Source organism: Equus przewalskii, chromosome 1 (genome assembly GCF_037783145.1).
Source record: "Equus przewalskii isolate Varuska chromosome 1, EquPr2, whole genome shotgun sequence".
NCBI lineage: Eukaryota > Metazoa > Chordata > Mammalia > Perissodactyla > Equidae > Equus > Equus przewalskii.
In genome coordinates this window covers 29,859,790-29,921,018 of record NC_091831.1, presented here as the reverse complement: position 1 = coordinate 29,921,018, position 61,229 = coordinate 29,859,790, and the positions used below count along the sequence as shown (strand labels likewise).

General features: G+C 42.5%; 1 protein-coding gene across 3 annotated transcripts; it reads left to right on the top strand.

Annotated features, from left to right (window-relative positions):
- Nucleotides 1-2,873: 2,873 nt before the first annotated feature.
- On the top strand, nt 2,874-60,342 carry ABCC2 (ATP binding cassette subfamily C member 2). Of its 3 annotated transcripts, none has more exons than XM_070559452.1 (33): nt 2,874-2,993; nt 3,095-3,278; nt 4,904-5,077; nt 13,316-13,413; nt 14,855-14,989; nt 15,192-15,299; nt 15,720-15,775; nt 16,950-17,184; nt 19,156-19,319; nt 20,159-20,336; nt 24,135-24,389; nt 25,469-25,534; nt 27,314-27,451; nt 27,986-28,132; nt 29,793-29,877; nt 30,578-30,644; nt 32,077-32,203; nt 36,195-36,371; nt 37,887-38,054; nt 38,826-39,006; nt 43,438-43,561; nt 43,849-43,984; nt 44,648-44,867; nt 45,020-45,174; nt 47,925-48,080; nt 49,629-49,828; nt 51,313-51,439; nt 53,277-53,378; nt 53,814-53,957; nt 54,798-54,956; nt 55,956-56,122; nt 58,971-59,165; nt 59,857-60,342. In XM_070559452.1, exons 8-33 carry the CDS (start codon nt 17,053-17,055, stop codon nt 59,984-59,986), a joined length of 3,900 nt encoding a protein of 1,299 aa, XP_070415553.1. In that variant the 5' UTR covers nt 2,874-2,993; nt 3,095-3,278; nt 4,904-5,077; nt 13,316-13,413; nt 14,855-14,989; nt 15,192-15,299; nt 15,720-15,775; nt 16,950-17,052; the 3' UTR covers nt 59,987-60,342. The 3 variants fall into 3 exon arrangements, with proteins under 3 accessions (XP_070415553.1, XP_070415547.1, XP_070415544.1); XM_070559446.1 differs by having other exon boundaries at nt 13,288-13,413; XM_070559443.1 differs by lacking the exon at nt 2,874-2,993 and having other exon boundaries at nt 3,073-3,278; nt 13,288-13,413.
- The last annotated feature ends 887 nt before the right edge of the window (nt 60,343-61,229 follow it).

The window sequence follows — 61,229 nt, the reverse complement described above, 5'->3', positions numbered from 1 at the left end:
CTCCCTCCATTTTGTATGTGGGATGCTGCCACAGCATGGCTTGAAGAGTGGTGTGTAGGTCCACAACTGGGATCCAAACCCAACAACCCTGGGCTGCCAAAGTGGAGCACATGAACTCAATCACCTACACCACCAGGCTGGCCCCTAAAAATTTTTTAATTGCCTAAATTTTGATAACATAGTTTCTTCTGTTTCTTTAGCCTTATTTGAAGAGTCCTGAAGGGACATGAACTTAGAATTCTGTATTCATTTAGAGGCGCTAGTATGCAAATCAAAGAAAGCTGATCCTTGTATGTTAGGGATTTTGTTCCTTTCTGTTTTAAGGCTCTCCTTAGATATTGTCCTTTATTAAAGTCAAAAGTTCCTATAGAGGCCTACTATATATTTTTATCATCCCTGGTACAGGAATTCCATTTTGTAGACACTGACAACTAATGGGTAAGCATGAAAAAAGCTAGAGGTTTAGAGGGAGGAAGAAGCCTCTGATCCTTAGAATTATAGAAACCCACACTGGTGCACATACAAAACAAATATGCACAGCGTGTTCTTTCTCTGATTAGAAGCACATGATAATAACAACTTCTCAAATTTACAGTATAAATGCTAGGAAATGCCAGAATCCTCATGACAAACAGACAAAAACAAACAAACAAAGCTAACAAACCCAGATTTCCTGTTGTCTGCCACTTGCCACAGAATGGATTCTTGTTGAATGCCACCTGACAAAACAATCACCACCAGTAGTTGATCAGACAACCAAAATCCCACATCACTGATACCAGAAGGGAAGAAAAATGGGATAAATGCAAATCTGAAAAACAACTTGGCTTATGAGAGCCCAAAAGCTCAATCACTATCTATACCACTCACCAGAAGAGCCAGGAAAGGTGAGCTGTGGAACTATGGGATCCAAGTCGGAAAAAAGTACACCTTCAGGCTGCATATTTCCCTAGGCCCTGAAGGTAGGAATCAGGTGGGAAAATCTTGGTAAAGCCTCTGGGTTGTTGTGATCTCTTTGCCCTCAGCCCTGCCCCCTGCTTTCTATTTCCCTGGGAGATCTCATTCAGCCCTGCGGCCTGCTGTCTCCTTTGGCCATTTCAGGGATGACTGGGGCTACCTTACTCTCTATGAAGGTAGAATGGCATTGAAGGGGTTTCTCTCAGCTCCTCTGCTTCTGCCCTAGTCTTCCAAAGGTGAAAGTTTAGCGTGCCTAGGGGTCTTCTCTCAGCTCTTCTAACTAACTGCCCCTTCCTTTTCTGTAACACTATTCCCAGCATTTGATGAAGACTAGTGTAGTAAAGACTTGGGGGTAGTGCAGTCTGACTCTTTCTGGAGCTCTTCCAGATTCTAATCTGTTATGCCAGCCCCACACATGGCCTGGAAAAGTTTGTTAGAAGTTAGGCTGATTTCTTCTGAACCCCATTTGTGGTAGATTTTTCCTCCTCACTCTGTTTCAGGCAGAGATGAGAGCTGTTGTGGTTCTCTTCTTACAGAGGTCTTGTCATTTCTGGAGTTTAGTTCAGGGGTTGGCAAACTTTAAAGGGTCAAATAGTAAATATTTGGGACTTTGTGGGCCAAGAGGCAAAATCGAGCAGTTCTTATTGAAAGACTATTCATGCTGAGTAGTCTTTTTCACATTCTATAGTTAAAAATGTAAAAACTATTCTTAGCCAGACAAAAACATGGTTCAGCTGGATTTGGTCCACGGGCCAAACCAACCCATGGCTTGATTCATTTAGGTTTCTTTGCGTCCTCACTGATGGATTTCTAAAAATCTATGATTATGTCATCTCTCCAGCTTCATTCTGTTGGTATGGTCAGAAGTCTGTACCAAGCCACTATACTGATGTCGTGCCTTTATCTGACCCTGGATCTGATCTCATCCCAAGGCCTAAATCATTTGAACACTGTTACAGGCACATAGAGAAATGTGGAAGCCCATCTCATTGTTAACTTCTCAGAAGAAGATAACTGAATGAATGTCCTAATCAAATTTATACATCTTTCAGATGTTAATAATCCAGAACATATCCACTGATACTAATGGTAAACGTTTTTACCATTTGTGAATTTAAGGTAACCACAGGTATAGTTAACCTTAGGACAGGAATTAGAGTATACATTAAAATATATATGTACGTATATATACATTAAAGTTTACATTACTCTCTTGTTAATTAATCTCTGTAGATACAGTCTGTTTATACCCACAGAACAAAGAAGTGGTTTTTTGGTGTTGATGACGAAAATGGTTCCACATGATCCTCCAAATGATGTGTTTGCACTTTAATATGTTGGCAAGCATGTTTGGGTGCTGTTAATTTAGGGTGCCCTGATTTTAAAAGAACATTTGCTTTACTAGGGGAAGGGGATATAGGGGTTGTTTGATGGGTATAGAGTTTCAGTTTTGCAAGATAAAGTTCTGGAGATTGCTTGCACAACAGTGTGAATATACTTAACACAACAGAACTGTACACTTAGAAATGGTTAGGATGGCAAATTTTACATCATGCATTTTTTTGCCATAATACAAAAATTTGCTTTAAAAATATTACTACATAAATAATACCTGATAATTATGGAAAAATCGGAAAATACAGACAAACAAAAAGGGAAAATAAAAATCACCCACAATCCTAACAGCTAAGGTTAACAATTGGCTGCATAAATTATGTATATATATATGTAGCCTGACTATCTCAAACAAAGTTTACACTATTTTTAACAGTATTTTAAGATCTATGTTCTTAATTTTAAAATCCAGAGAAGGAGCATATTGCACACTTCTATAAACTCTGAGGCCTTAAAACAAAAGTGAAACTGCACATTTAGGGGAGCATGCACCTCCATTGATGCTTCTCTTTTTAGGCTATGTGTCCTCAGGAGAAGGAAGAGCTCCTCCACTTCCTGATTTGTCAGCTCTGCTGACATCTTTCAGTGGTTCCTTTTAGATCTGACCACACCCACAGAGGTTTCTGGTACTTTGGGAACTGGTGAGTACCTGTCCTTGGGGCTCCTCAGTCACGTGCCTATGCACTGGGTAATATCAATATATGTCTAAGCAAGGTTAACGATTAAATTGTTGGGATGAAAGGTCAGGAGACTTGCCTTTAGTTGGAACATCAGAACATCAGAATGGGAGAAAGTGCATTGCTACTCACCTTCCACCTTCTCTGAGGAAAAAAAGTATATAAGAAACAATACAGTCATACAAGAGTCTTCATTCTGGAAGTGCTTCAGGAATCATGGTGGAGAAGTTCTGCGATTCTACTTTTTGGGTGAGAAATTTCACTTAATCTCAGTGTTGACACTTCTCAGACTCAGAACAAATAGTAGATTAGCCTAGAGTGGCGACCAATAAGAACCAGAAAAGTTAGATGTACAGTTGATCTAAAGCTTACGTTTTCTTAGAAAACAAGTCATAATATCTCCAGAGTATATTCTATGTGGGAGAGGTAATATACTTATTCTCTAACATATGTTTATTGTATCCCAGACTCTTTTCTCAGACCAGGTAGCTGCAAAATTGCCTTCTCTAAAGAGAAATAGGAAAAAGGCTTCCAATTTTATCAAGATTAAGAGGGAGAATTGTTGTTGTGTTGTTTGTGGGGTAGGAGGAAGAAGAGAAGGTGCATGATTGTGCCTTGTTGAGATATATTGATGTTGAAATGATAACGATATGTTCTAGAATAACTAGGAAATAGTGATATGGACTAGAAGTTGAAGCCAGGGATGCAAGTTTGGGCATCATGAGCACTGAGATAATTTTTGAACCAGAGCAGAGTATTTCAAGACAGACAGTTTGAGCAACAGAACCAAATGGTTTAGTGGAATAGAGAATGAGAAAGGACCTTGGATTTAGAGATTTTGAGAAACTTTCGTTTGCAAATGCCTATCATCAGCATCAGAATCACCTGGAGTGCTTGTTAAACTAGTTTAAATATCTTAGGTAATTCTTCTGAATTCTAAAGTTAGATAACTTTATGGCAGATGAGAAGAGCAGGAATGAGATAGCAGAGCCTGTGAGCAGCACTTCCCATCTTAGAAAGAACCTGGGCCCCAAGGCCCTCGAGGCCAGGACAAGAATACTTACAGTAGGGTGGTGCTTGGATCTTGACAGGCCATCTTTTGAGAATTCTCTCTGAGAATTATCTGACAGATCATCTTGGTCAGGGCACCCCAATCTTTTCTTTAAAGAATCTGTGCAAACAGCTGTACAAAACAACTAAAAAATACTTATAAGAAGAGAAAGGTCTACCTTCGCATGATGCGCCCTGCCATCACCTCACAAGGCATTTCTAATTTATTGCAAAATGCAGAGACTAGCACAAAACTTGCTGGGAATAAGACTTCTGTCCCACAGCGCCATCACTTCTCCTGTGACAAGGCTCCCTCAGGTTCCAACATAAGTCGTTGGGGCCAGAGGAAGCTAAATGCCATAGTATGACTAGGCATTCTGCTGCCTGCGTGTTTGAAAGTCTGCCAGTGAGTTCAATCAGTGCTAAAAAAACAGAATAAGAAGAGCAAGTGTTTATATCCCAGGGAACTATTCTCCCCTTTGGATTGAGGAACAGCCTCTCTTCTTCCCACAACTTGGCAAATGCAGTGGTGAAGTTTACTTAGAATAGCTGGTGGAGAAATAAGCTTAGAATCATAGAAAGAAAGATTTTTAGAGGTTAGGTTGTCCAGAAAAGTCACTAAATGTCATTAAATGGTGAATTCATATCAATGGAGATTAATAGGAAATAGGAAAATACAGCTAGTTAAAGAGTCAGGCTGCATATGGATATAAAACTGAGTTAAAATTGTTTGGAAGCACGGATAGTGGTGGGGGAATGGACCAGGGGCTGGTCTGTCTTCAAAAATGCATGTATCCAACAATCTGTCCATTTCCGTCCCCCAGAATTCCTCATTCCTGGATAGCCCGGAGGCAGACTTGCCACTTTGTTTTGAGCAAACTGTTCTTGTTTGGATTCCCTTGGGCTTCCTTTGGCTCCTGGCTCCTTGGCAGCTTTTCCGTGTATTTAGATCCAGGACCAAGAGATGGCCTATAACCAAACTCTACCTTGCTAAGCAGGTATGGAACTCCGTTATTTTCTAACTAATTCTTTGGTGCACAATGGAGACATTTTCTTGGTGGTTACAGTGTCTTCTTCCCTGTCTTACACCAGCTCTCCCAGGTAGTGCTGTCTCAGGGAGTACCATACTCTGGGTCTCCCTCTCTCCACCTGCCTTATGCCTCACTGGCCCCTTGCCATATTTCTTAGTTAAGGTGACTTTGATTTATGCATCAGTGTAATGACTCTTAAATCTTATTTATATTGGACTCCCTAAACACATGATAAGTAATCAGTCAGATGGTTATTGTCTTTTCAGTATTTGAGTATTTTCAGTATTTGAGAAGGAAACACTTTTTTTTTTTAAGATTTTATTTTTTTAATTTTTTTCCTTTTTTCTCCCCAAAGTCCCCTGGTCCACAGTTGTATATTCTTAGTTGTGGATCCTTCTAGTTGTGGCATGTGGGATGCCACCTCAGCGTAGCTCAATGACTGGTGCCATGTCCGCACCCAGGATTCGAACTGACGAAACACTGGGCCGCCTGCAGTCCAGCGTGCAAACTTAACCAGTTGGCCACAGGGCCGGCCCCTGGATTACCTGCCTTGAAGTTGTCCTAATGAATCAGGAGACTGTAATTCGATTGGCCGCTATCATTAGGTGACTATAAAATGTCCTCTCTGCACCATTCAGGCAATCCAACCATCGCTCATCTCCCAAAACTTGGATCTGAAGTAAGGCTTCCAGTTTCCCAAAGTCTTCCATTGAGTCTGGACCATCACTCACAGTAGAGTGAGGTAGGGTGAGTGCTCACAGTGACAGGCCTTAGTAGGAAAATAATGGAAAGGACAGGGGCTGTAGCAGAGAGCCCAGCAGGATGGAGGGGAGGAGCCCCTCAGCCAGCCCCACTGACTAATGCAGAGACGGTCTGGTGGGAACTGAAAGACCTTCACTTGAAGTTGTAAAGCTACCGCATAAAATCCACTATCTGCTTCTTTTCAATAGGTTTTTTTTTTTTCTTCTATCCGTTCTGCTCTTTAAACAGTTTCAGAAAGGCAAATTAGATTCGGTGTTCCATGAGGGTACATACTCATGACCTCAGGTTTCCTGGAATCTAAAAGGAAGGAAGGAACTTGGCCAAAGGAAGTGGGATTTGTCTTGACACTTCGAGGTGGGGACTGGTGATGGGTTTTGTCAGACTCCGGATAGGAAAAGAACAGTCTCTAAGAGCCTGGGGCAGGGTCACTGTCTCCCTTATTGACCCAGCACAGGGCCTAGTGCTCAGTATGAATTTGTTGAATGTTGGTATTAAATCCACTCTAGGAGTAAAAGCTGAGTTAAGAGCATGTTGTATCCCATCCTAATCCTAGCTACTAATTAACTTTTAAAAAATAGCTTTATTGAGGTATATAATTCACCCAATTCACTCGTTTAAATACAATTCTATTTTTTTAGTATATTCACAGGTTATGTGCAACCATCACCATAGTCACGTTTAGAACATTTTAGTTCCCTCAAAAAGAAACCTCCTATCTCCCCATGCCCCTTAGCACTAAGCAACTGCTAATCTACTTTCTGTCTCTATAATTTCCCTATTCTGGACATTTCATGTGAATGGAATCATATAATAATATGTGGTCTTTTATGATTGGTTTCTTTCACTTAGCATAAGGTTTTCAAGATTCATTCATGTTCTGGCATGTACTTCATTCCTTTTTATGGCTGAATAGTATTCCATTATATGGATATATCACATTTTGTTTAATGTTTATAAACACAAATCTCTACGGAGAAAAAGAAAAGGTGGGGCCAGCCTGGTGGCATACAGTTAAGTTTGGGTGCTCTGCTTCGGTGGCTCAGGGTTCACCAGTTCAGATCCTGGGCAGGGACCTGCACACCGCTTATCAAGCCATGCTGTAGCAAGTGTCCCACATATAAAATAGAGGAAGATGGGCACAGATGTTAGCTCAGGGCTGATCTTCCTCAGCAAAAAGAGGAGGATTGGCTGCAGATGTTAGCTCAGGGCTAAGCTTCCTAAAAAAAAACAAAGAAAGAAAAAAGGAATGTATTAGCTTTTGGTTTTTTTTTTTCTTTTTCTGTAGGTAATAATCCACTCACCCTTGCTCAGGAGCTGCATTTGTAATTTATACTTTACTTTTTTGTCCTCCACCCTGAGGGTGACAGGTGCAGATTAGCTTCCTCTTAAAAATTTCAAAATAACAGGTTTCTTCTCTGAAACAGTCAGAAGTATAATTCCCAACCAAAGTGAAACGTTACTTCTTCTATGAGAGCCTTCTGCTAGGCTCACTCCTCCCCTGGGTTTTATTTCTCCACTTCCTCTTCTACCTGTCTTCGGGCTGTCCGTTCCTCTCTGCCTCTCCTGAACCGTCGTTATTGCTGTTCTTGTTTGGTCATTAGAGTGGTGATCGTCTCATATGAACTAAGCCAGTTTGCTTGACCGAGCTGGGGATAGACTCGACAAGTTTCTTTGTTGGTTTAAAGGTGCATTCTTACTGAAAGGACCCTGCACACAGTAGGTAATTGAAGGAATTGAGTTTAAAAATGAATCAATGGGCTCATATTTAGTCCCAGGGGAACAAAGGAGGAATTTGGTTCTGGAGGTTGTGGAAGTACTGAGATCAGAGCAAGATGTGCAGCAAAAGTGGGCTTGGTGTTGAGCCTGTGAGACGTGGGAACCACCCTCAAGTATTTGTGGAAGTATAATATAGAAGATTGCCTAGCTTGTTCTGAAAAGTTTCCGAGAGCAGGATCAAGATTAAGTGGGTGGAGGTTGTTCCAGGGAAGCCAACTTTGACTAAGTATACAAAAGAACTTTCTAGTGATAATAACGGTCTGATAATAGAATGGGCTGCTGGAGGGTATAGTCCTCCAGGATATAAAATATTGAAACTGAAGTTAGACATTTGGCTGCCAGGGAAGTGGTGGAAGTGGATCCTCTGTGTAATGAGCAGAAGGTTCAACCAGAGTGCCTTGTCATTCACAAAGCGCTGGGGAAAGGAGGACCTTGCCGATGGAGAGATAGTAAATATAGCCAAACCACTCTTCTTTCTTTTTTAATACCAATGAGACTGTGTCTCCTTAGGAAGTCGAGTTTAGTAAACTCCACGTGCATTTGAAGCTCCGCCAATAAATCAAAGATCAAGGGCAAAGACTATTAAGGACTTGGTAATCATTAAACAACCACAATATTTCCCTGATCCTAATTAATAATAGTGTGTTATCTGTTTCTGATTATAAAAATAATGCATGATTATTGTCGAAAGTTTGGAGACTCTAGGGAAATAAAAAGAAAATTAAATCCATGGATTATTGTACCACTCTGATATACTCCAGTTAACATTTTGGTATGTTTCCTTCCACTCTTTGCAAAAAAAACACAACTGAACAAGAAAATGCAAAATGAAAAGAAAATCTCTTTCTCACCCCTTTACCTCCCAGTCCCATTCTCTAGAGGACTCCATTTAAAATTATTTTGATGGTTACCTCCATATCTGCAAATAATGTGTTTATACTTGTATTTCTTGATCTGTCAACTTCAGAAAAGATCTATTTCTGCCCTCTATAAAAAACAAGGAATTTAGCTCATTGACTCTATCCCCTAGCTTCCTTTTTCCCTCTTCTTCTTTCAGTCTTTTAATTTTGTATGATTATTTTCAGTTCTGTTGGTTATCTTTATACCTAAAAATAATCTGCCATCAGTTTTAGACTCTGCATCTTGATACCCCTTAGTGTAAGATGAGAGAATTAGTGCCCCTAAATTTCTTGGATCTGGAGAACATTTTCAAATAAAATTTTCAAGGGAGCAACAGTAAATAAAGTCTCTAAGCTTTTGCTTTCTGAAAATGTTCATCTGAATTTGGAATGCTAGGTTCAAAAAAATTCTTTTTCTAGCTCTCAAGATGTTGCTATATTGTTCCCCAACATCCTGTGCTGCTGAGTTAGAATTCTTCTCATTCCTCATTATCCTCTCTAGAAGCTTTTATCCTCTTTCTTCTTTTTTTTTTTCTGAAGAAGAGATAGGTGTATTTTTTTTTCCCAGGGGAAGAGTCACCCTAAGCTAACATCTGTTGCCAATCTTCCTCCTTACCCCCCCACTACCCCCTGTCAAAGTCCAAGTACATAGTTGTATATAGTTGTAAGTTCTTCTGGTTCTTCTATGTGAACCACCACCACAGCATGGCTACTGACAGACGAGTTGTGTGGTTCTACCCAGAACCAAACCCGGGCCACCCAAGTGGAGCACACCAAACTTAACCACTAGGCCACCACGGCTGGCTCTATCCTCTTTATTTATGATGTCCTGAAATTTCATGAGAGTCTGTTTACACAGGTTTTTTTTCATTCAGTGGGTTCTACATTTCAGCCTAAAGACTCATTTATGTCTTTCTCATCTCTGAGAAATTTTCTTATATTTTCTCCTTTCATTTACTTTCCTCCAATTTTGAAATTCCATCTTTCTAGAATTTTTTTTAGATAGATGTTAGACTCTGAATTTATCCTCCTTCTCAGTCTCTCTCGCTCTCTTTCTAAAATTTCCTTTTCTCTTTTCTCCTATGTTCTGAGAGATTTCCCTAATTTTTTCTTCCAGTTGTCCTAAAGAGCCTGCATTTTAGCAATCATGGGTTTAATATCTAAGAATTATTCTTAATTTCTGATTATATTTTTAAAAAAACAACCTATTAGTGGATGCAATATCTTCTCAAGTTTCTCTTAGGACATTAATTTTAAAATAATTTAAAGTTCTCTTCTGTTCACTTAATAATTTCTGTTTGTTTCATGCCAGAATCAGTTGTTCTCTTTAATTATCTTGGCTATCTTCTTTGCTGGTATTGGTTTTTCTCAACTTTCCGGTGGTTAATTAATGTACTGTGTTGCATTTATAATAGTTATAACTTTTAATATAACATAATAATGTTATATAACAATAAGTTAATTATCATTAATTATTTAATTAATAATATATCAAATATCTGATTAATTATTAATATTTAATAATAAAACTAACAATTGGTTAATAAGTCATATGACTTATAATAATAAGTTAATTAACATGTGGCTGAGGTAGGTCCCTCTGCCATTGGATAAGTCTGCTTCCCCAGCTGGCTTCTTTTAGATGGGAACACTGCCTGTGAGCACTGGATGACTGTTTGGACTTACTGGCTTCCCCCAAGAGCAGGCACCTGGGCTGTATCTCTCCACCCCTGCTGTATGCTAAATGAAGAAGAGTTTACTCTGGGGCACCAATGCCCACACTATCTGCTCAGCCCTTCCTCAAGGAAAACATTCAATTTCTTCAGAGTACTTCTGTGTTGGCCTGGTTAGGGTTGATGGTGGTAAACAGTTGTTGCCAGTGGATTTGCAATCTTGGGTTAGAGGTAGGGGAGAGAAGGAAGTGACTGGCATAACTGTACTAGTTCTGTACACAAAACTTCAATTAAGATTGATTTCTGTCATGTTTCCCATCCTTACCTTCTGTCAGGGCTGACTACAAAGAATAGATTTATATCAGCTAAGACGCTCTTCCCTGCAAGCCACACTTGTTGGCTTAAACAGCAAGGAATTTATGATCTTATATAACAAGAAGTCCAGAGTTTGTACAGCTCTAGGATTTGTTAATTTAGCAGTACAATGACATCAACAAGTAGCTGATTATTTTCTGATAACCTCAGCATGTCAACCAGTCTGTCAAGGTAGCACGTGATTGCAGGATGGCTGCAGTAGTTCCAGGCATCATCCCTTCAAGTCACTATCCAGAGGCAGATAAAGAAACCAGATGCCCCTTTGTATCACTTTTAAAAACCAAAACAGCGTTATTGAGATATAATTCACATATGATTCACCCATTTAAAGTGTATAATTCAGTGGTTTTAGTATATTCACAGAATTGTGTGACCATCACCACTGTCTTATTCCAGAATATTTTCATCACTCCAAAAAGAAACCCCATACCTATTAAACAGTATTACCCCATTCCCTTCCTCTCTCTTCCCTAGTCCCTGGAAACTACTAATCTACTTTCTGTCTCAAAGAATTTGCCTATTCAGGACATTTTGTATACATGGAATTATACAATATGTATCCTTTAGTGTCTGACTTATTTCACTTAGCATAAGGTTTTCAAGGTTTATCCATGTTGTAGCATGAATCAGCATTTCATTCCCTTCTTTTAATTTGAAGTATTTTTTATTGGTGGGATTATTTTTGCTGAAGAAGATTCGCCCTGAACTAACATCTGTTGCCAATTTTCCTCTTTTTGTATGCAAGTGCCGTCACAGCATAGCCACTGACAGATGAGTGGTGTAGGTTCGCACCTGGAAACGGAACCCAGGCTGCCAAAGCAGAGCATGCCAAATTTAACCACTAGCCACCGAGGCTGGCCTTAAAGTATCTTTTTTTTTTGAGGAGGAGGAGGATTAGCCCTGAGCAAACATCTGCCAATCCTCCTCTGTTTGCTGAGGAAGATTGGCCCTGAGGTAACATCTGTTCCCATCTTCCTCTACTTTATATGTGGGACACCTGCCACAGCATGGCTTGACAAGCAGTGCATAGGTCCACACCCAGGATCTGAACCGGCAAGCCCCTGGGTGACAAAGTGGAACATGCGAATTTAACTGCTGTGCCACTGAGCCGGCCCTGGGTTGTTTGTTTTTTTAAATTGCTTTGTAGGAGTTCCTTATAACATAAATTAGTCCTTTTTGATATGGATTTCTCAGTGTATTTCTAGTCATTTTGTAAGAGTTTAATATATGTAAGCCTGTGGCATGGCTCTCTCCTTTGCCTTGGCCTGGGGAGTGGTCTGCTGGTTAGTATTTCCCTTTACCTAGTTATACTCAAGGGTGGGTGCTTTAGCTCTACCTTGCTCTATTTTGTCTCCTAATTTACCTAAAGGCAAACATAACTTATCACTTCAGAAGCTATTATTTTTTACATAAAAACCTCACAGTCTCATGTGATGAAAGCACAGTATAGTGAATTATATACTTGAGAAAAATGTATCCCCTTGTCAACATGTCTTTGACTCTAAGCCTTGCTAAATAATAGCACTGGTCCTATTAGTTAAAGGTGCATTCATCTTCCTCCTTGGCTAGTTTTCATTACAAAGGGCCCAATATCTCTGCCTAAGCCATTCTAGGTGAATGATAGAAATGAGTATGGATAGATGGTTGGGAGTAGAAATGGATGTGAGTGAGGGAGATGAGAGATGGTACTAAAGATCTTGGTGGACCTGCTCAACAGAGGTAGTAGTTTTCCATCCTGATAGGTAGGGCATGTTCCTTCAGAACAATGCAATGTATATCACGTCTTATGAGCTCATAGGACAAATATTGACTGGTTTGGAGTCATCCTAGCATGACATAGTTGCAGTCATTGCAACACTAACTTCAAAGGTTATGTGGGCAAAAGTCTAGGACTAATGACCAAGGAAAGGGAATAGTGCCACCCCAGTTGGGATGGGAAATTCCCCTTTTAAATCTATTGTATTCGTAATCTATTGTTGTGTAACAAATTACCCCAAAACTTAGCACCTGAAAAATAAATATTTTTTTATCTTACAGTTTCTGTGGGTCAGGAATTTGGCAGCAGCTTACCTGGGTTCTACTTCAGGGTTTCTCATGAGGTTGTAATTAATATGCTGACTGGGACTAAGGTCATTTAATGGCTTGACTGTGGCCAGAGGATCTGCTTTTAAGATGACTTACGCACATGGCTGTTGGCAGGAGGTCTCAGTTCCTTACCAAGTGGACCTCTCCATAGAGCTCCTTGAGTGTCTTCATGATGGGGCCTGTAGCTGTCCCTGCAGTGAGTGATCTGAGAAAGAGAACAAGGAGGAGACCACATTGCTTCTGTTACCTATTCTTGGAAGTCTCGCACTGAAACTTCTGCCGTATTCTATTCGTTAGATGGGAGTCATTGAGTTCAGGCCATACTCAAGGAAAGAGGGGAACTAAACTTTATTTTTTGAAGGAAGGAATATCAAAGAATTTGTAGACATATTTTAAAACCATCACACTCACCATTCCTTAAAAACATTTATCATAGCATACTTTGAACTTTATTCCATTGCTTGAACTATATGTATCCATTGATTCCAGAAATATTCATTGAATGTATTACCTGAATTACTGCATACCATTTTTACCATTCATTACTGGGAACCATTCTGTTCTAAAGACTGATATCCTCCTAACAGTGGTCTTTTCCCCTTCTTAGGCACTTGTTGGGCTTCTTTTTGTTCTAGCAGCCATAGAGCTGATCCTTGTACTCACAGAAGACTCTGGACAAGCTACAGTCCCTGCCATCAGATATACCAATCCAAGCCTCTACCTGGGCACATGGGTAAGACCCATCACCACTTTCATCCTGTTTATTTTCTCTCTGTGTGTAGTTATCTAGCTGAAATTTGCTCTTTTGGAATGAAATTAAGTCCAATTTCATCTACCTTTTTCAAGGGACCCATGGTGAGCAAAGCTTAGATGTAATGGGGTAAAACAAATATTAGCTTTTTATCCTCTTTTGAGCACTAGTTTGTAGAGCATTCTCCCTAGAGTAAGTGACTAGCTTTAATGACTGAAATCTGTGTCTTTTTCCTGCATATCTTGCCATCTAAGGATCATACATGAAATCCAAGTTTCTTGATTTAAAAAAATTTTCTAAATGCTGTCAATATTATTTTTAAGTTGACTGGTGACTCTAATCAATGGATTGCTAAGTCTAGAGTTATTTGTGTAAATTTGATGACAGAAACTGATGTCTCTCCTGCAGCCATGTTTTTGGGGGTGTGGAGGAGACCTGTACAGTGTTAAAGAAAGACAATTGAGTTAGATGCCATCATTTTAATAGAGGAAGTTGCCACATAATCATTTGGATTTCCAAACTTTCTTGAAAAATCAGAATGTCTGGCATCTATGGGCCTACATTCCCACAGGGCGGTGATCAGCCAGGACTGAGTAGCATTGCCCCCATTAGACCAGGCATGTGCTCAGTACAGTCCCCCATCCTCACTTCACACAGTTACATGGTCTGCCTGGCACCTGTAGGCATTATTGTATGTTACAGTTGTTAGAAAACAAAGAATTTTCTAGGCAGTGGGTGCCAGAGCCAGCTTACAGAGCTGATTGTGTGCATCTCTTCCCAACCCTGTGTTTAGTGACATCATGTTGGAGCTTGAAATCCACCATAGTGGGAACATTTACCGAATGGAGATTGACAAAGATTACAAGTCATGGCTTTTTTGTTCCAAATTTTGGTTTACCAGCACAGTGCTGGCTCTAGAAAACTAATGTTTTATTAATTATATCTAAGTGAGATGTTACAAGGCAATTTTTTTTGTTAATTGCTTAGTCTGTATTAGAAAATTGTGATACAGACTCCTTGCACCTAACCAGCAGAGTCTGGCTCCCCGACCTGACTACCGCAATGCCAGAAATTAATTTCCTTGGCTCTTGAAAAGGTTTTTCTGCCTCCCAAAGCAACTCCATTAAAATGCAGATGGTGACCCTCTGCATTCTTGGCTAACTCCCCACCCAAGTGTGGTGAACAGAGATGGGGCAGGGATGGGTGTCCCAGGGAGAGCACTGAGGACCTGAAAGAGCAGGTTGGATAGTAGCAGGGAGGAAATCTACAATTCGGCATTTGTGTACTTTCTGCCTGGCCAGATTAGTTACAGCAATCTCCTCCTTCAGTCCTTCTTTCCTCCTCTGTTCTCTGACACACTTCTTGCCTCTTGTCCTTGTTTAGTGACAATATTTTTCAGAACTTGATATGAATTTCTCTCTAGCTCCTGGTTTTGCTGATCCAACACAGCAGACGATGGTGTGTACAGAAGGACTCATGGTACCTGGCCCTATTCTGGATTCTGTCAATAATCTGTGGCACGTTCCAATTTCAGACTCTGATCCGGACACTTTTAAAGGTAAGGAGGAAAGAGAGGGTGACATGGGGAGAAATTGCTGGGCAACTTCTAAGTCAAAGTAAAGGGCAAAAGTAACCTGTACTCCAGAGTAGAATTATATTTGGGGGATTTAATAATAGGCTTTAATCACAAGCATTGACATATATGGGCTGTTTAGATTTAATTTGGATAAAAGGCTCATTATCTCTTTTTTTTTTCATAGGGCAACAATTCTAATCTGGCCTATTCCTGCCTATTCTTCATCTGCTATGCATTCCAGATCCTGATCCTGATTCTTTCAGCAATTTCGGAAAAAGATGACTCATTGAATGTGAGACTCTAAATATGCCCACCTCATACATTATTTAATTGGATGGTATCTTAACAAATGTGACTTTGATATGTCTAGGTCTCACGGAGGCCCCACGAGCCCAGAATACAGTAGTATAGACCATTTTATGACATAAGGAAACAGAAGGTGACCCGCGTATGGAAATAATGACTTTTTTACATTGACCCACCCATCTTCAGCCTAGACAATTAATTCATACTTTTATGACAAAAAATCTGATCATCATTCTATTGGTGACCTTAGGGTTTCCAAATAAATATATGTTGTCCAGCCTACTTCAGTATCGTATCTAGTTTCTAGCACAACATCATATCTAGAAAAATCAGTTTCTAATTTTAGAGTTCCATAGAGTTCCTGTTTCTAATTGATTTACTTTCTGATTTTTTGTGTGTCTTACAGAATCCATCAACCACTGCTTCTTTTCTGAGTAGCATTACCTTTAGTTGGTATGACAGGTAAGAAATGCCTGGAGTATGAGTTATGTATATCCCTACCCCCTCACTCTTCTGAAAGTGATGGAAATCTTAATTTTTAAAAATTCCTCCTGTGGCCTCCATTTCTCTTCCAGAGTCAGAGAATGTTAAAACTTACAGATCAATTTAATTTAGTTCCTTCCTTGGGCAGTTTGGAATTCTGAGGAGAGGATGGGGGAGATTTGCTCTTGGTAGCCTGGGGGTTCCATGGAGAAAAGGAAGGACAGTAGGAACAGAAGGCAGTGGGACAGGAAAAGGGAAATTTGGGGGCAGGGAGTGTGGCACAGATTTGTCGGGTAAGAGATGAACTAGCTGGCCTGGGCTACCAGAGGATCTGAAGCAGGCCTCCTTGGCCTTTGTAGTTCCATGGACCCCTTGGTGGGCTGGTAACACGCATGAATCCCTTCTCAGATAATGTTGTGAGTGCATAAAATAAAAGATTATAACAGAACCCTAATAGATTGAAATATGGTTACCAAAATATTTTTTAAAACACCAAATTTATGATATGGTAATACATGTGCTTCTTTATTACTGCATTAAATAACAAGATCTAGTGAGGGATCTAATGATGACCATAATTTCAAAGTAGTGATGAGTTTAAATGAACCGTCAAAATATCTGTGATGTCTCCTATTGACAAAGGCACAGGTATTCCTTTTTACAACTGTAGTTGGTTGCCTATACTCATATGAAAAGGAAAGGCTAAATTTCAGTTAAGAAGCTAGTAAAATCCATGTTCTTAAATCCCAGGTTGAGGATCCCTGGTGTACAGAGACAGTATAGAGGCGGCCTCCAGTTCTGCTCAGTTCCTTAAGGGCAAGCCAGAGTGTCAGAGAGGTAGCCAGTGTTTGAGGAGGAAGGAGCAGGAATGGGGGAGGTGATGCTCTTTTGGCTTTTAATTCAGTAGTGCCCTTCCCATTCCCTTCTCTTGCTGTCTTCTCCTACTTTCCGTCACCCCCACCTGCTCCCTTTTCTGCTCTCTCCACTCCTCTTTCAAGTTCAGAAGATCATGAGATGGCATAGTGGGGCAAGGGAGAAGTCACCTCCTTCTGTCCTTCCATCCCAGAACTGGATGGGTTTTGATTGAGGCAGCAAGGAGACAGCCTCTGACCCAGCCTGTAGGGTCTCACCCTGTGGATCACTCTTGTTCCAGCACTGTTCTGAAAGGCTACAGGCACCCTCTGTCACTTGAAGATGTCTGGGATCTTGATGAAGATGTTAAAACCAAGACACTAACCAGCAGTTTTGAAGTGTACATGACAGGAGAGCTGCAGAAGGCCAGGCGGGCATTCCAGAGACGGCAGCAGAAGAACTCCAAGAGAAACTCTGGAACCAGGCTGCATAGCTTGAACAAGAATCAGAGTCAAAGCCAAGATGTCCTTGTCCTGGTAACTTTCCCATGAGTGTCTGTGTGAATGTGCTGTGTGTCTCAGGCAAAAGGGCATCAGTGTCATGGTGTTTCTGTCCTTACATTTTGACAGCACTTTATACTTTGTAGTGCATTTTATATTATTAGTAGTATTCATAATATTAATCCCACCTTAGGGATTGGTACATAGGGGTATAATGTACTATTCTCTCTCCTTTTGGGTGTATTTGAGATTTTCTATAATAAAATATCTTTAAACATAGAAAAATAAAATAAAATAATACCTTAGCATTACTAAATTTGTACCTGGGTGGGATTTAGCATTAGCAGCTAATCCATTTATTTTATTCACTCAAAAATATTTATTGAGTATCACTGTGTGTCAGAAACTATTCTGGTCACAGGGTACAAGGAAAAACCTGAAAGAGTCCTCATCTTTAGAAAGCTAGAAAATAAACAATAAACCAATACTGATGTTACTCTTTGAGAGTAATAAGTGCTATTAAGAAAATAAAACATGTTAATGTATTTGGAGTGAAGTGCTGCTTTAAGGTAATAGGAGAGGTTTCTCAGAGGAGGTGCCATTTGAGTAGAGATCCAATCGATTAGAAGAGTCTACCTGAGGGACCATCAGAAGGAAGTGTATTCCAGTCAGAGGGAGCAGGAGGGCCAGGCTGAGAGAGGAACATGTTTGGCTCATTTCGAGAACTGAAAGAAGGTTCGGGAGCATGGAGAGAGAGGCTGAGAGTGGGGTGAGGTGAGCTCAGGGAAGTGGATAGGATTAAGCAGTGTAGATCGTTGTGGACCATGGTAAGAAGTCTGGATTTTATTTTAAGTCTGATGAAAAACCAACGGGAAATTTTAAGCAGAGGAATAATGAGATCAGATTTATATTTTTCAAAGCCTACGTGGGCCATTGCTGGGAGAATGGATGGTTGAGGGGCAAGTGTGGAAGCCAGGAGGCAGGTTGGGGTAGTTGTCCAGGCGGGAGAGAAGGATCAGATGGGACCTCAGTGGGAGAAATTACAAGAGGATGTCACTGGTAGAAAAACCTGGAAACTGAGGCTGGGAAGCTGGAATTTGGGGCTTGGTGGGACTCTGGAGAATGTAATGAGGAGGCCAAAACACAGGCAAAGGAGAAGGCTGGTGAGTGAGTGGTAAGGCCCCATGTATTAGATTCCCAGGGCTGCTGAAACAAAGTACCACAAACTGCATAGGTTAAAACAACAGAAATTTAGTGTCTCACAGCTCAGGAGGCCAGAAGTCTCAAATCAAAGCATTGGCAGGGCTGTGCTCCCTCCGAAACCTGTAGAAGAGAAACACTTTCCTCTTTTACCTTCTGGTTTTTGCCAGCATTCCTTGGCTAGTGGATGCATCACTCCAATCTCTGCCTCTGTCATCACATGGTCATTTTCTCTCTGCCTATGCCTCTTCTCTTCTTATAAGGACATCAGTCATATTAGAGTAGGGCCCATCCTAATGACCTTATCCTAACCTGATTACATCTGCGGAGGCCCTATTTCTAAATAATGGCACATTCTAAGGTAGTGGGGGCCAGGACTTCAATGTATCTTTTGTGGGGACACAATTCAACCCAGAATATCCCATAACAACCACAAGCAAGAAAAGAATGAAAAGGCTTCAAAACATCCAAAATATATATATTATCATGTCCACGCCCTTCACTCTCAGGCTTACCCCTCAGACCCCCAATCAGAGTCTGTTCTTTATTATTACGTGCTATTCTCACCAGCTTAGTTGCCTGTTTTCCTAATCCAAAATAGATTATAAGTATCAATTAGGAGGGGGAAGGGGAACAGTGATGGCAGCTAAAAGGGTGGATGGTGACCAAGCAGTGAGGAGAGGACCAAATCCTGTACAAAGAAGCCAGTAGGGCTCAAGGAAGTTAACACTCTGGAGCTGTTCAGTGCAGGACAGTCTTAAACTACACAGCTCTGTGGGCACTGTTGTTGTTTGGTTTTACACCTAGGAAGAAGCTAAAAAGAAAAAAAAGAAGTCTGGGACCAAAGAAGATTATCCCAAGTCCTGGTTGGTCATGGCCCTCTTCAAAACTTTCCACGGCATACTCCTGAAATCGTTCCTGCTGAAGCTGGTGTATGACATCCTCACGTTTGTGAATCCTCAGCTGCAGAAGTGAGTCCCCGGGCCTTGGGTTGTCCTTTCAGGGCCTCCTCTGCCACTCTCCCTTTTGCCCCTTCTTTATGCAGGAAGGAGCTTATCATTAACTTCTCATTTTTTTAAATGCTCATAATTTTCTTCCACCTTACAGCATTGTGTTTGTGAAAAGCACAAGTCAATTTTCAAGATCTAAGATGCTGTATCCTTTAGCCTCCCTCTTTTCCACATCCCTCCCCTCACAGGAAGCCAGATACTTGTTAGGGGCCCTTTCTTGTTAAACAGAACTTCTGTGAGCTGAGCCATGTCCAAGAGGTGGACAGCATACCCCAGAAGAGCCTTGTACCTAGTGTATCTTGTGACTTCTTCACTCCACAGTCACAGCCTTCAATAGGAGGCTCAGGTTAATCATCACAAGACTTCACAGTCTGCCGGGATCTGTGGAATGACTATCCTCCGGGGGAAGCCCTTCGAACTCTTGCTGGATACATGTCCTAATTCCTTTTCAGGCTTGCATTGTCCAGGAACAAATCAACTTGTCCCACACAGCCTCTTTTACTAGGGGGTAGGGGAAGGGGTAGGGGAAGCAGGGCCGAAGCATTGCTGTGGCAGCTCTGTGGGGCATTCATTGTCCCTTCACACAGCCATGGGTCATCAACCCTAAGTTCTTGCTGGTTGTCTCCAAGCAAAAGCAAAAACACTGGCACAACCGTGGAGCTCAGGTCTTCCAAGAGCGTTGGACAATTCTGGTCACTCTGTTACCTACAGGGGAGGGGAGGGTAGCCGGCTGTGCGTGAGGAGTGTGAGGAGCACTTGACGGCTTGATGGGCACCACTTACTTGGTTTTGTTCTGGCAGGTTGCTGATCTCCTTCACAAGTGACCTTGACACATATGTGTGGGTTGGATATATCTGTGCAGTCCTCTTCTTTGTTGTGGCCCTCGTCCAGTCTTTCTGCCTTCAGAGTTACTTTCAACTGTGTTTCATACTGGGCACGAAAGTACGGGCAACCATCATGGCTTCTATATACAAGAAGGTAAGTGGAATATGTCAGGCGTCACCAAAGAAAATCCTCTTAGTAAACGTGAGAATTTATTCCAAGATTGAGGAAAACTTGATGGAAATAACTGACCTCAACACTTGATTTTGACTAACCATACAGCCTTCTCTAGATGTTTCTTTGGAAATTAAAATGTGAAAAGTGTGTACACAGAGATAGGGTGTGTGTGGCAGTGGGGATGCACTCCAGGGAAATGTGGGCAGGATCTGCCTTTCAGATGGCTTGTGCACCTGTCCCTCTTCCTACCTCTGTTAACAAGGTGTGAACTCTTTGGGAAAGAATGTATAGTTACAAAAGAAGTTTGCAAGCCAAATACTAAATGAAACTGGGCTCATAAGACCTGATGTGTCCATCTCACATTACAATTTCACCATAGACTAAAATGCTGTATGAGCCACGGATCCATCTCCCCAGTCTCAGATTTGCCTAAGGACTTCTTTTTCTAAATCTTTAGTGGCTGACTAACACCACCTCTACCTGACTCCTTTCTTTTTTTCTATTTTTTTTTTGGTGAGGAAGATTGGCCCTGAGCTAACATCTATTCGTGTGTGTGTGTGTGTGTGTCTGTGTGAGGAAGATTAGCCCTGAGCTAACTACTGCCAATCCTCCTCTTTTTGCTGAGGAAGACTGGCCCTGAGCCAACATCCACGCCCATCTTCCTCTACTTTATACGTGGGACGCCTACCACAGCATGGCTTTTGCCAAGCAGTGCCATGTCTGCACCTGGGATCTGAACCGGCGAACCCCAGGCTACTGAGAAGCAGAACGTATGAACTTAACCGCTGTGTCACCAGGCCGGCCCTGAGCTAACATCTATTGCCAATCTTCCTCTTTTTGTTAGAGGAAGATTGTCATTGAGCCAACATCTGTGCCAATATTCCTCTATTTTAAGTGGGACACCACCACAGTGTGGCCTGACAAGCGGTGCTAGGTCTGCACCTGGGATCCAAAACCATGAACCCAAGGCCGCTGAAGCAGAGTGTGTGAACCTAACCATTACACCACCAGGCTGGCACCCCTGACTCCTTTTTTTGATTTGTAAAAACGTTTACAAGTTCTGCAGACTTGGGAACTTTTCCATTTCCTTAAGATGATTTTGCTCATCTTCCCTGATATGTTTCTTTTAACATTTAACTTTCTCAGAGCAGCTGTATTTTCCTTATGTCCTAGATACCAAGGTGAAATTTCATTTTCTCTCTTAAGAAAAGGAAATAGTCAAGGACTGGCCCCGTGGTGAAGCAGTTAAGTTCGCACGTTCTGCTTTGGCGGCCCGGGGTTAGCCAGTTTGGATCCCGGGTGTGGACATGGCACCGCTTGGGAAGCCATGCTGTGGCAGGCGTCCCACATATAAAAAAGTAGAGGAAGATGGGTGTAGATGTTAGCTCAGGGCCAGTCTTCCTCAGCAAAAAGCGGAGGGTTGGCAGCAGATGTTAGTTTAGGGCTAATCTTCCTCAAAAAAAAAAAAAGAAAGAAAAATAAAATAGTCAATTATGTCTCAATTAAAAAAAAAACCAACCAAGTAAAGGGGCTGGGCTGATGGTGTTGTGGTTAAGTTCGTGTGCTCCCCTTCAGCCTGGGATTCGCAGGTTCAGATCCTGGGTGTGAACCTGGAACCACTTGTCAAGCCACGCTGTGGCAGCATCCCACATAAAATAGAGGGATATTGGCACAGATCTTAGCTCAGCAACAATCTTCCTGAAGCAAAAAAAGGAGGATTGGCAACAGACGTTAGCTCAGGGCCAGTCTTCCTCACTAAATAAATAAATAAATAAAAAGAAAGAAATGAAAATAGAGTAGTCACGATCAGTGACTAAAAGCCTGAGGAGAAAATTCATCTGTGAGGAGATAGGATTTTTTATAGGTCAGAACATCAAACAGTTGCCTTTTCTTCCTCTTTTTCTCCCACCACTAGAGAACTCCATCATAGTGATTTCTCTATTATATTTCCTGGTTTTCTCCTTTGCTTTCCTCTCTTAAAACACTAATGTGTCTTTGTCTTCCCTAAGTAGATGTTGACACTTCAAGAGACCCAGACAGGTAATCCAAATGTCTTTAGATCAGAAGTCTGGGCAAGTCCTTTGAACTCCCAGATGTGCTCACGCTGGAATTTGTCTTCCTCCCAATTAATTTTTTAATCTTCTTACACCTTGTGGAGATACTGGATTTCTGCTGCTTTACAGAATATGAGGTCACTTATCAGGCTGTCTCAGCCATTTCTACAAATGTTACACTTTTGCAATTGTGATGATTCATTCTCACTATATTGTTTCTTAATATATTCTGGGTTTTGCAACTGTTATAATCCGTAAGGAATCTGTAAAATAGAGCCCTTAATGGGACCTGCATTCAAATAAATATCACTACTAAAATAGAATTTAAAATTGACCAATTTCGTATGTTTAGACAATGCTTCATTCATGAAATGTGATGAAACCTTTTTCACATCCATTATCAATTCATAGCCCCTATGAAGTAACCACATTATCTCTATTTTACAGAGAAGCAAGGTTTAGATCATTTCAATGCCTACAATCACATAGTCAGGACCTGCCCCCAGACGAGGGCAATTGGAACTAAATGAATGACTTTTCAACTTTATTGAGATATATTGAGAAAAGAAAAGTATAGTGATTACCTTGAAGGGTAATTATATGTTACTTTTTTTTTTGTTTTTCTATACCAAAAGGGAGGCACAAGAGTAGACTGATTTCCCCAGAACCTTGGTGGCCTAACATTTTAGGAAATTTCACTCCTTTTACTGTACAACCCCAAGTGCTGGTATGTTCCAAAGAAGAACGTCTTGGTGGATTAAGATGGCAGTAGAGCTTCTAGGAGGAGGATGCAGGTGGATATCTAGGGCCACTCAGAGCCCATATATTGTTTTTGTGAGAATTAGAAAGCTCTCCCTCCTCCAGGAAGATGTAGCCCACATCAGATGGTGGCTTGGTGAGCATCCTGCAGGCTGCTTTCAGTGCCTACCCACCCCCGAATTCCCTTGGCTGGGTGCATTTGTGTAAGGTAGTGCTGTAAGTGACAGATCCGTGGGCGTCAGCTTTCTGATCTCTCTAACATAAGGATTAAACAAACAAACAATAAACAAAACTGTAAACCCTGCAACTTTCCTCTCCATTCTAAGAGCTCTGTCCTTCTTGGGAATGGTTGCAACCTCCTCAGAAGGGTATTGGCCCCAAATGACATTCCCACATCAAAAGTCTGCAAGGCTGGAATCAACACATGACTTCTCCCTTCATCCCTCTGTTCCTTCCATACTTCAGTATTTGATTCACTGCTGTGAACCACGTGATACCCTAGCAAAATGGACAGATGTAGCCCTTGTCCTCACAGAGTTTACGTCTAGTAGAGAAATAGAAAAACAAAACAATTACAGGTCAGTGTGATGAATGTAATGGCAGGAGGTAAGCACAGGATGTTATGGCAGTATGCAGGAGGAGTATCTAACCCAAACTTGGGAGTCAGGAAAGTCTTCTCGGAACAGGTTCCATCTGAGCTGACACTAAAGGATAAATAGGAGTTTTCTGAGCAAAGAAGTGTGGGTGGGAGCGTGGGGTTGGGGAAGGTGGGAATGACAGAAAAGGGTGGTCAAGAGTGAGACAACATTGTAAGATTTGGAGGCAAGAAGGCACAGCTCCTTGGAAAAGTTGTATGCACATGGAGCCCATCCTTCTACTGTGTTCTCACTTCCTGAGTTTCCCCTTTAACTCCCCAGTTTCTTTGGCCTTGTCCATGACTCCCAATCCCAATCTTTATCTTTAGGCCCTGTCTCTATCCAACCAGACCAGGAAGCAGTACACCATTGGAGAAACAGTGAACCTGATGTCTGTGGATGCCCAGAAGCTCATGGATGTAACCAATTTCATCCACTTGCTGTGGTCAACTGTTCTACAGATTATCTTATCCATCTACTTCCTATGGGCAGAGATGGGACCCTCAGTCTTAGCAGGTGTTGGGGTGATGGTGCTCCTAATCCCACTTAATGGGATACTTGCCACCAAGAATAGAGCTATTCAGGTAAAGAAACGGAGTCCCCTTGGGGATATACACACCTTCTTCAAGTTCTAAAGTCTTTTGCTTAATCTGTTCTAACTCTTGGTGGGAATTTTGGCAAGGTAAAGCTGGTAGAAGGCTTTCCACCATCCCAAATGAACTTGGCTTTCTCTATCTTTCCTTTTCATCTTTGGACCACTCTTAGGGTTTATGTACTCTATCTTCATTCATGTTAGAGGGAAGAGCCTGACTGGAGAAGGAAGAGCTGCCCAGGGATCCTGCCTATAACTCTTCTACCTTGCTCCCCTGGGCTGTTCTTTGAACATTGATTATTGGCCTTGTTTTTCCATCATAGCAATACAAACCAACCATGCAGGGCAGTCACATGAGTCACCCAAATATTAAGCCTAAATTTTAGCAATCAACCCAGCTACCATCAGATGACAGGGCTCCAGGTGAACAGTCCTTAGCTCTGCGGGAAATCATAGGTTGGATGGGAGGACTCAATGGTGTGCACGATTTATTCATTCATTCATTTTGCATTCATTTAGTTTCAAATAGTTATTTTAAAAATATTTCTTTCACACTACTTTTCTGGGAACACAGCAGCAAATTAGACAAGGCTCTTGCTCTCGTGGAGAGTCAGGTCATAAACAAAAAAAAAGGAAAAAATCTATCAGGTCATGATAAGTACTATGCAGAGAATTAAATAGGGTGATGGGATAGTAAGTGAGTGGGTGGTTGTTTTAGATTAAAACAGGAAAGACCTCTGTGAGGAGGGGACATTTGAGCTGAGCTCTGAACAACACAAGCCTGACCATGAAGGGGCAAGCCTCGGGAAAAACATCCTGGGAAGAGGGCACAGTCAGGCCAAGGCTGTGTGGGCAGAAATGAGCTTGTCATTTTCAAGGATTAGAAAGAAGATGGGTGTGGCAGGAGCAGAGTGAGCAAAGAGAGGAGAGTGGGAGAGATGGGTCCCATCACAGCGCCCCTCAAGTTCTTACCAAGCGGCAGCCACAAGTGTCTGTCCTAGCAAGTGCCGAGACAAGTCTGGACCCTCACATGGAAGTGTGTTTTGTTTTTGTTTTACTTTTTCCCGGCAGGTAAAAAATATGAAGAATAAAGACAAACGTTTAAAGATCATGAATGAGATTCTCAGTGGGATCAAGGTGAGAAGCCGAGTGTAGGTGGTCCTCCGTGTGCAATGACAAGAGTGGTGGGTTCTCGCCCTTAACAAACCCTCACAGAGGCCTTGCTCCTGGGCCTGTGGTGTGTCATGTGCCTCCTGACTCATCTACCCGGTCTCCTGTTTCTTCTCCTACTACCCCTCTCAGGCCCTCTTTTAAACCTTGATTTCTGTTTATTTAACTTAAATGGTTTGTTTTGTCTTTACATTTTACTGTAGAAATTGGCAAATGTGCACAAAAGTAGAAAGAATGATAGAATGAACCCCCATGGACTTATTGCACAGCTCCCATAATTATCAGCATGACCTAACTAATTTCATCTCTACTCGCTCTCCCCACCTCATGCCCTGCTAGATTATTTTAAAGCAAATCTCGGATATCTTCTCATTTCCTTTGTAAATACTTTGTATGTGTTTCTAAAAGAAGAACTTCATTTTAATAACCAGAAAACATTATCACATCTAAAAAAATTAACAATTATTCTTTGGTACTATTAAACTTCCTCAATTGCCTCATATATGTCTTTTTTTCTTCTACTGTTGGTTAGTTTTGAATAAGAATCTGAAAAACGGTCACACATAGCATTTAGTTGATAGTGCTTTTAATCCATAATAGTCCCTCTTTCCCCCCTTTTTTGGTCGTATTGGAGAAAACAGGTTGTCTTATTTCCCCTAAATTGGTAGTTATATCTAGAGCCTTGATTAGATTTAGGTTTGATTTTTGTTGTTGTTGTTGTTGTTTTGGTGGGGGTGGCGGGGCAAGGATACCTTCAGCTGGTGTTGTGTGCTTCCAAACATCAGAGACGTTGAGTGGACGAGAGTCCAGGAGTTGTCAGCCTGATTTATCCCTTGTTAGGTTTCCTGCCATTCTTTCACCTTGAGCAGTGATCTGTGGCCCTGGTAGCACATTCTGATCCCCTGGGAAACTTGTAAAACCCACTGAGTCTTGGGTCCTACTTCAAACCATTTAAACTGGACTCTTCAGGGAGAGGCCCAGTCATACATATTTTTTAAAAGCTCCCTAAGTGATTCTAATATGCAGCCAAGGTTAAAAATCACTGTCATAAAAGTTTTAGCATGATGATCATTGCCTTGATCCATTCTTTCATTAGGAGTTGCAAAAGGGTGATATTTTAATTCTATTATTCCTTTGACATTGATTAGCTAGGATTCTATAAAGGAGAATTATCTTCAATCAACTAGTTGGTTACTCTAAAATAAAATTTGTATTATAGATAGGCAGGATAAATGCTTGCTTCTTTCCCTCTATTTACTAGCTTTCAAAATAACGCATTTCATCTTCCAAAGGTGACCAGTAAGTTATTTTTTAATATATATATACGTAGTTTTGAATTAATGGATTTTAACATTAGAGACAAGTTACTTAGCCTCTCTCAGCCTGTTTCCTTATTGTTAAAATGGATACAATAATTCTACAAAAGTAGGGGACTAACTCTCCCTGATTTTCACTGGGTTTAGTACTGAAAGCCTGGTGTCCTGGGCAACCCCACAGTCCCAGGCAAACCGGGACAGTTAGTCACACTAATGTCGTTATAAGGATTAAGTAAGATAATGTATATAAAATGCTTTGTACATAGTAGGTTGTTAGAAAATACAAGCTACCATCCTGTAATCATACTTTATAATCTGGATTTCTACCTCCCAAATTTTGGGGAGCATATCCTAAAACCTGGGTGGATGAAACTCACCTGGTGTCCTTTCAGGGCAACAGTGTAAGCTGTGCTCTTTTCTATCCTATTAGATCCTGAAATATTTTGCCTGGGAACCTTCCTTCAAAGACCAAGTCCACAACCTTCGGAAGAAAGAGCTCAGGAACCTTCTGACCTTTGGGCAGTTGCAGTCTGTGATGACATTTCTCTTATACTTAACTCCTGTCCTGGTGAGTGACAGGAGTCAGTGGGCTGGGTCAATTTCCTGAAGAAGTAGGTCTGTCTAGATGGACTGCCCAGGGCCTCTAGGCCTGACCTCGAAATCCAGCCCCTCTCCTCAATTCCCCAAGCTGCTATTCCTACATCATACTCCCAACTCTAGTTTCACCCTTGTGTACAATTTGGTGGTCTGGCAACCCAGAGCAAGTTTCTAAGATGTTCAGCATGAATGTGGTATCCAGGAAGGGCTTGCATAGAAGAGCTCCTTGTCTTCTTGGGGAGGCTCTGTGGGTCCATAGAGGAAGGAATACTGATATAGGAGCTAGAAAACCTGAGCCCTGGTCCTAGCAATGCCATTAATTGGCTTTGTGACCTCAGGTAAGATATTTTCTCATCTTCTGGCCTCAGCTTTCTCATCTGTAACGTGGGAAGGTTGAGATAATCCCTAAGACTCCTTCAACTCTGATATGCTGTATTCCTGAGACTTAGCACAAGGCTGCTTGAGCCCTTTTAGGAATGAATTGCTCATGACTTTGCTTTTCCAGGTGTCTGTGACCACATTTTCTGTTTATGTCCTGGTGGATAGCAATAATATTTTGACTGCTGAAAAGGCCTTCACTTCCATCACCCTCTTCAATATCCTACGCTTTCCCATGAGCATGCTTCCCATGTTAATCTCCTCCATGCTCCAGGTAGGTAGGAACTCTTGCTGCTAACTGATTATCTCTGATTAAAAGCCTTAGATTCCAGAATGATCGGCCTTTCATATCTCATTTATAGCTTCTGCTAGTGAATTTCCAATTAGAGAGATTTGTTTGGTCTCTGGGAAACAATGGTTTGATCTTAGGAAAACCACAAGCTCTCTGAGCCCCAGTTTATCTGACTATAAAATGAGGATGACCCTACCAATCTCACCTCCCTCACAGGGAGACAATGCTTTGTGAAAGCATTAGTGAGGTTATTACGATTAGCCCTGGCACCTGGAACATTTCTAAGCCCTTTCCCCAGTCCAGTTTCCCCCACATTTCCCCAAGGCTCTTGAGGTATTTAGGCATTAGGGAACTATGACATGAAGGGAGAAAAAAGACCCTCTCTTTGCATGAAACCATGTGATGGTAAAACCAAAGACAATTTGGGAGTTTCAAGCTGTCAGAAAATGAGTTTGGAGTTCAGGGGGATGGGCCAGAGGGAGTGTCTGGGTCCTGAACACCAAGCATAGCCACTGAGATGGACCAGGTACCAGACCTCAAGAGCAAGATCACAGGACAGGTGGCAGACTGGTGAGGCAACCAGGATGATGGAGTGTGGTGATCTGCATTCATCGCAGAGGTGGCTGCCTTCAGACAGCTCAGGCTGTAGGCAAGACTAGGGTTTAGGAGAAGACCTCCTTGTCCCTGACAGATTGGACTGATAAAGAAACAACACACTCTTTTTAGATTCAAATGGTTTATTACATAGATAGGAAAAGAAAGATCAGCAAAGGTGTTAGCTCCCTGCATTCCCTGTCCCACAAGAAGACCCTGAAACAGAAGGGGCCAGATGACAATGCATCAGGGGCAGTGGGGCACTCTGTTTCTGAGGAGCTGATCCATGCAGCAGCTGAGCAGTTTTACAGCCTGCAGTTGCACTCTAAGGAGAGGGCAAGGCAGAAAGCCCAATACTTCGTCAGAACCCAGGTGACGATGAGAAAAACCGTCTTGTGACAGCCTCCCTGGAAGGTAGGGAGGCAAATGAGAAATGTCCTTGTAAAACCTCCTGCAAATCCTCCCAAGTTCTCATGTTCCAGGAGGACCACAGTATGCTCTGCCAAAGCTTAGATCAACTGCAATTTAAGCTCGGCCTGTGTGGCCTATGTGGAGATGGGCAAGGTCATTATGGTGACATAGCCAACTACTCTACAGAGGGTCCCAATAGTGGCTCAGTTAGAACACTGGATGACTCATCAAGGCATGGACTCAGTTAAAGAAGAACATGCCAGGGGCCTCGTTGCCAGAACCAGTTAGAAGATAGGGTTTTGTCTTAGAGAAAGGCAGAAGAGTTTCTGGAACTAGAAAGACTGGAGAGATAGCAGTAGAGTTAACCTCCCACCACCCAAGTTGTCTGAGGGGCTGAAACAGACCATCTTAATTTCCCTCTGTCCAGAGTGGGATGGTCCCTAGGGCTGAGGTGTGGCTGAGTCTGTGGTGGTGTTGGGAGGCTCCAGCTGTGGCAAATGACAAATTATGGGCAAGAAGCCTAGCAGGTTGACTGTCTGCTTCCATATCCAAGGCTGATGACAAAGTCAAAATCCTCTCCCTATTTGTGTTTGTCATTGGATTTTTCATTCCTGCAATCCTTTGTGTCCTTCTTTAGGCCAGTGTTTCCGTAGATCGGCTAGAGAAGTACTTGGGAGGGGATGACTTGGACACATCTGCCATTCGACGTGACTCCAACTTTGGTAAACGAACTTAGATTTGCTTCCCAAACTTCTGGCACCAGAACTTTGATAGACAAGGGCTCAGCAGCAGCAAACTGACTGAAGGGACAGCTAAGGGACTGCTCTTGAACTTATATTTGCATAATAAGCATAATGTTTTAAATTATGTTTTCACTTAGAACAAATTGCTTAGACAGATTGCTAAGCAAAGCTGGGCCCGCTATTCTGAGGATAAGCAGGCCATCCTCCAAAGGATCTAGAAAGCAGGGTAGAGCTAAGCATGTAGAATTTGGAAGGTAGGCTGGAGTGAAAGAACACACAGGTTCTAGAGGTTTAAGGACTGAGGATGCATCCACCGCCAGAGTGAGCAGTAGGTCTGGAATCCAGGGTAGGGAGTGGCTGGATTTACATATGGAGGTGGAATTTGTACCAGGAGACTAGATGACAGAGGGCCTGAGAATGTACCCAGAGGGTCTGTAGGTCAGGAATCTTTGCTACCGACAGGGCTGGGACTCCTGAATCAAAAAGGACCTTATATGCAAGCAACTTCTAGTCTCACCCAGGAGCTTTCGTTTGCCCCCTTAGCGTAGGAGCCAGCACCTGACAAAGGTGATCTCAGGATCTGCTGGAAGAAGTAGAGAGGGACATATGAAGGCTGAGAAAGGGCAGAGAGATGTAGGGACCTACATCCGACTAAAAGAGGGGGCGTTTTTCTTAACAGACAAAGCTGTGCAGTTTTCAGAGGCCTCCTTTACCTGGGACCGTGACATGGAAGCCACAATCCGAGAGTGAGTTGCCTGCTTTCCACCCTGCTGTTCTTTAGGATTCTCGATAACAGTCCTGTTATTTGAAAATTCCATGTAATAAAACATATGGGGAAATGAGCTATGTGTACACGTTCAGTTAAATACCAGTGTAGGCTAACCCCCTGAAGCGATGCACTGACAGCAAAGATCCTGAGCTTCTTTGCCCATAACTGCATCTGCCACCCTGCTTTCCTATTATGGGACTACACACATCCAGCTGAGAACTCATGAAGACATTTGTTCTCCAGATTGTGGATGGAGGTGGTGCAGGGTTGGCAGGTGGCCTAGCTCTCTGGGTATGGTAGAGGATACACACAAGAAGCTGAACTCAATATAAATTCATTCGTTAATTTAAGAATAGTCATCAAGAACATTGGAATCTTGCTTCTTTCCCCAGAGTGGACAATGGGAGCTGAATAAGATTCAATTTCAGATCTGGAGTTTTACATCTAAACAACACGTTCCCACATCCTGCCTTCTAGGCCACTTCCTCTGCCTTAAGCCGGTCCTTTTATGCCACACTGCTGCATGTAATGTGTTTCTTAAGCACTACATGTAATGGCAGACCCAACTCATCCACTGAGCACAGCACACACAGAGTACAGGAGGAGCCTGCGTAGGTGGCTCTTTCTTCACAGCCAAGCACAAAATTATCATCTTCCGGCTACACCCAAGACTGTCTGCCCTTCTCTCCTGTTCCTGCAGCCTTTGTCATGGACTTGGAGCTTGCCCCAGGAAGTGTCAGGCCAGAAGACCCTCCTCTGAACCCTCCCAACCTGAAAGCCTCCCTTTACAGAGAGGAGATGGGACACAGCTCCCATTTGCTAGTATAAGTCTAGAAGAAGTGAACTTGATGGGCAGGTTCAGAAAGACGGTGAACAAATTCCTGATGTTTCTAATGTTCTAGGGACTCAAATAATAGGGCTGGCACACAGAGTTTCCAGGAACTAGCCTAATGTGGGACTCCCTCCAGCAGACACAGCCAGGTCTGCAGGGGAGGGGGAAGGGAATCTGTGCTTCAGCAAGTGGTTCCCTTGAATGGCTAGTCTCATTGAATAGCTAAGTTTGGGAAACATTGATCGAGTCTAACCTCATTAGTTTAGAAATGAGAGTCCAGAGGCAGTAACAGTCCAAGATCACACAGCTTAGCAGTGGTAGAGTTGGAACTTGATCTCAGGTCTCCAGGCCCCCACAAGGGTCTTGTTTAGTGGTACCAGGTTGGTTGTAAGATAAATTTTCCTGTCGAAACCCGCATTTGGTGCGCGCACACACACACACAAAGGATCATTAAAGAAGCACTTTGGAGTCTTGTATATCCAAGACAAATTTTCCAATCTTCCCATGGAGTCTGAGAAGTAGCTTGAATTACTCTGGAATAACTCCCCTCATCTCTTTCAAATACACTCTCTTTCAGCGTGAACCTGGACATTATGCCAGGCCAGTTGGTGGCTGTGGTGGGCACTGTGGGCTCTGGGAAATCCTCCTTGATGTCAGCCATGCTGGGAGAAATGGAAAATGTCCATGGACACATTACCATCAAGGTGAGAGAGAATGCCAAGAAGAGACTTCTGGCACTCAAATGTGGGACACTTAGTGCTGCTTTCTCATTTGAGAGAATGCCCTGAAGACTAGAATCTGATGACCATTGTTGTGTTGCTGTGGGTGAGGTCTTGGAGGCATCTGGTAGACTCACAACCTATAGATTCTTTGCCCCACCCTCCAGATATAATCAGACTCTGGGGGTAGATTCTATGAATCTGCACTTTTAATGAGCTCCCCAGGTTATGCTCATATGCATACTAAAATTTGAAAACTATTGAATAGAGCTGTCTTCCTTCAAAGTCTAAGCAATTCTGCTATATCTGTGTTTCTGAAAACCTCACATTCTACAAAATTGTGCAATAAAAATAACAGGACCTAGGAAGAAAGAGTTAGAACAGATCATTAAAAACTGACATAACTTTGTAACCAGGGTATCAACAAAAACAATAACAAGAATAACAATGAAAACAGTAGCACTGTAAAATCTCCACTGGCAATTACACCCAGCATCACAATTAGTTCTGGGCCTCCCACCTCCCCTTTTAAGAGTTTGGTCTTTGAGAGTACTTACTTCCAATATAAAAATTTGATGTAGTTTGTAGACATCTTCATGAGTTACGATTTTTTTTAACAGAGAGGAAATCTTTTCGTGGCATCTTTGTCAGCACTCTCAGCTTCCCCAGAGAGCTAAATTTAGAGGAAATTATGGGTACTTAGAATCATTTAACCAGCCACTGCTTGCACCAAAAAGAGGCATGTCTATAGAGTTTTAGCTTTTTTCCTAAAAATCTTCATATGTTTAAATATATATAAGTATATATATATAAAGCCTTTCTTTTTAGTTATGAGAAAGTTTGTCCCTGATTGCTTTACACTGAAATGCTTGAAAAAAACTAAGAATCATCACTTCTTCCACATTATACTGACATTATTCCCTGATTTACCAATCACTAATGAGTGAATTTGCATTAAATAAACATGCAGTATAGCAGAGTAGCCTCTACAGATTTAACCCCTAACTCCTTTTAGGACGCTTTTTCTTGCTAACTCATAATTGAGTCCATCCTCAAATGTAGGCATTTGTCAGGTTCCCTCTCTCTTTGCACCTGATCTGCTTCAAGCATCAGCCTGGTGCCCTAACTCCAATCTCTTAGTTCTGGCTTCCTAGGATGTCGCCTATACCATTTCCCCTCTCAGTGTCAGCCCTCTGTTGGTCCTAGTAAACTCACTTGGGTCTGACTAAAATCCTGTTCCAGGAGCAACACGTGCATTTATCCTCCAATTTTCAGGATCAAGGCTAGAAACTGATGGTCAAAAAAAGGAGTATTTTTTTTTATTTTTTTAAATTTTTAAATTTTTTTTTATTTTTTATTGAGTTATTGATAGGTTACAATCTTGTGAAATTTCAGTTGTACATTAATGTTTGTCATTCGTGTTGTAGGTGCACCACTTCACCCTTTGTGCCCACCCCCGACCCAACCTTTCCCCTGGTAGCCACTAATCTGTTCTTAGTCCATAATTTTAAATTCCTCATATGAGTGGAGTCATACACAGATTATCCTTCTCTAGCTGGCTTATTTCACTTAACATAATTCCCTCAAGGTCCATCCATGTTATTGCAAATGGAATGATTTTGTTCTGTTTTGCAGCTGAGTAGTATTCCATTGTATATATGTACCACATCTTCTTTATCCATTCGTCTGTTGCTGGACACTTAGGTTGCTTCCACGTCTTGGCTATTGTAAACAGTGCTGCAATAAACATTGGGGTGCATAGGACTTTTGGGATTGCTGACGTCAAGCTCTTTGGATAAATACCCAGTAGTGGGATGGCTGGATCGTATGGTAGTTCTATTTTTAATTTTTTGAGGAATCTCCATACTGTTTTCCATAGTGGCTGCACCGGTTTGCATTCCCACCAGCAGTGTATGAGGATTCCTTTTTCTCCACAACCTCTCCAACATTTGTTACTATTAGTTTTAGATATTTTTGTCATTCTAACGGGTGTAAGGTGATATCTTAGTGTAGTTTTGATTTGCATTTCCCTGATGATCAGCGATGATGAGCATCTTTTCATGTGCCTATTGGCCATCCGTATATCTTCTTTGGAGAAATGTCTGTTCATGTCTCCAGCCCATTTTTTGATTGAGTTGTTTGATGTTTTGTTGTTGAGTTGCGAGAGTTCTTTATATATTATGGATATTAAGCCTTTGTCAGATATATGACTTGCAAATATTTTTTCCCAGTTAGTGGGTTGTTTTTTTGTTTCAATCCTGTTTTCATTTGCCTTGAAGAAGCTCTTTAGTCTGATGAAGTCCCATTTGTTTATTCTTTCTATTGTTTCCCTTCTCTGAGAAGGCATGGTGTCCGAAAAGATCCTTTTAATACTGATGTCAAAGAGTGTACTGCCTATGTTTTCTTCCAGAAGCCTTATGGTTTCAGGTCTCACCTTTAGGTCTTTGATCCATTTTGAGTTTATTTTGGTGAATGGTGAAAAAGAATGGTCAATTTTCATTCTTTTACATGTGGCTTTCCAGTTTTCCCAGCACCATTTGTTGAAAAGACTTTCTTTTCTCCATTGTATGCCCTCAGCTCCTTTGTCAAAGATAAGCTGTCCATAGATGTGTGGTTTTATTTCTGGGCTTCCAATTCTGTTCCATTGATCTGTGCACCTGTTTTTGTACCAGTACCATGCTGTTTTGATTACTGTAGCTTTGTAGTATGTTTTGAAGTCAGGGATTGTGATGCCTCCCGTTTTGTTCTTTTTTCTCAGGATTGCTTTAGCAATTCGGGGTCTTTTGTTGCCCCATATGAATTTTAGGATTCTTTGTTCTAATTCTGTAAAGAATGTCATTGGGATTCTGATTGGGATGGCGTTGAATCTGTAGATTGCTTTAGGTAGAACAGACATTTTAACTATGTTTATTCTTCCAATCCATGTACATGGAATGTCTTTCCATCTCCTTATGTCATCATCCAATTCTCTCAGAAAGGCCTTGTAATTTTCATTATATAGGTCCTTCACTTCCTTAGTTAAATTTACCCCAACGTATTTTATTCTTTTTGTTGCGATTGTGAATGGTATTGTATTCTTGAGTTCTTTTTCTGTTGGTTCATTACTGGAGTATAGAAATGCTACTGATTTATGCAAATTGATTTTATAACCTGCAACTTTGCTGTAGTTGTTGATTACTTCTAACAGTTTTCCAATGGATTCTTTGGGGTTTTCTATATATAAGATCATGTCGTCTGCAAACAGCGAGAGTTTCACTTCTTCCCTCCCTATATGGATTCCTTTTATTCCTTTTTCTTGCCTGATTGCTCTGGCCAGGACCTCCAGTACTATGTTAAATAAGAGTGGTGATAGAGGGCATCCTTGTCTCGTTCCTGTTTTCAGGGGGATGGCATTCAGTTTTTGCCCATTGAGTATGATGTTGGCTATGGGTTTGTCGTATATGGCCTTTATTATGTTGAGGTAGTTTCCCTTCTATGCCCATTTTGTTCAGAGTTTTTATCATAAATGGCTGTTGGATCTTGTCAAATGCCTTCTCTGCATCTATTGAGATGATCATATGGTTTTTATTCCTCAGTTTGTTGATGTGGTGTATCATGTTGATTGATTTGCGGATGTTGAACCATCCCTGTGTCCCTGGTATGAATCCCACCTGATCATGATGTATGATTCTTTTGATGAATTGCTGAATTCTGGTTGCCAAAATTTTGTTTAGAATTTTTGCATCTATGTTCATCAGTGATATTGGCCTGTAGTTCTCTTAAAAAAAGGAGTATTTAAATTGTGAATAGGATATTGAATTTTTCTCCCTGGTTGGTGCAGTAAACACAGGCACATTTGTTAGTATCAGATAGTCAGTCTGACATACATTTCTTCAAATCTAAGTTCCATTTGTTCCTTTCCCCTCCTGCCACCCCTTCCTTCAACCCTGCATTTCTGGAGGTACAGCTGTCATATGGTCTGATCCTTCCCATACAGGGCACTGTAGCCTATGTCCCACAGCAGTCCTGGATCCAGAATGGCACCATAAAGGACAACATCCTTTTTGGAGCAGAGTTCGATGAAAAGAGATACCAGCAAGTTCTGGAGGCCTGTGCCCTCCTCCCAGACTTGGAAGTGCTGCCTGGAGGAGACCGGGCTGAGATTGGAGAGAAGGTAATTGGAACACCAAGGGACCTTGAAGGGTGAAGAAATAGTAAAGAGAAAAAGTGAGGATGGTGAAGAAGTACATGGGAGTAAAATAGCTGACCAATTTTGGTAGTCATGTTTGGAACAAATACCAGAAAACATGAGTTTGCACAGTATTTTGTGCAAATAACTCAGAAATTTCAAATTTTGTTACCTGGAAGCAAATATAAGAATTAGGTAATCTAAAGGAAAAATGATGAGGCTAGGACCTGAGTGGTTAAGTGACCAGTGACTGGCCCAAGATTGACCTCACAATTGAGGGGGGCAGAGGCAGGACAAGAGCATAGGTGTCCTTGATACCGACCCTAGGTTCATAGGTTCTCTGTATAATAGAAATTGACAATAAGCCCAACCAAAGTCTCAGACAAAGTTTAATTGTGGCTGATGCTTAAGCACAAGGGACACAGCACAGGAGAAGCCGCTCTCTGGCTGGGTCCCCAAAGGGAGTCATCCTGAGTCTTTTATGGGGTGAAGGGAGCAGACTGGCATCATGATTCTCCTCCTCCAAAGGAATTCTGTTTCTCTCTTCCCTGTGGTGTCCTCGCATGCCCCGTAGGGGTCACAGTCCCAGCGCCTGCCCAGTAGATCCAACGTGGTGATGTTGCTCACTACCACCAGCCCAGGAAGGTCGTATAGTGGTCGTCTCGAGGTTTTGTGCACATGTAGGAGTTGGAGTCCACCGCTTGGCAGGTTTTTGATTGGAAGATCGCTTATCTTGACTTCAAAAATAGTTGGGCTGGGAGGTGCTGGACCTGGTGGTTAAGGATGAGGGGCAGAGTGCCATCCCTACTCTGTCTTGTCCTGACTCTGCTTCTGTATATTAGTGAGGGCCCGAGTAGGGTTCTGATACTCTGCTTCAAACACTTAGAAATTTAGTATGAATTATTTTCTCAGGTTATTAAATGCCTTTCTTAAAAATCGATTTTTAATGACTTTATTGTATCTATTATATGTATATAGCATAATTTGTTTAGAAATCCCTGATTACTAAATATTTAGGATGTTTTCATCCTCCCTCTCCATTACTGAAAGTGAATATAGCAATCTCTAGGGGACAAGGATCTTGAGATGTTAGAAAACTAGTAAGTGACAACTCTGGAGGGATTTTGTTCATTAATTCAACATACATTTATTGAGTACCTACTATGTGCCAGGCACTGTTTTAAGTGCTGGAGTTACATCTATGAACAAAGTAGAGAAAATCTGCCCTAGTATAGCTCTACATTCTCATGGGGCAGGAAGCAACAAAAATAATAAATAAATAAATCATATGATAGAAAGTGGTAAGTTGGGCATACTTTTATTTATTGGGCTTAAAGTAATTTATTTGAACCAAAATTATTTATACAAATAAAGGAACTTGTAAGATTTTTAAGCCATTGATACTTTATTGAAGCAAATCTCTTCCTTACCCCTCCTTAATAGCCTCTGTGAAAGTGGGACTATGGAGTAGTGCTTAACAGAATTTATTTTCTTCTTCAGGGTATAAATCTTAGTGGGGGTCAGAAGCAGCGGATCAGCCTGGCCAGAGCTACCTATCAAAATTCAGACATCTATATTCTAGATGACCCCCTGTCAGCTGTGGATGCTCATGTGGGAAAACATATTTTCAATAAGGTCTTGGGTCCCAATGGCCTATTGAAAGGCAAGGTGAGAAATTATTTAAAGTGCTGAAGACATGGGGGTGGGGCATGCACCCGCACTTTGATTGCATTGTCTCATTTGCTTCTCAAATGATACTATCTTTTGATAGTATCTTTTGATAGCAGTGGGCTTGGGTCATTTCTCCAGAGGCCTATCTGTCTCAGCCCTATGGTCCCTATCTGAGCCTCGTTGCTGATCCATGAATGTTTGTCTTTCTTTGAGTGGAGTTCCTGTTGCAATAGTTAATGTGGTTCATAAATAGACAAGAATACAAGGGATGCTAAGTCTCCCATACCAGGGATGGCCTGGGCCAAAGACAAAGTTTCTTGCCCTAACATACTGAAAGAATCTGGGCACTTCTTATTAGTTTAGTTGATTAGCTGGTTAGTGAAAGGGGCAGTTAGTTAACTAGTTATTTAGTTAGTTTTGTATACATCAGTTATATTGATAGGTCTTGATCTCAAGTGACATTCCTAAGTCCAACTCTTGTGTACCCAGGAAGCTGGAGGAGAATGTGTGTAGGGCAAGCCTCATTGTCACTACAGGAAAATAACTGTGAATATATCCACGATGACAGGAGTCTCAACTTACACCTAGGGTCAGGTTTTAGCATGAGGTGCTTGGAAGGAAAGAGGAAGTAAAAGACTCAAGTGGTCAGAACCACACTTTGAGCAAAGCCCTACAGTGAGTTGAAGCATCTGTTTTTCCTTTTTTAAAGTAAACCAAGGAAGGTGGTGGACATAGGGTAGTCAACACAATTTACTGTTATTTTTACAGACTCGACTCTTGGTTACACATAGCATTCACTTTCTTCCCCAAATGGATGAGATTGTGGTTGTGGGGAATGGCACCATCTTGGAGAAGGGACCCTACAGCACTCTGCTGGCCAAGAAAGGAGTGTTTGCTGAGAATCTGAAGACGTTTGTCAAGCAGACGGATCCTGAAGGAGAGGTCACAGGTATGTAAGGGGGATTGGAACAGGATAGAATTTGGGTATGGGAAGGGGTAGGAGTGGAAAACCACTATGTACCTCCTGACCTGTTCATTATCCAGTAAACTAGATTTGGAAGTGAATTACCCAAAGATCCACAATCTGTTCTTTCCATGTTTGTGTCTCTGTAAAGAAACGTAGACAGAACTCTATGCTTGAGCCAAACTGAAGCTCATCCTGCTCATCTGGTCTCTGACAAGCAGTTGAAGGGCACTCTTTAGGAAGGTATGACTGGAGGTTTGGGTGACTAACCCTGTGGAAGAAACAAGAGTGGCACAAGGGGCTTCCCTTTATGGATGCCCTGCTTCTTTTGACTCAAGTCTCAGATCCTACCCCACCTACCCCAAATGCATTAAAACCGCTTCCTGGACAGCTTCATAGGCTGATACTAATAATGTGCTGCTAAATTCTTGATAAGCCCTACCAAAAGGATCTTGATTAATACACCAAAAACCGATGGGTGTTTTGAACCAGAAAAAATCATGGCAGTTGCATAGTCTTACAGTATACCACAGAATAGCTGATATCCCCACCATTGGGGTCACTGATTAGCTCCAGTCAGCAGTGGAGTCCTGTCCCCTGGGGTTCTTCCCAAGAACCTGCCAACAGTAGTCCTGTGTATAGTTCTGGGTATATGCTTCAGGTAGCAGGACTGAGAAAGCAAGATCTGGAGTGTTCAGGGGCATTTCAGAAGTCAGAAGAGAGAGTAGCCACAGAGCCTGCAAAGTGGGGGCACGTTTACGCCTTGAGGTCAGGACATGTGATGGTTTAAAACTGCCCTGGGGAGCACAAGAGAGGGAAAGAAAAGCCTAAACTGTAAGTGTTGGAGGGACAGGACGAGAACAAAGAACAGGACAGTGTGGGCAACAGGGATTGGGAGCCAGCCCAGGAGAGTGGGGCAGGGGTACCAGGAACCCCAGAAAGGAAGGAGTCAGAGCTTTCCATCAGCCTTTATTTACCCCAGTGACTGGCCTGGAGAAAACAAAAATCACCTGCCCAGGGAGTGAAGGTCCCAAGCAAAGGACAGAGTCGCAGAGACTGATGCTGGATCCCCCTGAGTTACTGCTCCGCCAGCCACATCATTGTGACTGGGACAATTTTCTTATGCTAATTCTAAGCATTTTATCCTGATTTGTCTGGACTGATTTTGTTTCTGAATTGAGTTTCTGGACTCTGCTATAAACTCCCATGGGTGGGGAGCCCCTTTGAAGAATCTTGTCTTTTATGTACAAAGGACAGTTTGAAAAACAACTCTTTAAGCCCTTGTTCTGGTAAACATTCACAGGTCATTTCTGAGCAGTTACGTAAGCCCCAGTGTCTGGCATGCTGTTGTGTTGGCTCTGGGACTCGAGGTACAGATCAGGAGGCGGCAGAGTGAAGGGAAAGGCAGGAGGGCAAGGTGACCGGGATTGATATTGGCTCTGTGCGTTGGATTCCTAATTAGCTGCTTAAGCAAAGCACTACAAAGTGGGTGGCTTAAACAGCAGAAATTTATTGTCTCACAATTCTGGAGGCCAGAAATCCAAAATCAAGGTGTCGATAGGATTGGTTCCTTTGAAGGCGACAGGGAAGGATCTGTTCCAGAACTTTCTCCTAGCTTCTGGTGGTTTGCTGGCAATCTTTTGCATTCTTGGCTTGTAGACACATCAGTCTCTGCCTTCATCTTCACATGGTGTTCTCCCTTGTGTGCATTTCTGTGTCCAAATTTCCCCTTTTTATGAGGACATCAGACATATTGAATTAGGGGCCTATTGCACTTCAGTCTGACTCCATCTTAGCTTAACTAATTACATCTGCCATGACCCTAGTTCCAAATGAAGTCACATTCTGAGGTAGTGGGGATTAGGTTTTCAAGATATGAATCTTGGGGGGATACAATTCAATCTATAACATCTGTCCTCTGACACCCCAAAATTCATGTCCTTCCCACATGCAAATGCATTCACCCCATCCAACATCCTCCAAATTCTTAATCATTCCAGTATCAACTCTAAGTTCAAAATCTCATCTAAATGTCAATTTAAAGTCCCGAGTTTCATCACCTAACTCACCCAAGTCAGTTGTGGGTGAGACTTGGAGTTCTGGGGCAAAATTCCTCTCCATCTGTGAACCTGTAAAACCAGATAAGTTATCTGCTTCTAAAATACAGTAGTGAGACAGTCATAGGATAGACATTCCCATTCCAAAAGGGAAAAATCAAAAGGAAAAAAGGGATCACAAATCCCAAGTGAGTCCAAAACCAAGCAGGGCAAATTCCAGTAGATTTTAAGGTTTGTTAATAATCCTCTTTGGCTTGATGCTCTCTTCCCCTGGCTCACTGGAGTGGTGGTCCCATCCCATCCAGCCCTGGGCAGTGGTCTCACCCTCTGAAACTGAGGAGCAGCCAACCCCTTATTGCCTTCAGGGCGATTTTTCGCCTTTCTTGAAGGGTATCACATGTTCATGGCTGGATGGCTCTATTGACCCATTTCCTGCCTGTAGAATCCCAGAAGTCTGACAGTGTTCCTTCATTTCATCCCATGTCCGTCCCCTGCAGTCCAAGCTGGCAGCATTTCTGCTGAGATGGTTAATTGGATCAAGTCACATGCCTAATCTCTTTAGCAAATCTGCTGTTGAGCCTTTCTAATGAATTTTTCATTTTACATATACTTTTCAACTCTAGAATTTCTATTTTCTTCTTTTTAAACGATTTCTCTATCTTTACTGATGTTCTCTATTTGGAGAGAACACATTCTCATACTTTTCTTTAGATCTTTAGACGTGGTTTCATTTTGCTCTTTGGACATGTTTATAATACCTGATTTAAAGTTCTGTCCAGTGAGTCCAATGTCTGTGCTTCCTCAGGTATAGTTTCTGTTGACTGCTTTTTTCCCATGTGTGATCCCCTACTTTCCTGCTTCTTTGTATATCTCATATTTTTTTGTTGAAAAATGATCATTTTGAATAATATAACAACTCTGGAAATAAGATTTCTCTCCCCTCCCTCCTCCACCAGGGTTTGCTGTTCCTCCTGTTTAGTTTCCTAAACTAATTCTGTTAAGTCTGTATTCTTTGTCACATGTGGCCACTGAAGTCTCTGCTTGGTTGGCCTAGTGATCAGCTAATGACTAGGCAGAGATTTCCTTACGTCCTTAAAACCAATAAGTCACTCAGCCTTTGCTGAGTGGCTCTGTGTGTGGGGAGGGGGTGGACATGTCTTCAACACTGCAGCAGGCAGCTTACCATTCTGCCTTAGCCTTTGTTTCTTGTTTGCACAGAGCCTGAAGGTTAGCCAGTGGTAAGAGAATAGGGCCTTCTCAAGTCTTTCTTGGGGATTTGCATAGCCCTACACATGTGTATGACATTCTAGATTGCTAGGAATATATTGAAGATATGAAAACTCCCTATGGATGTCTTATTCCCCAGCATTTCCTTTTAAGTTTTGGTCAGCTTCTTATTTGCCCCAACTGTTACCACCAGCTCAGGCAGCTGTGATGTTAAACAGTTGCTGCTGACTGTTTGAGCTAGCTGCAAGTCAGGTCCAATAAAGACAAGCCCTAGGAATGAGGTTTTCCAGGGAACTGCCAGACGGGTCAGATAATGACAATTTTCCAGGGATGAGGCTTTTGGGGGAGTTCCAAACCCACTCTGTTCCCTCCAGCAGCTGCTAAGCTGCTGGGTTTTGTGGTTACCATGATTGTGAGGTTGTTGGTTTTCTAGGCTCCAGCAGATCAGAGGAGAGTGGGATGGGAATAAGGTAAATTAAATTATCATAAAGCTTACTGTTCTTACTGAGATTTAGCCATTTTCCTTAAATAAATGCTTCTTGGATTGTTGCAAGGCTTTGGTTTATTTCAGAGTAATGAAAAAGTTGATTTTAACAATTTTTTGCCAGTATTCTCATTGCTTTTATGGAGGTACCAATTTCCAGAGGTCCTAACTCTACCATTCCCACTGATGCCCAGGCTATGTTTTACATTTTATTTTATTTTATTTTCAGGGTATGTTTTTAAAATGCTTTAAATTCATAAAAGTTTGTCAAATTATCTGAATTTCAAGAAGAGAATTTTTAATTTACACTCACCTCTGTAATCAGTTCTGGGAATTATGAGTCTTCTATTTGTATAGTATAACCCTTAAAAGTTCTTTCCTGCTCTAAAGGAACCTAGAAGCTTCTGGGAATATTTTTCTCCTTCTTGACCATTTTCTCTTCCAGTGGAATTTTACCTCATTTCTCCTTTATTCTGGTATTTCTCAATGAGATGTACTATTAAGTAGTATTTCTGGAGTAGAAGATTCCAGCCTGTGTGTACATCTGAGATCTCTTGCTGAGGCCAGCAAGATCAGAAAAGACTTCTCCTTGTTCACAGGGCTGTGAGAGCTCTGCGCCATCTCCCTAACTTTTGTTGTGTCTCCTAGTCAATGAGGACAGTGAAGAAGAAGATGACTATGGGCTGATGCCCACTGTGGAGGAAATCCCTGAGGAAGTGGCCTCCTTGACCACAAAAAGAGAAAACAGCCTTCGTCGAACACTTAGCCGCAGGTTGGTCACCTATTCAGCTAGCAGCCCTCATCACTTCCGTATTTCCACTTGATCATTCTCTTTTTTTCTCTGTGGGCTTTTCCTGAGGGAGTGTACACCATGGACACTCCCAGCTCTTCCTTTGTTTCCTTGTATGGGGAGGACGGTTGGAGTGGTGTGTTTCCCCATGGCCATCTGCTCCAAAATTCTCTTTGATGCAAGTGGAATGAGTGTGACATTTACTTGTAGAAAGCACCTCAGGATGCATCTACATGCTCAGGAAAGCTTTCTGCCTCTCAATCTCTCAGTTCTAGGTCCAGTAGCAGGCATCTGAAGTCCCTAAAAAACTCCTTGAAGACTCGGAATATGAATAACATGAAGGAAGAGGAAGAAGTAGTGAAAGGACAAAAACTAATTAAGAAGGAATTCATACAAACTGGAAAGGTGAGCACCACAATAAAAAGCACCATTAGAAGTGAGATAAGGCTTGGGATCTGAACATTTTAAAGTTTGAGAACTTGAATGCATACCTACAGGAGGAATTTGTTGTACGTGCTTTGCAAATCTTTAAATTCACCATTGAAATGTTAGTGGAGGCTCTGGGCTTTCTCTCAAATTGTAGTTCCATGAAGAATGACATGTTTCCTGTGAATATCTTCATACCGCTGAGTGATTCCATTCTGATATGTAGAGAAAACAACAAAACTGCTTTGGGATGCAATTCTGGGAGCCAGAGAACGCTAATATATCAATCTCAGAGCACACAATTCAAATTAATAAAACTTAAAGCCAAGGTCTTAAATTTCAGATAACTTAAATCCAAATTAATAAAACAAATTCCGAGGTCTGCAGTATAATCCCATCTGTCCCACTTTTATATCTTCTAGAAGCTTATTAATAATCTGATGGTTATTTACCCTGCATTGTATTTTAGCATTGATTATTATCCTGGTGCAGTGCCAAAATGGTGACCATAGACTACCAGATTTTGCTATCTGCTATCCACATTTCCAGGGGACTTCACTCCCCATTGTGATTGGTATTCTAGGTAATTCCTTACCAAAAGCCATTAAGAATTCTACTAATGTTGAGGTGGGGGTTTTGCAGGTGAAATTCTCCATCTACCTGAAATACCTTGGAGCAATAGGATGGTGTTCAATAGCCTTCATCATCTTGGCCTATATATTAAATTCTGTGGCTTTTGTTGGATCCAACCTCTGGCTCAGTGCTTGGACCAATGACTCTAAAAACTTCAATGCCACCAACTATCCAGCCTCTCAGAGGGACTTGAGAGTTGGCGTCTATGGAGCTCTGGGATTAGCACAAGGTATGTCTGATGGCTATGACAGCAATCTCTTACAAAGTCTGTCTGGTCCATGAACTTTGCCTGGACTCAAGAAAAAATTTGCCATTGTGCCCTTGGCACAACTCTTCAGGGATCTCTGTGCATGGTGCTGACTAAACTGTTTCCATTTCTAGGTGTATTTGTGTTAATAGCAAATATCTGGACTGTCTATGGTACCACCCATGCATCAAACATCCTTCACAAGCAACTGCTGAACAATATCCTTCGAGCACCCATGAGTTTTTTTGACACAACACCCATAGGCCGGATTGTGAACAGGTTTGCTGGCGTAAGTATCACAAGGGCTGTAAGATGTATTTATATGCTGAAGATCTTTCTATTTCTCACAGGGAAAGTATTCTCATGGCCCCCTAGGCAACTTTGTGCAGTTCCAGTTCTTTCGTCCACTCAGCATTCAAATGTTTTTTGAGTACCTTGTGTGAGGTCCTGAGGATCCTGGGGATAAAGGGATGAACAGCTCTGGCCCTTTAAGTAGCTCACCATCTAGTGAGGGAGACAGCCAAGGAAATAAAGGATGATGCTAGAATATGGTAAAACCAATAACAATGATGTGTACAATGGTGTTCTGGGAATACAAAAGAGTGACAGAGAAAAGAGGGACTAGCTCAGTCTGGGTGACTAATGGTGGGAAATGTCAGAAAAGGTGAGACTTGAATTAAGTCATAGAAGTTAGCCAGGGAGATGGTGGGGATAGGGGTGGGTGGGTGGCGGTAGAAGCAGGATGAGAAGGATTATTCTGCAGTGGGAAAAACACAAGTAAAAGCACTATCACTGGCTGTGACAGTGAATAAAAGGGATAGCAGGATAACCCTTTGCATAGTCTCTGCCTCCATTCCTCAAACTTCCATCTTCGATGCTTTAAGAATAAGTAAATTAGGTCTGGATTATGGAAGAGAGCCATCTGTGATTTTAATGAGGTTCTAAAACATAGTCTCCATCTGCTGCAGATCCTAGAACCCTTAGCAATCATTCATTCATTCATTCAACCACATTTATTGAGTACCTTCTATGAGCCAAGGACTGTGCTAGGCATTGGGATGCTCAATAAATGTTAAGATCATAGATGGCTCTCTGCCATGGGGCCAGACCGAATTCACTGATTCTTAATGCATTTGAGATGGAAATTTCAGGAACAAAGGAAGAAACTGGGCAATTTGGAGTAGTATTCAACTATCATCAGTACAGTTTTCAGTCCTCTGTTTGTAGAGGAGGGAGCACATTTTTAAAAATGACTGAGTATCTCTGGACCCTTATTTGTTTTGGTCTTGGAGCAGACACAGAAAGGCTAGCTCACAGCCCACAGCCAGGCTCTGGGGACACAGTGACTGCTTCAAAAGTGGGCAAGAGACTTATCCCCATTTATCACCTTCCTCTGGGACAAAAATAGTGGGCATGATGTTATTGGAAACAACTTCAAGGGGCTCTCTCCTCTTTTTTTTTTGAGGAAGATTAGCCCTGAGCTAACTACTACCAATCCTCCTCTTTTTGCTGAGGAAGACTGGCCCTGAGCTAACCTCCATGCCCATCTTTCTCTACTTTATACGTGGGATGCCTACCACAGCATGGCTTTTGCCAAGCGGTGCCATGTCCTCACTTGGGATCTGAACCAGCGAAGCCTGAGCCCCAGAGAAGCGGAATGTGCAAACTTAACCGCTGCGCCACTGGGCCAGCCCCTATCTCCTCTTTAATAAAGCCTAAAAAAGCACGCAATTTTGCATGAGGAGAGTTCTCACAGGAATTTTGCAGAGATTGCACACTCCTTTCTGATGTGGTGATATATATAATTAATCTTCTGAAAAAGAGAACACAGAGATCTTACTCTGAGTTGCATAAGCAACAGTCATATTTAGCTAACTGCTTTTGCGTGAAAAAGGAAACTGTCATTAATTAAATAGTGAGTGTTGTGGGGGAGGTGGCTCAGGCCTATAAAGGACAGTTTGATCTAGGGTTCTCTAGAACTGATGGCTGAGCTCTTAAGAGGAGATGACAGAGGGAGTGTAGGAAAGAAATATGGAGAATCTGTACCAGGTAAGGATCAAAAGTAATTTGTATATAATTGATAGCTGGTGAGGATTTCTTAATACAGTTTTTTGCATTCTGATGTGACTTTGGAAAGAGTACATTAGACTCAGGAGTCATCCACTCTTCAGGGCTCTCTTGGGAAACAATTATCCCTTACCTAGTTTGGGACATTCCAGAGATAATTGGAACTCACCTTGGTATTCACGTAGTACTAATCCTAGAATTGACATAATCTAAGAAATATAGGCAAGGGAACCCAAAATATAAGCCAGGCTTCCTGGGTGTACTAAACCATCCATCTATCTATTCATTTGCTCATTTAGTCCTTTATTCAACATGACATGAAGGCAGTATGGCAGTAAGACCTGTCCGTCACCTCTGGGTTCCTTGGTTAGAACACTGGCCAGGCAGGGATCACATTCAATCTCCACCTCCCTCTCCCCTTGATGGTCTACGCTTATTAGAGGCAACAACCTCCCAGGTGGGGGATGGTTCTTCAGTCAAGGATGGGTGACAGAGCTTGTTGACTGGAGCCTCCAAACAAATGTTTATTGAATGCTTGTTTTGTGCCAGGTTCTGTTCTAGGTACCCAAAGGAATTAGGACCTGCGTAAAGTTAGAATAATTGAATTGGCTCCTTTGTAGGAGGACTTACCTGTAAGGCTCTATTAGCTTGCAGTGGTTATGAATGGTTTAATAAATTCGACAAATGAGAATTTCACTGAGAAGAGTGAAAACTTTTGCCAAGTCTATTAAAAAAGGTAAAGGATGAATGCCATATCTGTTTAGAGAGATTTAGAAAGATGAAGAAACTACAGAAATGAGATTGGTTATTGGGGTGAACAGAGCAGTCCATTGCAAATGAATATCAGGAAACAATTAAATGAAGGAGTCACTGGGAACCCAGAATTAAACAAATTCCCTCCTGGAATTGGGAATATGTAAAATGTCGTAGGAATTCATGAGTACACCACCTCTCCTAATTATGTGTTCCTAGGATATTTCCACAGTGGATGACACCCTCCCCATGTCCTTGCGCAGCTGGATTTTATGCTTCCTGGGGATAATCAGCGTCCTTGTCATGATCTGCATGGCCACTCCAATCTTCGTTGTCATCATTATTCCTCTTGGCATCGTTTACGTGGCTGTTCAGGTAGGTTTGGAAATGGCTAGGTCTCCTTTCCTCTCCACTTATAAAAGCCCTGGCTCCTTCCTGAAAATCTTCCCTTTTGTTTATTGCTAGTACTTGCTCCTCTCCAGCATCTTTGTCATTTAATCATACATTAATATACTGAGGAGCCCAAAGGCCACAGTCTGAAGTTGAAGTGTCAGCACCAATTAGTGTGTGGTTCACAGCAAATCTCACATTAACGGTTGCCCCTGATAAGCTTAAGTGGGGCAAATTTATGTTTGGATCCAAGACTAATTTAAGGTTGGCTCTGGACAAAGTCTTGAAGCTCTATAAGACCCCTCACAATGGTTAGGTCATTGGTTGCTGCTAGAAGAGTTGTGCTGTGGCCGCTTTGTGGGTTGACTTAGTCTTATTTGCTTGGAGACATCTCTGGCAGGAGTTAGATCTCTTTTCACTTCATGGCAGTTCTAGTTTCACTGGATTGTCTGTGGATGGCTTACGCTCAATTCCAATGTACTCTCGAGGGAATAGGTAGCTTGAGAGCCAAGCTTCACAGAAAAACTGGAGCAAGTGAAGGGACTCCATGCTTGTAGTATAAATTAATGAGGGCAGGGAAGCTGTGGAGAGAACTCTTGTCCCACCAGTTACCTTTAGGATGAACTGTTCACCTTGGGAAAACAATTCTGAAGACTTTACAATCAAGGCAGGCTTATGGCCTGTGGTAAGGTGACACCCCCTGGTGTTTGTGTTGAGTTCCTCAGGTTCACTGTCCTCTCGGTAACAACCTTTTGACTGTTAATAACAAACCAACAAATAAGAAGCAGGATATTTGAGGAAACTTCCAGGTATAACATTTTGAACTCCAACTCTCAAATGCCCAGCTCTTCCCTGGTTTCACCAAATCCTCACAGAATCTATTAGCACCACTAACCCATTCCACTGAACCTCACCCTTCAGGCCTCATGTCTCAGAAAGTTGGCCTGCACTCTCTATTACATCCAGGTCTGGTTCTTAGACCTTCAACATTTCACACACCTCCAGAACTATCTTTACCTTCACACACCATCGTGGCACAGTTTTGGTAACTTACCGGACTCTATTCAATTTTTATCCAAACCTCAGCATACTTTTCTCTGGCCATTTCCTGCCCATCTCCACTTTTCACACACCTGGGGTCCCAGCTGCATTTACAAAATCCTTTGGAGGCCCTTTTTCTAACTACAACAAAAACTGTCATTTGGACAGTATATGGAGATTCTTGGGGAGAATATGGATCAGGCTGACCAAGCTCCTCAAATGGTTTGGAAATTCAAACCTCTAAGGCTGTGGTATAGTCTCCTCACTTTCATCCTCCTCTGTTCCCCACCAACCCCAGATATTCCCACCATCCTCTTCCTCTCTCATCATTCCTTTAGCCAGAAGTGGGACTGGAGGCTTCTGTCTCCACAGCCCACAGATGTGGTCTGTGGCCATCAAGGTGAAGAACGTTGGGTCATGGCCACAAAGGAGGAGGTACGGCATGTGTGAGACGATTGTGTTACTAACAGACTCTTTACTTTTGGGGACCAGATATTTTATGTGGCTACGTCCCGCCAGCTGAGACGTCTGGACTCTGTCACCAGGTCCCCAATCTACTCTCACTTCAGTGAGACCGTGTCAGGTTTGTCTGTCATCCGCGCCTTTGAGCACCAGCACCGATTTCTAAAACACAGTGAAGTGGGGATTGACACTAACCAGAAATGTGTCTTTTCCTGGATTACTGCCAACAGGTGAGGCTGCTGCTGGATATTTACCCAAATTTGTGCTTTGGGATTCTGCATGTTTGACGTTAGCTATAGGAAGGCAGGCATGACAGTGATGTGAAAATCACTCTGGCCAAACACGCTCGTCATGTATGTAAGAGAAGAATGCATGAGCTTTGGAGTCAGAGACTGGGTCCCAGTGCCTGCTCTGCCATTTACTGTGCTGAGTAAATTGTCTTGACCTCTCTAAGGAAAGTCTCATTTTCTTTGTTTTCACAATTGCTAGAACACAACTATTTCACAAGGTTATGGTGGAAGTTAAATGACATCTGTCAGCATTTTGTAACCCAGGTACTAAACAAGTGCCGGGTGAACTGGACATTCTCTGCTTCCCCGAGAGTGGACATGAGATTCTCTATAGGCAGGACACTCTTCGTAGGGTGGTGATAGAGCAGAGGTTGGAGGGAAAAGAGTTGGGAATTTTTAGGTAAAACCAATGATGACAGAAATGGAAAGTTCACATCCTGTAAGGTGAATCCCTGAGTAGGATGAGCATTCTTCATTTCTCCAGCATCATTGGACCCTGGCAAGAAGTGGTATGTCCTCTAAGAAGGAAGGTCTTTTTCAGGAAGGGAAAGTCTTTAGTGGCCTCCACATTGTCTTAAGGTGTTAAGGGTAGGCTCATGATGCTCAGTGTTATTTGGAATGTGGAGAGATCAGAAATTTGATCGTAAAGATATTTTATTTCTTAGGCACTTTCCAAGAAGGGAACAGGCATATAAGTAAATCCTATTGTATGTCCGTTGTAAAATATGTTTCATATCTGTTTGGATACGTGCTAGAATTGTTGATGCAAACATCTGAATGCATTTTATTTGGGAAAGTCAATTTTTATAAACTATGTCTTTCTATAAATCATTCAGTTCTCTAGGAAGCCCCGATATATCTCCCTGTGATCAACTCATACCTAATTTCCCCTAACTTCTAGGTTCTCCACCTTTTTAAAATCATGAAATCAGACAGGGTACACTGAACCTTACTGTGGTGCTTACTTTCTACCCTTACATTTGGATTCTCTATGGCATTGCTTCCCCTGCTTAGTCAAAAGAAATCACTTGGAATGTTTGTTAGAAATGCAGGTTCCTGAACCCAATTCTAGTCCCTTTGAATCAGAATCTCCTGGGGAAGAGTCTAGGAATTTTTTGCATGAATTTGTGCATTTTTAAGAATTGCCCCAGATGATTCCTTTGATTTGGCAAGTTTGGGAGACATTGCACCATAGGATTCTCTTGGTTTAGCAAACTCCTCTAGTACCTTTAAAATGCAATTTATTTTCCAAAAAATTCAATCCAAGATTTTAGGAACACGTGGTAATTTGAGGCACCTCCTAAGAGCACAGCCATACCAACTCAAGCCCTCTGAGAATGTTCTATGAACACTGAGGTTGCTGATTAAGATAAGCAAATGGAGATCAGTGACACCTCTCTCTCTCTGATTCTGTTGCCCTGCAGGTGGCTTGCAGTTCGTCTGGAGCTGATTGGGAACCTGATCGTCTTCTTTTCAGCCTTGCTGATGGTTGTTTATAGAGATACCCTAACCGGGGACACTGTGGGCTTTGTTCTGTCCAATGCACTCAATGTGAGTCTGAAGATTGGGAGTTTGGTTACATTAATGCACTTATTCCTAAAATGAATCTAGAGTATGCCATGGAGTCCATGCTCTTGATTCTTTCTAGATCCAAAGGGATGAGGGGAAACTGAGGTTCAAACCCTGGCTCCCTCTCTTACTAATTGTACAACCATGGACACACTCCTTACCATTTCTAAGTAGGTACCAGCATCATCTGGAAAAATGGACATAAATTTTGTTGCCCTTGGGAGTTAAGAAAGCAGTTTCATATGATTCGACCTAATAGTTCCCTGTCTCTTTGCCTCTTTGCTTGATTCTAGTCAAAAGAGAGAATAAATGAGTTTCTTTTCCATTATATCAGAAACCAAAAGGTCTTGTGAACAAATAACTTCTCTTATGTTTCTTTTTCTTAGATCACAGAATAATTGGAGCTAACTCTAATAAACAACATAGAGTCCAATAAAACTATATAATGCATCCCCAGCATGACTAGGGGATTAATGTTGGACATTATTTCCTAGCACCTAAGACACGGGCTGGCACTACAGTAAATGTTTAATAAATCACACTCACATAATGAGTCGTTTGACCATCCTTCATGGTATCTTTCAAACTAATATATTGGAGATTTACATAACTATCAGCAAGCTCTATAAGGTGCTGTCTTCAGTAGGAGTTAATAAGGCTGAAGGCAATCATGGTGAGGCACCCTAAAGGATTCTGTTGTTCACCAGAGTCAATGGGTTCCCTGTGCCACTGGCCCTTCATCGCCTCACTTCTAGGTTTATTAACCTGGGACAGATGGGGCAAAGAGTTGGAGAATTACTAGATTGAACCAAAACAAAAACATTCAAATATCAACAACTACATAAGGTTCAACCTACATAAAGTGGTTAGTCATAGTGCCCACGATCCTATGCTCACCGTCTCTGTAACTGCCATGTGCTCAACAAAAATTCCCTGTGCCTATGTGCCAGGTCCAAGTCTTTGCCTGAAAGAAGCTTGCATCAGAGTAATCCACGGATTCCCCAGATTCTAGACTGGCCCAGATCATGACAACCTTCTTACTGCTACTTAGATGTACAGTCACCTGCTACATAGCAGTGTTTTGGTCAATGACGGACCACATAGATGATGGTGGTCCGATAAGATTAGTACCATATAGTGTAGGTGTGTAGTAGGCTATATCATCTGGGTTTGTGTGAGTATACTCTATGATGTTCACACAATGACGAAATCACTTAATGACACATTTCTCAGAACGTATCCCCATTGTTAAGTGATGCATGACTGTATTTTTGTAATGGCAGGAAGGTATCTGGAGTTCATTGGGATAAAGGAGGACAAGGGTTCATGTGGATGTCCTACCTTGAGGGCTGGGTTCTCAATCAAGCTGTTGTTAATTGAGAGCAGAGAGAGGAGGCAGCTTTTTGGAAGGCCTTCTCCCACGCTGTGTCTTTTCTTATGCTTTTCCCATTTGAAGAATGCCACCCCATATCTTCTCCACAGACACTAGGCTTACAGGCAGGAGAGCCAAGTTCTGGCCCCACTCCACCAACTCCCGCCTCTCCAACCACAGCTTTAGCCCCAGGCCACTCCAAGCTCATATCGCCTTTCATGTTTAGCAGCACACAGTTGAACACTTAATTGTTCTTCAGCCATTCAGTGCACTGGTCTCATTTCCTCCCCCAAAGAGGTGAGGATTGTCACTTATACTTTTCCTTGCTTGCTTGTGGAGCTCAGCATAGCGCTGGGTACAAAATAGGCACTGGATTGACTTGTGGTTTGATTGGTTGAGTTGGTTTCTGAGCCTGAGATGATCTTTAGTCTTCTGGTTATTCTGTAGATCACACAAACCCTGAACTGGCTGGTGAGGATGACATCAGAAACAGAGACCAACATTGTGGCTGTTGAGCGAATAGATGAGTATATAAATGTGGAAAATGAGGTAAGGAGGAATTAGAGGAACCCAGGGGCAAGGCAAAAAAAGCAAACTATGTGACTCCTTCAAGAGAACATCTTCACTTTGTCTAGAGGATGCACATGGGATCATAAAGGTTCTCCTCATGTTCCCCTTGCTCGAAGTCAAAGGACCCAATTTCTTGAAACTTAGACTAGGAAGTGGTTTGGTGGAAGTCAGGGCTTGGAATGTGCCAGGTTAAATGGTGGCTTCATTCTGGAGATCCATAGAGCAACCTTGTGGGATAGCGTTTCTTTAATTGAATAAGGTAAGAACCTTCTGAAAGTCTATTTCAGTCTATTCAACGCAGATGCCCACAGGTGGCTGGGACATTGTTGCCCTTCTTCTGTGACAGGAGTCCCATGGGGACTGTTCAGTGAGTTGCCACCATGTGAAGCACTTCTTCTCCTGTCTCCTTGCCAGGCACCCTGGGTGACTGATAAGAAGCCTCCGGCAGGTTGGCCTAGCAAAGGGGAGATCCAGTTTAGCAACTACGAAGTGCGGTACCGGCCTGAGCTGGATCTGGTACTGAAAGGGATCACTTGTGACATTAAGAGCACGGAGAAGGTAGGTGGAGCTGAAGAAAGGCCTGGATATGAGTCCTTGTGATCGGAGCACAGTTGGACGCAGAGATGGGGAGCAGCTGGACTCTGGGCTTTCATTATTAGGGAAGCAGGAGAGGGTCAGGGCACTTTCTCCGCCCTGGGGAGGTGTAGGGACACAGGGCCACCACCAGAGGGCAGGATATCAAGAGCTCAGACTTGGTGGGGCTGTAGGGCTTCCTGCTCAGTCCTTCCCTGCCTCCCTGTGGCATCCTCTTCTGTGGCTGATGGTGGCTCCTTTCCTGTAAGGGCCAGGGCATGTGGAGAGGAAGTTAGGAAGCACCAGGCCTGGGGAAGGAACTGCTGAGAAGAGCAGTGTGGAGGTTGTCCCTGCAGAGAGAATGGCCTGGTTCTCCTTCTCGTCTGCAAAGTTCTGCACCCTCCTATGGTGTTCTTGCCCTCTGAGGATGTGGGTCTAATGTGGGACCCAAACAAGTGTAGGTAAAGCTGCCGAGGTCCAGGTCCGGGTCTGGTTCTCAGCTAATGGCAGGTCCGTTCCTTCACTTCTCCTCACTTCTAAACAAGGGTTTTTAAAAATCTATGATTTCCAGTAATAATTATAACAACAACAGCTGCTGATGTGTCACTGCAGTTCTCAGCAAGTGACTATTTAGGAGGTAGGATGGGAAGGTCATCTTTTTCTGACATTTGGGCAATTTTTTCTTACCAAATCAGTTTCACATCTTAGAGATGAAATAGCCAACCACTGTCTCTTTCCACCTGTGTGGCTATGAATGCCCCAGGCTACATTTTTTTCCCCAAGAATTACCTGGTGAACTAACGTGCAAAGGAACTGTATTTACAGATCGGTGTGGTGGGCAGGACGGGAGCTGGGAAGTCATCCCTGACAAACAGCCTCTTCAGAATCCTAGAGGCTGCAGGTGGCCAGATCATCATTGACGGGGTAGATATTGCTTCCATTGGGCTCCACGACCTCCGAGAGAAACTGACCATTATCCCCCAGGTGAGCTGTAGAACTTACTCTCTCACACGCAGCAGAGGACAGCCTGTTTTGCAGGAAATGTGCATGTGCTTCTTGATGTATATTCAATTAGCAGTCTCATTTCTGTAGTCTACCCAGGATACCTAAGCTAGTTCCTTAAGACACATTGTTTCCAGAACTTACAAGAATAAGTTTTGCAGCTTTTTGTAATATGCCTGTGTGACTGCCAGTGTCTAACCAGTAGGTGGCAGCAACACAACAGAAGTCAAATAGAGCAGATGATTAGTTAGCATTTCTGTAGACCATCAGGGTTCTCAAGACCTTTGCAATCAGCGTTAGCAGTTTTGCCACTGAAGCTTGAAACCATTAAGCTTTATACTCCCCATTTGATATGGTTAAAAGATAGGGGAGGGAATTTGCTGCAGGTTTCTGCCAGCAAGCAGAAAGCTTAGTGCATCAGCAAGAAAGGCTTCCCTTTGGCTTCCTCTCCGGAACCTACCAAACAAGGACTGCCCCGGAGGCCCCTCCACTCTCAGGGTGGTGTGTGGGTCCTCATTAGAACCATTGCTAGCTGCAGCCAAGTCTCTGCCGATGGTTTTGGTTTGTCTGACATTTGCTCAGTTTGATATACTCTTTTCTCCAGCCTCTTCAAAAGCTTAATAAATTCTTCTCTTGCGACTGTACTATCCCCATCTGCCTGCCACTGATCTCTCCACCTCTACACCATATTTGGGGTTGTGGGACATGCCTCTCAGCTTCTTAAGAGATGCCGAGGCAAATTTGGAAATCCATAAATGAATCTCAGAATGAAAAACAAAAAAGCCAAAAACTCTTCATCCTGTGCTTGGCTCCCCGGCTGGCAGCCACTCTAAGCCTTCAATGGGGAAGCCTTACAAAAACTTGACCACTAACTGGCTTTCTATCTCAGGCCAGTCCTACCTGCTTTCTCCTGGCCACAAAGAACTGCTAGTCCCTTTCCTGTCATTAGCCCCAGTAGCCCCCTTGTCCCTCGTCTTGCAGGATCCCATCCTGTTCTCTGGGACCCTGAGGATGAATCTAGACCCTTTCAACAACTACTCAGATGAGGAGGTTTGGAAGGCCCTGGAGCTGGCTCACCTCAAATCCTTTGTGGCTGGCCTGCCACTTGGGCTGTCTTATGAAGTGGCAGAAGCTGGTGACAACCTCAGGTAATGTTTCATAATCCACTTTCCCCACAGGCAGTGAGAGGAGGTAAGGGGGAGCCACTCCTTTGTTCCTTGTGCTACAGGTGGTACCTGGCATTATAGAATTTTCACTCTCCAGGGGCCAGCCTGGTGGCACAGCAGTTAAGTGCACACGTTCCACTTTAGCAGCCCAGGTTTGCCGGTTCGGATCCCGGGTACAGACATGACACCGCTTGTCAAGCCATGCTGTGGCAGGTGTCCCACATATAAAGTAGATGGAAGATGGGCATGGATGTTAGCTCAGGGCCAGTCTTCCTCAGCAAAAAGAGGAGGATTGGTGGCAGATGTTAGCTCAGGGCTAATCTTCTGCAAAAAAAAAAAAAAAGAATTTTCACTCTCTAGGTCTAATTCCTAATGTGTAAAATGAGCCCGTTGTGAAGATGACATGATAAAGTAGATGTGAATGTGCATCAAAACTCTTGAAAACCTTTGTTAGTAAAGGCACCCTCACGAGACATGACACAATGTGAGCTTACACATCCTGCCAGCGTGGACATTCTCAACTCAGCTGTGGACTGCTACCAGGATGAAAACAATCCCGATGCCTAGTCCAAGCCCAGAGAGTCTGATTCAATTGGTATGAGGTGCAGACTGGATACGGAAGTTCCAGAGGATCCCCAGGGGGTTGTGATGGGCATCCTAGTTTGAGCAGCACTGGCCTAAGGGGCATGTGGACAGTGGGGACGGTGTGTCCTCAGAGGCCTGGGGCTCCTGAAACACCTTAAATCAGCACAAAGACTCTCTTGGCTTCACAGTTCCTTTTACCTTTCCAAAGCTCGTCTATGTATGTCGACACTTCACACTTCCGGCCTTCCCTATGTGTCTGCCTCTCGGTTAATAAGTTGACCTGGCATTTTGCCTATGACAACCAGGTTTCTCCCTCCAGATGGTGAAGTCAGCCATCAGCCAAAGCCTGCTGCTCAGGGGTAGTTCTTGCTTGAGTCCCAGGTGCCTTCAGAGTGGGGGGTAGAGCATGGACCGTTAGCAGATGACTCTCAGAAAAGAAAGGAGGCTCAGTAGCTCAACTAACGGGCCAGCAGCTCTGGCTTCACCTGGGAGCTTGTTAGAAATGCAGAATCACAGGCTCTAGACCTACTAATCAGAATCTGCAGTTTAGCAAGATTCCCAGGTGATTTGTGTGCATATTACAGCTTGAGAAACACTACCTAGAGTACTGATTCTTAACTAGGCCACACCTAGAATCACTTAGGAAACTTAAAAAAAAAATCCCAATGCCCAGGCTGCACTCCAGGCCATTTGAATCAGGGGCCCAGGTGATTCTTCAGTGGGTAGCCCTGAGGAACACTTGTAAGCCTCCATATAGAACACCATCATGTTTGTTTTCCCTCAGCAACAGATCTAGGCAGTAGCAAAAGTTAAGTAGGTCTTTAGGCCTGTGGAAAAGACCAAACATTCAGTCATCAAACATGTATTGAGCACTTACTATATGCCAGGCACTGGAGATACAAAGAGAGATGACATGGACACAACCCAGACCTCCTAGCACTTACAGCATAATGGAGAAGAGAGACCTTGTGCAAGTAAATGCTGTGCAGTAAAATGCTGCAGACATGTGGGGCCACGTGGGATCCTCTGGCAGGATGTGACGGGGGCCTTAACACTTCTGGTTTGTAAGAACAAAAGTCACACCCTCCTTCTCTGTCCACAAGTGGAGACACTTAAATGGCATTCCTGATGCCTTGATTTCAGACCTGGTTTGGGGTGTTGAAGCTTAATCTGATGAGCGGTCAGAGACTGGAGATCAGTCAGCTTGGAGAGAGAGTCAGCAGCTGAGAGCCCAACTGGTGCCTCAGCCGCAGCCTGTTACTGTGAGGCCCAGCTGAACCAGGCAGGAGTTTGGTACAAGTTAAGTAAATAGTTTTGCTGTGTCTCCCCTCTTATATTACAGAGAAAAACCAGAAGTTCATCTTGGGTGACTTCTCATCTCCTGCAGAAATTTTCTTACAGAGAATTACAGAACTTTAGTCTGGCTACCCCCTGTTTAATATGTTCCTTAATGGCCACAGCAGGAAAGAGTAATTAGTGAATTCCTGAATATTTCCTCCACATCATTTCCCAAAGCTTCTTTATACAAGTAAGAGGTCCAGCCTTCATTACTGGCTTTTAGCAAATTAAAGCGATTTGCATTTAACAAGCTTATTCGAATTCCACGTACATTGCATCTCACACCAAGACATCGTGTTCATTAGATAACTCTTTCTAATCAAAGCAGAAGTCCTTGAACAAATAATTAGCCTTGAGTCTAGAATTACACATTAAAATAATGGATAGATTTGCTAAGGCCACTGAGAAATGCCACTGGGGCATTCTGGTGCGGTGTCACCCTATATTAACGGTGTCAAGTCAAATACTGCTGACATGAAATTGGTGGCATCCATTTTATTTTGGAATTGTTGTTCATGTGCTGGGATATCACTGTAGCCAAATGCAAAGCACTATTTCTGGGCTAGTGTTTTCCAAACTTGTTAAACCTGAAAATTGCCTGGAGTGCCTATTAAAAATACATGTTCCTAGGCTCCTCCCTATTCTGAGTGAGTAGGGTGGGGCCCAGAAATACAAATGTTTAAATTAAGTACCTGTGGTAGGTCGTCTAATTAATTGGGAAAGTTTGGAAAACACTGCCCATGGCAACAATGAACAGGTATTGGATGAAGCTGAAGCATTCTGGTGGAATTTAGGAGTGGGGTTTGAGAGTCTGATCTGGAACATGAAAACTGACTCCCCCCACCCGCAGCCCGGGTTATTCCTTGGTCCTTAGGGGCTAATGCTTGCTTTCTTCCATTGGCTGCAGCACAGGGCAGAGGCAGCTACTGTGCCTGGCCAGGGCTCTGCTTCGGAAATCCAAGATTCTGATCATGGATGAGGCCACTGCTGCCGTGGATCTAGAGACAGATCAACTCATCCAGACGACCATCCAAAATGAGTTCTCCCACTGCACGGCCATCACCATTGCCCACAGGCTGCACACCATCATGGACAGTGACAAGTAAGTGGAGGGTGGTGGCAGAGCTTGATGGACAAGGCCTAACCCTTGGTCAACAGTAATAGCATCAGCCATGAGATACCTTACAGCAGAAGGTTTAACCACCATCATTTTACTGATGAAGAAATGAAGGCCTAGAGATTTCAAGTAATTTGCCCAAAATTATACATTAAGCTAATGAAAGCCAGCAGGCTTAAGGGAACTGTCTGGAGGGTAAATTGGAAACTGTAACTATTAACCGAGTATGGGGAGGTGGAGGCCCAAGCCATGAGCAGCAGGTGTTGACCACAGACCTTCCCAACTAAGCTGGGTCTCAGCTGCTGCCCCCGTAAACAGCAGCTTTCTGTTCCTTCCAACCCTGCTATATTACAGTCAAAATGAGGGTAACATCAGTAATCTTAGAAACCATTTAGAAAGGATAGGCTCCCTTAAATAATGTGTCTTTGAAAAAAAGAAAGCACTTATGTAAATAAACTCAGACTGCATATATTCTCCTCCTACTTGATTCTCTTGTTCAACATTACGTCTGAAATCCACCCGTGTTGATGCAGACAGCCACGGTTCATTCATTCTCCCTGCTTTGTAGCCTTGGATGAGTGAATATACTATGTATACTAAGTAGACCTGGTTTTTCTTATAAATGCCAAGATTTGAGATGCTGCTGTCTAAGACCTTTCTTTCTTCCGTGTTTCAGGATAATGGTCCTAGATAACGGGAGGATTGTAGAGTATGGCAGCCCTGAAGAACTACTGAAAAACTCCGGCCCCTTTTATCTTATGGCCAAAGAAGCTGGCATTGAACATACGAACAGCACCTCATTCTGACAGCAGGTCCCATGGGTTAGGGAAGGACTAGAAGGATCATTCGTCATTTAATTTTACTTTTTTGTGGAGTATATCATACACACAGAAGTGTGTGTAAAATATACATTTTAAAGAAGGATCATCAGCGAACACCCATGTACCCACTACCCGGGTTAGGGAAGGAGTATAACCAGCTACATCGGACCCCCTGAGGATCCCAGTTTGATCAGAGCCCCTTGCTACCCACCCCCCAAGAGAGAACCACTACCCTGAATTTCCTGATCATATCTCCTTGCTTCTCATTTTAGTTTTACCACTTTGTATGTATCCTTAAACAATGTGTACATTTTTAAAGTTACGTAAATGGCCTGACTCACTGCATGGATTCTTCTATGATTTTTGTTCATTACTATTTTTTGACACTCATCCATGTTGATGCACGTAGTGATGTCAGTTCATTCTCACTGCTCTGGAGTCTGGCAGTGTGTGAATACACCAGTGTATCCATTTTCATGTTGGTCAGCAGTAGGATTATTTCTAGAGGGTTTTTTTCCCTATTATGAACAATACTGCTGTGAACATTCTGGTTTATAACTCCTGAGATATACGTATGAGTTGCTTTAGGATATAAATGTCGGAATAGGGGATACGTACGGGTTCACATGCATATACTAGGTAATGCCAATCTGGTAATGCCAATTTAAAACACTTTGGTCAATCTGCTAAGTATGAGTTGGTATCTCATTGAGATTTTAATGTATGGTTCCCTGGTTACAGTTTTGGTTTCGCTATGAGGATTCTGCTGCTACTTGTTCATGGTGCTTTGTTTCCTTGTATGCCTTTTCAATTTTTACTGTAAGCTGCTCACTCTCCTTAGCATTTTATCTATGGACAAGTTGAACCTGAGCTCTCCTAAGTTGAATTGTGAAAGCTTCTGCCTGTCACCTGCAGGCATTGCCAATTTAAATTAAATTCTCTACTAAGGGGTTTTGAACCCTACAGTTAGTGTGACTTCAGCCCACAGTCCTGCACAAGAGCCAACTCGTGGTTTACAAATTCTCAAGGGAGATTCGTCCCCTTGCCCTAGCATCAGGTTGGAGATAGACATGTTGCCCTGTTGACTCCTTCTGCATTGGGGGGTTTATTCCTCAATTACCTGGGTACTGCAGGGATAGCCCAGTCAGGCCCAGGTTTATCAAAGGGTCTCCTGTTAGGGTCTCCATCTAGGCAGGCCTTGGCTTCATCTCTTGCTTCGGCATCCTGT

What these genes read in the sequence shown, in the direction of transcription:
- ABCC2 (XM_070559446.1), top strand. Translation starts at nt 3,246, where the DNA reads ATGGTGGAGAAGTTCTGCGATTCTACTTTTTGG. An exon ending in ATATAAATGTGGAAAATGAG is followed by an intron (nt 53,379 to 53,813) that starts GTAAGGAGGAAT and finishes TCTCCTTGCCAG; the next exon opens with GCACCCTGGGTGACTGATAA. An exon ending in AACTGACCATTATCCCCCAG is followed by an intron (nt 54,957 to 55,955) that starts GTGAGCTGTAGA and finishes CTCGTCTTGCAG; the next exon opens with GATCCCATCCTGTTCTCTGG.